Source organism: Rattus norvegicus, chromosome 5, assembly GCF_021556685.1.
Source record: "Rattus norvegicus strain SHRSP/BbbUtx chromosome 5, alternate assembly SHRSP_T2T, whole genome shotgun sequence".
Taxonomy (NCBI): domain Eukaryota; kingdom Metazoa; phylum Chordata; class Mammalia; order Rodentia; family Muridae; genus Rattus; species Rattus norvegicus.
Genome location: NC_141538.1, coordinates 126847144 through 126918081, shown reverse-complemented (window position 1 = coordinate 126918081; position 70938 = coordinate 126847144). Strand labels below are relative to the sequence as shown.

At 46.0% G+C, this 70938-nt stretch overlaps 2 long non-coding RNA genes across 2 annotated transcripts in view; both read left to right on the top strand.

Moving 5' to 3' along the window:
- Positions 1-19461: 19461 nt before the first annotated feature.
- LOC148005959 (uncharacterized) lies at positions 19462-24525 on the top strand. The gene is made up of 3 exons (XR_015621022.1): positions 19462-19525; positions 20108-20178; positions 22402-24525. It is a non-coding gene; the product is annotated as an uncharacterized LOC148005959 (long non-coding RNA).
- A 45803-nt stretch (positions 24526-70328) lies between these two features.
- LOC148005958 (uncharacterized) overlaps positions 70329-70938 on the top strand; it is a 25649-nt gene continuing 25039 nt past the window's right edge. Inside the window, exon 1 of the long non-coding RNA XR_015621021.1 lies at positions 70329-70565. This is a non-coding gene — a long non-coding RNA (uncharacterized LOC148005958). The remainder of the gene's footprint in view (positions 70566-70938) is intronic.

Sequence of the window (70938 nt, the reverse complement as noted above, 5' to 3'; positions counted from 1 at the left end):
CAAGATCACTTTAGAATCAATATAACCAGTGCTAGAAAAGTGGCTCAGTGGTTAAGAGTACTTACTGCTGCTGTGTCAGAGGACCCAAGTCCAGATCACAGTCCCTATATCAAACAGTTCACAAATGCCTCTAACTCTAGCTCTAAGGGATCTGATGTTCCTGTCTGGCTTCCATGGGTACCTGCAAATACATGTGAAAATACACAGATACACCTAAGTAAAATATAATGAAAGGACTATACCCTTACATCCTGAGCACCACTCCAGCCCCACCATCTGGAAACTGCTTGTCTTGAGCACCCTTGCCAGGTAGCCTCCATTCAGTACATAAGGACTATGTATTTTCTGGATATCCCTAGGTACCCATAACCACACCCTTCTTCTACTGACTACAAACCCTGTGTTTCTCAGGTAGCACCATCCTCACTCCCTGTCATAACTACACCCCTACTTTCTGAGGGTCACAAGTCGAGGAACCACTTATATACATCTGAGCCTTCCATAGACTTCTGAGGATCTGCAGGATGAACCTTCTAACCCTACAGAAAGTTTGCTTCTTTACTTATAAACTTCACCCAGTCCCAACTGAGCTGGAAATATTTCTTGTGTCCCATTTGCACATTCACACTGAGTGATTGCAAGACTGAACTCCTAGCCCCATTCATCAGGTCTATAACTGACAAATTGAGGTAACAGCAAATAGAGATCCAAATGCCTATTCAACAAAGGTTGGAGAATGATGTCAAATAAAAAAATTATAAATGTTTAAAGAGCTCAAAGGTAAAATAAATAGACACCAAAAAAAAAAAAAAAAGACTGGGGGGAAGTAGAATGAAATAAAGAAATAATTCAAAATATAAAAATAGAATTTAATAAAGAAATTGAAAACTTGAAAATTCCAGGAAGTCAAGTAAAAGGTTCCCTGGAAAGCCTCACTATTAGAATTGAACCAGTGGGAGAGAAATTGGATCATTCGCAAAGAAAAAAAAAGAAGGCTTAAATTCAGAACTAATGAATGGAACAAACACATATTCTGGGAGACCATAAAGATATACATATACATATGAATCATAAGTATAGAAGGAGAAGAAATTTAGGTAAAGGCACAGAAAATCATAGAAGAAAAATTCCTAAAGAGATACCCATCAAGACAGAGGCATATAGAACACCAAATAGACATGACCAGAAAAACAAAACAAAGCAAAACAAATAAACACCTCCCCCCCATCATATAAGAGTGAAAACAGTAAATGTGTAGAATAAAGAACATGTATAGAAAAATAGAGAAATACCAGGTCCCATATATAGGCAGGTCCATCAGAAAAGCGGCTGCTTTATTAATGGAGACAATGAAGCCACAAATGATTGGAACAATGTTCTACAAGTTATGATAGAACACAGATGCCAAAAGCAAACGGAACTATCAGTCATGATCAAAGAAGAAAGGAAAATTTTCCATGATAGAAACAGACTTATGGGATTTACTACCACTAAGCCAGCTCTAGAGAGAGCATCAAAAGGAATACTTAGACCTTAAGAGAAGGTCAATGTGCTGGTTAGTTTTATGTCAACTTGACACAAGCTAGAGTCATCTGAGAGAGGGCAACCTGAATTGAAGATGCCTATAGAGCATTTTTTTAACTAGTGATTTATGGGGGAGAGCCCATCAAGCCCATTGTGGATGATGCCATCCCTGGGCAGGTGATCTAGAGGTCTGTAAGAAAGAAGGCTGAGCAAGAACACGTCAGTCAGCTGCACCCTTTCATGGTCCCTGCTTCAGTTATTGCTGCCTGCTCTGCTTGAATTCCTGTCTTGACTGCTTTCGATGATGGACTACAATGTAAAAGTGTTCATAAAATAAAACCTTTTCTTTAAAGTTGCTTTTAGTCATGAATTTACCACAGGAATAAAAACCCTGAAAAAAGGTAAGCGTATTCTGAAAGGCACAAGGAAAAAATAAACAATTCCTAATGTGGAATAAAAAATGTCTACTAGATTACCAAAAGTAACAAAATGGCAGGAATTAATAGACATTATTTAATAATAGTTCTTAATAGTAATGGTCTCAACTCCCATTAAAGATACACAGAGATCAGATGATTGACCAACATAACGATGCCCTTGAAAGCCATGAAAAAATGAGAACAAAACATCCCAAAACAATAGTTAGGGAGGGATAATCAAATCAGGGCTGAAGTGACTGAAATAGAAATCAAAACCACAAGGAATTGATGAAATGAAAAGGTGTTTCTTTGAAATACCAACAAGATGGATAAACTAACCAAAAGGAGGAGAGAGAAGATTCAAATGAACAAAGTTAGAGAAGAAAAAAGAGACATCACAACAGACACTGAGGAAATCAGAGAATCCTAAGGACATGTTCAAAACCTATATTCTAGTAAACTTACAGATTTAAAAGAAACAGACAAATCTTTAGATCTATAGAAACTACCAAAGTTCAACCAAGATATAATAAATAATTTAAGCAGGTCCATAACATCCCAATTAAGAAGTATTAATTTAAAAATTTCCAATTCAATGAAAGCTCAGGGCCAGATGGATATAGTGTAAAATACTACCAGACTGTTAAAAAAGAATTAACACTAGTATTATTCCATAATAACTCAAATTATTTCATATTGCATATTGCATATTATTTCATATTGCAAATTTATTTTAGAAAGCCAGTATTGCCCTGATCCCCAAAAACAAATACTCCCCAAAAGAGAAAATGATTCAATTTCTCTGATGAATAGAGATGTAAAAACTCTCAATAAAACACCTACAAGTCAAGTCCAAGAACATATAAAAGAGATCTCTCAACATAATTACAGTGGATTCAAAGATGGTTTGATACACACGAGTCAATAAGTATAATGGGCCATATAAATGAACTCAAGAACAAAAAACAAACAAACAAACAAACCACATGATCATTTCTTAAGATGCAGAAAAAGCTTTTGACAAAATCTAGCATCCCTTCTTGATAAAAGTTCTGGAGAATCTAGCGATAAAGTAGAGATATCTCAACATAATAAAGGCAATGTACATCAAGCCAGAACCAACATCATGCTAATGGTCAAAACTGAGAGCATTTTAATAAAACCAGGAACAAGACAAGTGTGTTCAGTAAGTATTTGAAGTCTTAGCCAGGGCAATAAGACAAGCAAAGGTGAGAACAGAGACACAAAGAGAAAAGAAGCCAAAGTATCTTTATTTGCAGATGATATTGTTCTATACATAAAAGACCCTAAAGACTCCATCCAAATCTCCTATAGCTGATAAGCACACTCAGCAAAGTAGCAAAATATGAAATTAACACGTAAAAAATCTGTAGCTTTCTTATATACCCATAACAAATATACTGAAAAGGAAACCAGAGAAACCTATTCACAGTAGCCTCAAAATATAGCATTTTGGGATAAATTCAGCCAATGAAATGAAAGACTTATAGGCCTAAAACTTTAAGGCTGAAGAAAGAAATTGAAAAAGATACCAGTAGATGTCCCGTGCTCATGAATTGGTAATATTAATATTGTGCGAATGGTCATTGTACTAAAAGCAAACCACAGATTCGATTCAACTCCCATGAAAATCCCAATGTAGCTCTTCTCAGAAACTGAAAAATCAATCTAAACTTTCAAATGGAAACACAAATGATCCAGGACAACAATGTTTGCTGAAAGCATCTCCAGCACTGATTCACGTTATACTACGTAGAGCAAGAAAGAGGGTGACAGTACATTAAAGACAGACACTTTGATAAAGAGGATAGACTCGAGGACCCACAAAAAAGCACACAACTTCTAATGTGGCCTGATTCTTTGACAAAGAGGCCTGTCTTAGTTACTGTTCTATTGATGTGAAGAGACACCATGACTAAGGCAACTTAGAAAAGTATTTAAATGGAGATTTGCTTGCAGTTTTAGAGGGCTGGTCCATGATCATCATGGTGGAAAACATGGCAACAGGCAACAGGCAGCTACTGGGACAATAGCTGAGAGCTTACATTTTCTCTAAAAGATAGAGGTACAAAGAGAGCAACACTGGGCTTGGCTTGGGTTTTTGAAACCTTAAAGCCCACCCCCAGTGACACATCTCAGACAAGGCATACCTCCTAATCGTTCTATACAGTTCACCAACTGGGAACTAGATCTTCAAATACATGAGTCTATGGGGTTCATTCTCATTCAAACCACCATATTCCACTACTCAGTCCCCCATAGATCTGTAGCCATATCATAATGCAAATTGCATTCAGTCCAACTTCAAAAGTCCTTGCCGTCCTTCATGGTCTCAACATTGTTTAAACACCTAAAGTCTCTTCTGAAACTCAAGGCAATCTCTTAGTTGAAAACCCCTCTGAAAGCAAAACACAAACGACATACTTCCAACATACAATGACAAAGAATTTATATTACCATTCCACAAGGGAGGGAAACATAGTGAGGAAATACTGGGCCAAAGCAAGACTGAAACCAAGCAGGACAATCTCCAAGTTCTGGATCTCTTCCTCTGATATCAAAGACCTCTTCAGACCTCACATTACTTCCAGCTTAGTTGACTGCAAAACACTACTCTCTCTTGGGCTGGTTTCATATTCTGTCTGCAGCTCTTCTTGGTAGGTATCTCATAGTTTTAGTATCTCTAACATCTTGGAGATGAAATCAAGGCTTCACCCTCACAGCTTCATGCCATGGCCTTTTCAGACCTCCATACATGGACTCCCCTGTCACATGCCTGTTCTCAACTACTTTTCTTCACCATCGAGAAAGTTTTCAAAACCCCTTTACTTCTGTGTCCTTCTTGACAAATCCAGAACCACTTGGCTAGGAACTGTCATGTTCTGTCGCCTGCTGGGGCTGGAACCTGGCCCCCTCCTTGAATTAGATTTGCATTAGCTTTGACTTGTTGGTGGTTTCCTTTGTTGAATGACCTTTTATCCTTTTCAGGAAATGAAAGACGAGTTGGGTGGTGTCTTACCTTGAGAGCGCCACCTCTTTTACTCCATCCCCTAAGCCCTTGTTTACACTCCTTGTCTCTTTGAGTACAATACTTGGCTGCAATATTAAATGTCCTAGAGCTCCTTTTCTCATTACACTGTGTAGTTTGAATTACTCTTTGCCCTGCTTGCTCTTTTTCACTGTAGCTCTGCACAAGAGTAATCAAATAATAACCATGCAACAGAGTCAATACTAGGTTGTCTTGAAATCTCCTCTGCCAAGTACATTGTCCCAAATCTCTTCAATTTAACCTTTGGCTAAATTAATTAATTAATTAATTTTGGACAAGGGTCAAAGGCCACATTGTTTGCCAAAATATCACAATAATGGTCTATAATATTATTTCCCAACTAAGCTGGGGCTCACAGTTCACGTTGCTCTCAGCATGACTGTCTTCCAAGCCCATTAAGCTCATTAAGCTCTGCTTATAGCATTCAATGTACAACTGCTTTTCTAGTCAAAAGTACCAAAAAACCTTGTACATTCCTCCAAACAACAGCATGGACAGGCTTGTCACAGCAATACCCTAGCTCCTGGTACCAATTTCTGTCTTAGTTACTCTTACATTGCCATGAAGAGACACCATGACCAAGACAACTTATAAAGAAAAGCATTTAATTCAGGGCTTGCTTATGTTTTCAGAGGGCTCATTATCTTCATGGTGGGAAACTTGGCAGCAGGTGGGCAGACAGAAGTGGCTTGGAAGCAGTAGCTAGGAAAACAAAAAGAAGAAATGCAGATAGACAGAGGCAGAGAGAAAGCAATACAGGGTCTGGCATGGGCTTTTGAAGCTTCAATGCTTACTGTCAGGGACACACTTCCTTTAAAAAGGCCATACCTCCTAATCCTTCCTAACAGCCCTCCAACTGTGAACCAATTGTTCAAATATATAAACCTATTGGGGATGGGGGTGGAGGTGGAGGTGGGGAGGTGTGATTCCCATTTAAGCTGCTACAAGGTCAAAAGCACCCATTGGGGAAAATATTGTTAAGGGTCTGGGGTTGTTCAGAGATTCACCAGTCTAACCATGAATATATTTTAACAATAAAGAGGCTTTTATTCAGATACTGGTGCCGGATACTTAGGGTACTTGGTGCATCTGAGAGTGCTCTCAAAATACAACCCCAAATTACATTAGTCATGGGTTTATGAAGGCAAAGTTCACAAAGTTATGTACTTCCTGCCTTGAGGTCATCAGGCACCTGTCCCACTTATGTGCAGTCAAGCTTATAAGCAAGTTTGTTTACAGAAGTGAAAACACATGGTTTGTTATTGTACATGAACAAGATCAGGCAATTACAAGAACATCCCCAGCATTCCAGGAAGTTACCTGTCCTTGGGAAATCAGGACTTACAGGTTAGAGTCATTTTTGTTTTATAGTTCTTTAAAGCACAAGGATTTTAAGTGTTTTAAACCTAATGTTCACCATCACAAGACGGTGTCTTTAATAAATCATGCTGGCCAACGTGAACATCTACATACAGAATAATAAAACCACCTCCTTATCTCTGAGCCTGAGCAGAACCCAACTCCAGATAGACCAAGGGTCTCAGCATGAGACCCAATGTCACCGGTTTATTAGAGGATAAAGTAGAGAATACACTTCAACTTCTAGGTGCAGGAGAGGAATTTCTTAACAGGTCCCTGATAGAGTGGGGATTAAGACTAAGTACTGATAAACGGGACTTCATGAAATGAAAAAACGTCTGTACCATAAAGAACACTATCATTCCAATGAGGCAGCAACCTACAGAATTGGGGGAAAATCTTTTTTTTTTGGTTCTTTTTTTTTTTTGGAGCTGGGGACTGAACCCAGGGCCTTGCACTTCCTAGGCAAGTGCTCTACCACTGAGCTAAACCCCAACCCTGGGGAAAATCTTAAAATAGCTAAAGATTATTGTTTAGAGTATATATAGAGCTAAAAGTAACAGACATAATGAAGACAAACAACCCAATTGAAGATCAAGGCATGGATTTAAACAGAGCTATCAAAGAATAAAATACAAACGACTGAGAAACATTTTAAAAAAATTAAAAATTCTTAGCTCTCAGAGAAATGCAAATTAAAACGACTTTGAAATTTTATCTTAGCCCAGTCAGAATGCCTACGATCCAACAAAAACAAGCATTGATAAACTGTCACGTCATTTTCTGATTAGCTGTTCTAAGAACAGAACTTACGAGTGGCAGTCCAATAGCCTGTTGTTAATTACATCACAGGCCCCATGGGAGAGCTTACTACTAGTATCCCTCTAAAGCATTAAATCAACTTCTAATGGCTTATTTGGCTTTCAGTATATGGTTACTATTATAATGATAGATCAGTGCATCTTTTTCCCCATGTCTTCCTTCCAGTGCTCAGAGATCACTGTGGAAAGATTGTGAATGATTACAGCGGAACATTGTTTTCTGGATTCAACAGGGCAGCAGCTCACATCAGCTTACAGCAATAATGACAACATGCACGAGATCTCTGCAAACTCAATCCAGACCAAAATCCCAGCATAGAGGAGGAAGGTGATCATGAAACCTCACCCCTAGCTGAGGAGCTGTTAGTCAACGATGGTTGTTGCAAAAGGGAGAGTCAGTTTTCTTCAAGGACTTGGCTCCTGAGACGTTACTTATGACCAAGTATGTGATTACCTGCCCAGGTGTATACTGTTAACAGGAAGTGTACTCAGGGGGTTTAAAAATAATTTAAAGAGAACATGTGGAGTTAGAAGACAGCAATGGTGAGGGTGACTCAAGAGGAACTGGAAAGGATGGAATTGGGTGGACTTCGTCAAAATATGCTTGCATGAAATTCTCAAGCAAGGAAAGATAAAAATAAATAAGTTGCAAAAGAAAGAGAATACCATGAAACCATGTTACCCCTCTATTTAGGAGCCTTTGGTGGCTTCCTGCTTCCCTGGGAGTCAACGGAAAATCTTTTCCAAGGCCCAGAGGCCCCAAGTGCTCTGTCTTCCAATCCCTGACTTTCCCACCCCTTGCCATCTTGCTGGCTGCACGGCTCCTTCAGATGCCTGTGCTTTGTGTATTTCTGGCTCGGGATCTGTAATCTTAGTCCTTCTATGTGAAACCCTCTTTCCTCTGTTCACCAAATTAGCCCACGTTTGGATCTGAGCTAAACCTATGCATCTTCAAGGAGACGTTCTTGAATTCAGGCCAGATAAGACCCCTGGTGCTGGCATATTAATAGCAATTACTTTTTCCACCCTAATCTTCAGTTCTCAATTATTTGTGCAATTATTTGATTAATGCTTTTCTTCGACACTAATGCTTATGCTATCTGGGTTGATCTGTATTTCCCTAATTATAGGTGCCTTAGTTGGTGCTAGGTACACAGCAGGACTCCATAAATCCTCTTTTTTTCTTTCTTGGAAGGAAAGAAGGAAGAAGGGAACGAAAGAAGGAACGTTAGAGATGGTTTGCAAACTGGAGGGGCGAAGAGAAAGCTACTGAGGGCGAGTAGGCTTGCCTGAAGAGTGATCAGGAAGACGTGGTGAGCTCTGGGCATGCGGAAGTAGAGAACAGGAACACGTTGTTATGGGCAGAGTGCAGAGGCATGGTCTCTCCCTTGTAAGGCTGGGCCACACAGAGGTTAAATACACTGTCTTAGATACGGTTTTACTGCAGTCAACAGAAAGCATGACCAAGACAACCCTCATAAGGACAACATTAATTGGGGATGGCCTACAGGTTCAGAGGTTCAGTCCATTATCATCAAGATGGGAACATGGCAGCATCCAGGCAGGCATTGGGTAGGAGGAGCTGAGTTCTACATCTTCATCTGAAAGCTGCTAGCAGAATACTGGCTTCCAGGCAGCCAGGATGAGGGTCTTAAAGCCCACACCCACAGTGACACACCTACTCCAACAGGGCCACACCTTCTAATAGAGCCACTCCCTGGGCCGAGCATTTGCAAACCATCACACACAGAATGGAAACCAGGACCTATCTTCTAGGCCTAGTCTGCTTGCAGTTGGCCACAGTTCTTCCCTCTCACTTGTGGTTTCATCTGAAGAGCAACGATGATTGTTTAATTCTTTAAACCAAGCTTGAACCTACCTTTGTGTTTTATGATGTTTGTCCTAGCATTACTCGGGCATGGCAGGGCTACAGTAGTCCAGACTTTTAGTATAAACACAGATATTATCCCTGAGCAAATGAAGAAGACAAAATCAGCAGCTTGAAAGGATATTGACCAGCTCACTTGATTACTAAGAAGCCAGAAGAACCATCGTCAGAGAGAGGGAGATACAAGGAAGACTGTACAGGCAGACCAGAGCCAGACTCCAACAAGGTCACCATAGGTACTTAGCTGTTGCATGTGCAGCATCTCAACTTATTTGTGCCAAGAATAGGCATCAGGCACTTCTGTTGGAAACATTGTCCCCATTGCCCTCAGGGACGTGATGCTTTGGGTTTTGCTGCTACACTCAGAAAAAAATTCTTCACATGCTTGATCCCCTCACCCCCATCCCATCTCCTTTTTCTGGGTCACGAACTTCTTCATCTCAAAACCCGAGTAGATGCAAGTGGCTTCCAAAGCCGGGCCATACAGTCGAGTCCTGGCTGCCAGGGGACTAAGAAAACAGCTCTGGGATGGGGGGGGGGGGGGTGGTGAGACAGGCTGCGACACCACCCCCAGCTACCTTTCTACGGTGGAGAGTTTCCCAGAGTGGGGATCAGGGGGCAGCCACACGATACAGCCAATAAACATCACATGTCCAGTAGCAGGTCATCCTTAAGGTCCTCTGACAACCATCCGAGGCTCTACCATCTCAATGAGAAAGGTCACAGCTGCCACTCTACCCGCTTCCTAGTCATCTTAGCTGCCTGTAAAAGCTATGGCAGAGTGGCCTTGTCACAGAAAAGCATACGCTGCCCTCCTGGTTCTTACTTCTGGGTACCAGAGGGATGGGTTGTGGAAGCCCTTGTGCTCTATGTTTAGTGAGACACTGAAGCCACCTCGTTTTCTGACTTCCCAGCCCTAAAAATAGGGCATTATTGAAGAGTCCAAAAACCTGGGCAGTTTCCCCGGTGCTGCAAGCCTGAGCGTGGATTCACATGCTTAATTGGCAGATGCTGTATCTACTGGAGTTTCTATTTTTAAACTTGCTAAATGCCAATTCCCCCTCAAATGTCAATTCTCCGAGCATGTGGGTTTGTTTGTTTTCTTAGTAGAAATTACCGTGCAATGTAAAAGACACATTTATCATTAATGGCTCTTTTTGGATAGAAATAGCAATTAAAATATTTTTATTTTTACCCTTACCGTCTTCCTTTTATTTGTCAAAAAGCTGGGGGGAGAGGGGATGCATGAAAGGGGGTTTCTGAAAAAGGAATCCAGCTTGCAGGATCATGCAGTAATGTATGCACCTTCTTTACGGGCGGCTTCCATCATATCTGCTTCCTTTTTTGGCACTTGAAAGTAACCAAGATGCTCTGCAAAGCAAACTCTCTAAAATCATTCAGCGTGACAGAGCTGATTCCGGCTTAATTTGTTACTACTCCAAGGTAACTGGGAGGTGTGAACAGAAAGCAGTGTGACAGAAGCCCTACCTCCCCGCACCACACAGTAGACACATTTGCATCGAGTGCCGAGCTCCCAGAGTTCCCTTTGAGAGGCCTTGAAAGTGGGCTGCCCAGAGCAGTTTTGGAGTGGGCTTCCCAGCTGTGGATCTTGGATGCTGGAAACCACAGCAAGCCTCTGTAATTTGGGAGCCCGGGCATGCTTTAGTTTCCCCTTCGCCGCTATAGCAAAACTCCGACAAAGCAGTTCAAAGGAAAAAAAGGGTTTGCTCTAGTTCAGGTGTCAGGGCTATGACCTATCAGGGCAGGGAAGTAGAGGCAGCAGGAGCTGGCAGCAGCTGGCCACATTGCAGTGAGAGTTAAGAAGCGGAGAGCGTGCCCTGTGCCCTGCATGGTGGCCCACGCCTTTAGTCCCAGCACTCAGGAGGCGGAGGCATGTGGGCCTCTGAGTTCAGGGACAGCCTAGCCTACATAGTGAGGTCCAGGATAGCCTTTCTCCACTCTTAGAGTCAGAGATCCCAGCCTGAAAATGGTGACGCCCACAGTGGGAGGGTCTTTCTATCTCAAAAAAACAAAAACAAAAAAAAAAAAAAAAACAAAAAAAAACCCAAAAAACAAAAAATCAAGCTAGTGTTCGCTGCCCTGTGGTCAGAGCTCCCTCTGTTTTTTGGCACTAGCGGTAGGGAAGGCATGCAGACGTCCTGATAGAAACAATGTGAGCTTCAGAGTCAGGTCAGTTAAGATCCAGTCTTTCCCACTCTCCAGCTTGGCCGTGTTTCTCAGGGGCTCGGAGCATCAGATTTCTCCCAAGTGAAATGGAGGAGCTTACACATTCACTGCCGTGAATATTACAGGAATTAATGTGTGCAGTGTCCCGACACCTCATACAAATTCAGGAAATGTTGACACTCTGCTCTGCACGTCTCCACACGGGTGACGCTACTCTGCTCTTCTGCGTTCAAACACTCCTTGTCATTTTCATCTTTAGTTGTTTGAGGCAGGAGTTTTGTAAACGACCTAGGCTGTCCTTGAACTTGCCATTCTCATGTTCCAGCTTCCTGAACTGGGTTACAGACAGGTATGTGTTCCCCTTCTTCGTGTGCCTTTACTATTCTGTTCTTCCTGTCCTGTGAGCTTTTCCTATCCTGCTCTTCCTATTTAGTATCACTTCTCCCACCTTTGCATATTCAAATCCTACTACCCTATTAAGGTTCAGCTCAAACAAAAATGGTGTGTGAATGTCTGAAGCTAGCCTGGACTACATGGGACTGTGTCTGAAAGGAAAACTCAGAAAGGTTAAGCATTTTGCTCAAGGTTTCACATATCTCAGTTAGTGGTAGGTTGGGTTTTGGGCCTAGACTGCCAGTTGGCAGTGTCTGCACTTCACAACATCTAACTATGTTAGACTGTGTAACGGTGTCAGTGCATTCAAGTGCCACTGTATTAGGTGCTTTCCTATTACTGTGCTGAAACACCGCGACCAAAGGGTCTATTTGGGCTTACAGTTTCAGAGAGGTAGGAGACTATCTCCATCATGGAGGGGAGTCGTGGCAGCGGACACTGTACTCATTCATTCCAGTAATATTCAGCTCAAACATGGAGGCTGAAGCAGCAAGCTGAGAGCTCAGACCCTGAAGCATAAGCTCACAGCAGAGAGATCAAAATGGCAGTTAGGGAAGGCCTAAAGTTTCTCCAATTCCACCCCTTGGATATGCTTCCTCTAGCAAGGCTACACCCCCTAAGCTTCCCCCAAGAGCTTCACCAGCTGAGGCCCAAGTACTCAAACACATGACCATCCAAGCCCTCACATCCGCCTTCATCAGGAAGCGTTCTTAGAGACAGCCTCTTCTGAAGCTTCCTCCTGCAGTAGATGGGAACTGACCCAGAGATCCACAACTGGACCACGAGCAGAGAGAGAGAGACTTTGGAACTGAATGGGATGTCTCCACCAAACCTTTACCCTCAGGGCCCGGGAGCTCTGTGGAAAAGGAGGCAGAAAAATTGTAAGAGGCAGAGGAGATGGAGTATCTTCCAGACACCACAGGACCGATGCTCACATGAACTCACAGAGACCGTGACAGCATGCACAAGACCTGCACAGGTCAGAGCCCGAGGGGTTCTAGCACTGAGAGGGAAACCGGACAGGAGCCCCCAGCTCTAACCTACAAACTATCTCCAATCGTCAACAGCTTACAGATGAAATGCTTTCTCCAATGGGGTCTCATTGGCTAAACAAGCTACTCTTAAGGGCAGGGTCCATGTCCAGCAGTAGACGGCCAACACAAAATGAACTCAATGGGATTTTTGGAAATTGTTTTTGTTTCATAATGTGTTGTTTGGGCATTAAAAGAAAGCTTTTGCTTATACATATGGTTTTCAATTTTTGTCTTGTGTATGTGGTTCTTACAACGTTTTTCTGTTTCTTTTCTTTATTCACTGTGGATCCCTCTCACTGCCTGACTCCTGGTCATCTCCTCCCATGATCCTTCCCTCCACCTCCTCCCCTTCTTCTCTGAGCAGGGTTTCCCCACTCTGAAACATCATGTCTCTGTGGGGCTGGGTGCATCCTCTTCCACTGAGGCCAGGCAAGACAGCCTAGCTAGAACATACCTCAGGCTTTGCAATAGCCCCTGCCACAGTTGTTCAGAACCCACATGAAGACTAGGCTCACATCTGATACATATGTGTGTTGGGGAGGGGCTAGGTCCAGCCCTTGTATACTCTTTGGTTGGTGGTTCAGTCTCTGAGAGCACCAAAGGTCTAGGTTAGTTGACTCTGTTGGTCTTGTGGAGTTCCTATCTGCTTTGGGGGATGCAATCCTCCCCACTTCTTCCATAAGAGTACCCAACCTCTACCCACAGTTTCACTGTGGGCCTCTGTATCTGTCTGAGTCAGCTACTAGGTGGAACCTTTCAGAGGACAGCCATCTAGACTCCTGTTTGCAAGCATAACCGAGCATCATTAATGTCAGAATTGGTGCTAGCTCATGGGATGGGTCTCAGGCTGGGCCATTTATTGGCTCCCTCAGTTTCTGCTCCATCCCCAACCTCTGAATTTCTTGTAGACAGGATAAATTTGGGGTCCAAAGTTTTGTGAGTGGGTTGGTGTCCTATCGCTCCATTGGGGTTACTGCCTGACTACAAGAGGTGGCCTCTTCAGGTTCATATCCCCAATGCTATGAGTCATAGCTAAGGTCATCTCCATTTTTTCTTGGGTGCCTCCCTTGTCCCAAGTCTCTGTCACATTCTGGAGGTGCCCCTTAACTCCCTACCGCTGTCAGTAACAGATTTCCATTCATTCTCATGGTTATCTGGCCATCTCTCCTGTCCCTCTCCATACCTGATCCTGACCCCCCCAATACTCTCTCCATCCCCTCTCCTACCCTGTTCTCTCCCTTCATCTGCCACTTATGACTATTTTATTTCCCCTAAGTCAGAGTCAAGCATCTTCTCAATGAGTCTGTGGAGTGTAGCATGGGTATTCTGTATTTTATGACTAATATCCACTAATTGTTTGGGGGGATTGGAGTTGGATGAGGGAGAAGATTGGGAGGATCTGGGAGACAGATGAGGGAGGAGAAGCCATGATCAGAACATATTGCAAGAAATATATTCATCTTCAGTTGAAAAAAGAAGGAAGCTTCTTCTGCCTTTGAATTTCACATACACCATTTAGGAAGCTTGCCTGGTGACACATGTCTCTTTCCCCAGACACTCTATCCTTTGGTTTTATCTCTCTGCTAATCCCAGTAAGAATGATTATTTCCTTTTTTTCTCCCTTAAATTTGTTTTATTGGGGTTAGGGATTAGATATGAGTTGTGCTATACAGCTATATTTAGACCAAGTATTATACCCAACAATAAAAATAATTTTATCAGCACCAATCTCAATAGCAGTTACGAGTGCTTTTCCGTTAATGGTGCGCGCTAAGATTTCAGTTTGCAGATGTCTTCCTGATAGTGTCTTTCCCAGCAGTTCCCATGCCGGTTCATGTTTTTGTAGGTGGACATGAGTTCTTCCCAAGTTGTCTTCTGGCCTTTCTACTGTGAATATCTCTCCTCGCCTGCATAGCTGTGACCAGAGTTGCCACTTTGTAGACATTACTTTTCTCTTAATAGGGCAGACCTTGCCCACTGCTTTCCCTACACTCTGAAGATGTCTTAATTTTGGTAATATGGCTTAATAGCCAGTTTTATCTTTTGCACCTTCTTTTTTTTTTTTCTTTTTGAACTTGCAATAGTTTGCTTTCTGTCAATTTACCAACAGCGGTAGAGGGTTGGCTGTGACTTGATGATTAAGTATTGCCAGAACTTGGTCCCTGAACAGAGAAAGCAAGCATTTCCTGGGGCTGCTGTCCAAGCAGGTGAGGAGTACTTCTTTTGTGATAGTCATCTTGGTTACTTGGTATCATCGACTGTTGAAGATGTTTGGTGAATAAGTAGCTTTAAGGTGTGAATATGACTTTTCCTTTCCTCTGCAGAAAAGGTTCCATGTCTTTTTGAGTAAGAACTACAATCCTCAGCGCAGCTAGCAGACCCTCAGCCATGAGTCCTGTGACCTTCACGGGCTCACTGCTGCCGTGGTCTCAGGGTCTCTACAGTCAGGGCACCATCAGCTTCTGCCCACATTGTGGGATTTCTTGTTTGACTTCCCTCTCCCTGGAACTAACCTTAGCTTCTTCCAGGACTGTTTTGTTGACCAACCCCTGTTACCTCGCCTTCAGGTCCCATGACCCGCCTGAGAAGAGATGTGTTAAATTCGGGCCACACTCGCCCAGCCCTATAAGATGGAGAAACCTAAGGATAGCCTTGCTCTCTTGGTAGGAGAGCCAGGCCAATTGACCCTTGCGGCAACAGAGCTCTCTTGTCTAGTCCAGCTGGCCCTATTATAGGCGAGGCAAACTCTGGCTCCAGGCCAGAGATTGATCCTGGCAGGAACATTTTTTTGAAGGGACATGTACCCTTCATCTCCCCTTGGCTTGTGCATGCTGACTGCCAGCAGGCCTGGCTCAGAGCCACCTTGGCAAAGAGGAATTTGTATAGCCTGATTATTTTAATTTTAATGTCTTCCCAGTTTTCTAATTCCAAGGAGAAACAAACCCCAAATAGCTTTTATGACATGTTGGCTTAAGACGGGGGTGCTTGGGCAGGCAAGAGATCAAGGAAAGCACACACCCAACTCAGAAATGTTAGTTCTTCATCTAATAATGACATGTAAGCTTTATAGTAGCAGGTAACACTTATGAAACATTTACTAGATCCCAAGAACTGCACTAGGAATTTTTATGTATATAGTAACTCATTTATTTTTCTTAATTACCGCCTTATAGGTTAGGTCCTGTTATTAACCCCACTTTATAGATTAGAAAGTTAAAGCTGGGATTTTAAATAACTTGCCTTAGTTTAGTACGTAGTAGAGAGGCGCTCATAGCTGAAGGCAGGAGAGCCCTTCAGAGCTTATGCTTTAGAGATGAGAATATCCAGCTACATTATAGTTTTCCGTGCAGGAGCACAGCGAGGCTAGTTCACCAGGACAGCACATTCTAGATTGACCTATGCACACACAACCTGTAATACTTCCTGGGTGTTCACATTGTGGCTGACTGTTTTCTCATCTTTAAAGTGACAGTGACTCATCATTCAAATTATGAAGAGTAAATCAGAGGCACACTGAATCTTCTGGCCCTGCCTGCCATACAGGTGGTGGTTAATAATTGGCAACAGTGAATAAGGCACTGGTATAAAGAGACTGAAGTACTAGAGTTAGTTTCCCTTCCGATTCTTCTATTAGCTGATAACTCTACCATTAACATTTGCAGTAAGGTATTCTGTCTCTGGAAGACCTAATTAAAAAGGAGACACCATAGAGGGAAATCACTATGATCGTTATGCTATAATCAGTCTACATTATTATCGTAATTAATAACCAAGCTATGCATTGTGTAAAGCCTTCTGGAGAGAAAGATAGTCCCTTTTAAAACTGCCTTTAAATTGGAATACTACTAACAGCTACCTCTGTTTGATCTACTGTGGTTCAAGGTCTTTTATTTTGTTAATCATTATAGCCACCCCATGGGGGATGTTATTATTGCCTTTTGACTTCAGAGGCTTAAGAACAGATTAAGCTAGAGTCTAAACTCACCCAACTGTAAGTGGTGGAGACAGGATTTTGTGTGAAGGCCTACTACAGGATCCATGCTTGCTTCTGTTGCTGTGATAAAACACCAACCAAAAGAAGCTTGGGGAGGAAATGGCTTATTTCATTTCACAGCTTACAGTTCACTGTGAAGGGAAGCCAGGGCAGGAACTCAAGGCAGGAGCCTGGAGGCAGGAACTGAAGCAGAGACTGCATGGAGGAACACTGCTTACAGGCTTGTTTTCCAGGGTTCACTCAGCTATTTTAACCCAAGACACCTGCCCAGGGGCGGCATTGCCCATAGTGGCCTGAGCCCTCCTCCATCAATCATTAAAGAAGAAAATGCCCCACAGACATACCTACCATCTAATTTGAGGGTGGCATTTTCTGAATTGAGGTTCCTTCTTTCTAGATGACTCCAGCTTATGTCAAGTTGGCAGAAGACTGAACGATAAGGTTTTCCGTTCTTGGGCCTAGACAACTCACTTTGGTGAAAGCATTCTTGGTAGATAATGCAAAGCAAAAGAAGTTGTTTGGTAAAACAAAAGTCACAATAATAAGGATATTAGGTTCTCCGCCTAACTCTTTGATCCAAAGTTAGATAATCAAGAGGCAAGTCCCCACACAAACATAATATAGAGAGACACCAGCCACAGACAGAAGAATTAAGCAATGGAGAACACCCGAAATCATCTTTAGCTAAAGGAATAAAATTCAAGATAGCATCACAGAGTATGTGAACAGTTCTCAAAGTGAGGCAATGGCGAGAATAAGAAATGTGTTTATAGATGCTGCTCAGCTGGTAGTATACTTGTATGACACGCCCAAACCCCTTCGTTTGAGTCCTGGTAGCATATCACCTAGATGTAGTGGGGAATATCTGTGTACACGAGAGGTGGAGGTGGAGGTGGGGGCAGGGCAGAAGTGGAAGTGGGGGCAGAGGTAGAAGAAAGATCAGGAATTCAAGCCAGGCTGGGCTACAATTTTTTTTGTATATAAAAAAATAGAAATAAAAAACTAATTTATTTCTAGAGTTATGCAAATGATTAGTGTTTGGAATTTCTTGGATGCTATAATAGTGGACAGATTGGTGTAAATATTATATTCAATTATAAAAAGAAAAGAATATTAAATTAAGTTAAAAAGAGGAAAGATCTGTGTTTTGAACTGTCTAGGTTTAAGTAGTAAAGCTAGCTTCTACAAAACACGTAGACAGTAAAATTATTGCTTTCTAAGGAGGAATTTATCATAGTGTTTCCTTTCCTAGTCGAAAATTTCTGGTGTATACTGAGAAGAGGGAAGAGGGGGTCCACATCTTCACAATTTCTCATTGTATATCTTGACCACATATTCCATCATATTGGCAATAGTTAAGGATGCCAGACATTTGATTTGTGTCTCAGTATCATGACGGCTTTGGCTGTTTTTCTTGTCCCTGTGACTGAAAACAAGACAGAAAGAACTTAACGGGGAGGGGTCCCACTTTGGCTCCCAGCCAGAGGAACAGTCCATCACCGTGAGGAAGTCATAATGGGTAGAGTGGGGCAGTCCCTGAGAGAGGCAGTTTCCAGCACAGGCCCTCAGATGTCCTCAGCAGGGAGGCAGAGGGCTAGATCAGGACTTGAGTACAGCTGCAATCCTCAAAGGCTGGTTCCTAGGAGTCATAGCCTTTCAGAGTAGCACCACCAGCTGGGACCAAGTGTTCAAATACATGATCCTGTAGGAACTATGTCACACTCAAACCACAACTGTGACCTACTTCCTCTATAATGCCACTCTTTGGTCACTGTGTTCGTAAAGCAGATGAATAATTATGCCTCGTACCCAGGAAACATGTGGTAAGATTTCCATGGCATTAGCTGTTAATAAACTTTGCTGTCATGTGGATTAAGTCATTTGCTTTCTCATGCAAATAAGAAGTGCCCACTAATACATGTGTAAGATTTTGATTGCTAAAATGGATGAACTGCTAATAAAACTCATGTTTATTGTCTTAGTTACTTTTCTATTGCTATGAAGACACCACAGAAGAGAGAGTTTACTGGGTTTTACAGTTTCAGAGGATGAGTGTCCATCATGGTGGGAGCATGGAGTAGACATGCAGACACTGGGGCAGTATCTGAGAGCTCACATCCTATCTGAAAGTAGGAAGCAGGGAGAGTGAACAGCAAACAGCATTGGGTTTATGAAACCTCAAAGCTCTCCCCCAGTGACATACTTCCTTTAACAAAGGCCACACCTCCTAATCCTTCCTAAACAGTTCCACCAACTGGGGACTAAGCATTCAAATACAGGGGCCATCCTTATTCAAACCAGCACGTTGACAATAACATTTCTTCAGAACTGCAGGTGATAAGGAGGGTGGGGAGACGTATCAGGGATCCTTCTCTAAGGATAATCATGTAAGACAGATGAAGACAACGCACTTGTATCAGCAAAATTACAATAGCAGGCTCTACCCCAGGGTCTGTGATAGCCTCAGCCCTGGGCTGTTGGCCAGCATTATAGTACTAGTCATAAAATTCCCTCCTAATAGAGAAGGCTTCCAATCCAATCAGGAATTGATTATCTGTTAATAGTCATGCCGCTATTACACCAGTTGGCAGATAAAAGGTCAGTATTGTAGCATTCTTATGAAAGAAGAGAAAGGAAATTTCCAAGTCAGTTTGGAATTAAGTTCTCTATGTCCTGCAGTCGAAGGGTGGGGTGTCTCCAGCAACCGGAATCAATTAGCCCAAAATTCCATGGATGGGGGAGGTGATCTCCAAGCCCCACCCATTGCTGAGAGGCTACTGTCAGATGATGACTGCTGGGAGGAAGAATCACTCTTTTTTTGAGGGTGCGGCCGCTGGTAAGTTTCCCACTGAAGAGTAGATGGGCACACTTAAGCACAAGCTGGCTTTAGTGGCGGGGGGGGGGAGGAGGAGGGGGAGAGAGAGAGAGAGAGAGAGAGAGAGAGAGAGAGAGAGAGAGAGAGAGAGAGAATGAACATGGGAGGGAAATGTGTTAGGGAGGGTATCTGGGGAATGAAATTCTCAAGAATAAATAAAATAAAATACATAAAAACATTTTACATGCCATAGACAGACATTATAGGATTGGTCTTATTTAAGATGGAAGGATGGATTAAGGGGGCACATTTACAGAAATTAATGACTAATGGACATATGCAATCATGGGGGGCATCGAGAACTGGGGCAGGGGTCGGGGCAGGCAGTGGTGGCTCATGCTTTAATCCCAGCACTTGGGAGGTGGACACAGGGGCATCTTCAAGTTCTAGGCCAGCCTGGTCTACAGAGTGAATTCCAGGACAGCCAAGGTTACACAGGGAAACCCTGTCTCCAAAAAACCAAAACCAAACAACCAAACAAAAAAGAACCAGGGGGAACAAATAGTGTTATACAGACTGAGCATATTGTACTTACATTTCTAGGATCCTACACACACCACCACCATCGACAGCAGCTATTAAAGAAAAAGGTCTGGAATTTTAAAGAAAGAAAGGTGAGATGGGGTGTGTGTGGTGGGGGGTGTGGTCTGGAAGGAGAAATGAAAAGGGGAGATGGTGTAAGCCTATTATAATCTCAAAAAATATTAAAAGAACAGAGCTAGGTGGGAAACTTGTCCCAGTTTGCCTAGTTTGTCCTAGAATTTTACTGGTTGAAACTGGAGTCTGGTGTTCATCAAGCTGAAGTGCATAAGGGAGAGAAAAGGCTGTACCATGGGTAGCAAACATAGCTGGGTAAGAAGTTCTGCTGCTCCACAGCGAGGTGGTGGTGGGGCCACAGCTTGTAGCAACTTATTAACAACTTCTACTGATGCATGAGAGCAGTTTGAAGGTGAATACAGAGAGGATGATAGACATGCTTATTGGCCTGTCTTCATCCATGTCGTGTTCATGAATATGAACACCTGCTAAGTGCTACACCTGCTAAGTCCACACTTACTCTGTGGCAAATGAAAATTCAAATCCCACCCAAAGCACCACACTTGGTGAGTAGGGTAGGAAGTGGAGCTTAGTGATAACATGGCCTTATATAAAGTGTGTCTGAGACGCTTGAGGTCCTAACTTCTCTAAACTCAACCCCCACCTGAAATTCATCCTTCCATCCCACTCTTTCTAACAAGCCTGATCCTATAACATCTGTCTGTGGCATGTAGAAACATCTTTTACTGCATTTTGTTTTAATATATATGTTTTATTCTTGAATCAGGATTACACCCACGTGGTCAGAGGGGATCAAACCAGTGAGTGGATCATAAGCTGATGATCTCAGCCATCACTTGGCACAAATGGTCAATATTATGGAGCAGTCACTATGAGCTATGAGTGTTCTGTGTATGCTTAATATTTAATTATTTAAATATTTAATTTAAGTGTACCATGCGTGTCTGTGTGTGTGTATGTCTGTGTGTGTGTGTGCTGTGTGTGTATGTGTTTGCCGTGTGTCTGTGTGTATGCCTCTGTCTCTGTCTTTCTCTGTCTCTCTGTCTCTCTGTGTGTGTGTGTGTCTGCTGTGTGTCTGTGTGTTTCTATGTCTCTCTGTCTCTGTCTCTGTCTTTCTCTGTCTCTCTGTCTCTGTGTGTGTGTGTGTGTGTCTGCTGTGTGTCTGTGTGTTTCTATGTCTCTCTGTCTCTGTCTCTGTCTTTCTCTGTCTCTCTGTCTGTGTGTGTGTGTGTGTGTGTGTGTGTGTGTGTGTCACTGTGCAAATGTGGAGGTCAGAGGACAACTTGTAGGAATCAGTTCTCTCCTTGACCGTGTGCATCCTGGGGAAAACACTTTAGGGTGTCAGCTTGATGGCTGGCACCTTAATCCCCTGAGCCACCTCACTGGCCATGTCTGTTGATTGTCAGTGTCATTTGATCTCTAGAGCAAGCTGCAGAGATAAGGCTTGGTTCTTCTCTTTACGGTTGAGGAAGCAGGCTCAGAGATGATAAGGAACTGGTACAAAGTTGAAAGTTAAAAACAGTAGCCGGGTAGGGGATAGCAGCCAAGCATCAGGAACCGCGGAAGAGGAGGAGTCCTTCATCTATATCGGGAGTCCACAGTCAAAGGAGCTGATGTACCCCACATGTCTCTCCTCACCCAGAGAGAAAGGCTAGTTGTCTTCTTTCTCTGCCAAGTGCAGTATCTCTGATTGGGCCAGTCTTGCTCTTTTAGGACTGTGGCATCAAGACAAGGAATTGAGAACAGAGACAGAGGAGGTGGGGAGAGGGTGGAGAAGTGGGGAGGGTGAGATGGGGTAGTTCTGAGGATACTGGCACTGAGCAGCTGAACGTGGAAGTGAGAAAGGGGACATTTTTAAAGACATTTCTCAGACTGAGTGTGGAGGCTTGAGGGGCAGAGGCAGGAGGATTGTCTGGAGTTTTAAATTCAGCCTAGTTCACATAGATAATTTCAGACCAGCCAGAACTACAGTGTAAACCTTTGCTTCAAAATGACCCGTTTGTTTTAAATAAACAAAAGAAAACAAAAGCTCAAATAAAACTTTCTTATGGCATAAATACCCTCATAGCATTTGAAAATACCGATGGGGAGGGAGAGATGGCTCTGTGGATAATAGTGTGTACACTGCTTTTGTAATGGACCTGAATTTGGCTCTCTATACCCACTCTGGGAGGTTTACAATTCCTAGTAACTCCAGTTTCTGCTTGATGGGCTCAGTGCCGTGATAGCGACAGCATTTGTGGCGTCATCAGGGTGATGGTTATCATATGTCACCATAGCAGGATCGCGTGCTGAATGACGCAGAGGGAGCCTAGGGACTGCGAACAGAAAGCTTCACACTGCCTGGCAAGCTTTCCTGGAGGGATTGGCACCAGAACCAAATCATGAAGAAAAAAGTCAGGAGAATCCAATCCAGAAAGGAGAGACCTGGATAGGCAAAGATGTCAAGACAAGAAGGGCTGAAGAGATGGCTCAGTGGTTAAGAGCATTGGCTGCTTTTCCAGAGGCCCCAGGTTCCATTCCCAACACCCACGTGGTGGCTCACAACTGTTAACTTTAGCCCTGGGAGATCTGACGCCCTCTTCTGGCTTCTGAAGGCACTGCACACGCAATGGTGCACAGATACACACTAAGGCAATAAAAGTGAACGAAGTCTCAATCTTTTACAAAAGAGTCTAGTTGAGAACTGCAAGCAGGTCAACGTGACCAGAAGTGAAGTCTGAGGCTGTGACTGTAGCCGATGTCATGGACCACCATAGCCTCAGAAGAGTCTTGAAGCCAGAGCTAAACAAAGCAGATGTCTTTCAATAAATGATTAGTTATATTTATGTATTTTTGAGACAAGTTGACCTCAAATTCATTGGTAATTGAGAATAACCTCGAACTCTCAATCCCACTCCATTTCCCGAGTTCTGGGATTACACAGAGGCACAGCCACACCCGGTTCAGGCACGGGTCTTTGGAAACCTGTTCTGGAGGACAGTGTGGGGGGAGGGGAGTTAACCTGAGCTGTCGTCTGGGAAATTCTGCAAACGCACGAGTGCTCCCAAACTGGCTAGCCTGTTTGCTTGGGCCTTAACTCTGCACTCTCAAGCTTCAATTTCCGATCTCGAAAGAGGATTTCTTCTTGCAAGAGTCTGGGAGAGCAATTATTAAGTGGTTAATTCGAAGGAGATGCTTGGAAATGGCAGTTATTTCAACAGCTTGGGTAAGAGATGATGATGTCCCGAGTAAGAAAGCGGTGGCATGGGGGTGCAGGAGAGGGGTTTGGTTTCAGAGAAATTATTGGAGAGACTGTAGATGGCTCAGTGGAAGACAGGAAGACATGGGAGTTGGGGCAGGAAGAGCCCAAGAATACTGTACATCTTAGTTACAGTTCCTATTGCTGTAATGAACACGATGACCAAACGCAACTCAGGGAGCTGGAGAGATGGCTCAGTGGTTAAGAGGACTGTCAGCTCTTCCCTGAAGTCCTGAGTTCAATTCCCAGCAACCACATCATGGCTCATAACCATCTATAGTGAGATCTGGTGCCCTCTTCTGGTCTGCGGGCATATAGACAGATAGAATGCTGTACACATAATAAATAAATAAATCTTAAAAAAAAAAAAAAAGCAACCTAGGAAGAAAAGGTTTTTTTTTTTTTTTTTCATCTTACTTCTCTCAGGCCACACTCTGTCACTGAAGGAACTCAGGGTAGGAACTTGGAGGCAGGGATTAAAACAGTGGCCATGGCTGAGTGCTGTTTGCTCTTCAATGGCTTGCTCAGCCTCTTTTCTTATAGCACCCTGGACCACCTGCCGCAGGGGTGGTACCACTCACACAACCACTAATCAGGAAAAAGTACCATTACTCGTACTGGTGGGGCATTTTCCCCAGTTGAGGTTTCCTCTTCCTATATAGCTCTTCTTGTGTCACACTGACATAAAACAGGCCAGCACAGCTTGATTTTGATGATCCCCCCCCCCACCATGGCACATTGATGGAGTATTTTTCCCCACAAGGCACCCTGATAGAGTACTTGGGAAAGATAGATCTCCAGAGGAAAATGATATGATGTTTGTAGCTAGGAAGAAGAGGGGACTGGGAATAGATATGAGATGGGGGAAAAAGGGACAGGAGCCTCCAGGGTCACGTTCCTCCTCCCTGGCACCTCCCCTCAGCCAGTTCTCCATTAACTGACAAGGAACTGGATGACAAATTCTGTGATGAACTTGCTGAGTGTGATTTTCCACGTTGGCATGCAAATCAGACTGTTGAGTTCCCAACACAAACAGGAGAGAGACATAGGAATGGGAGCTGTCTGTTGACAGGAATGAGACGATATGGCCACAGAGACAGCTTCTAAGGAGAACGGTGGACAGAGGTTGACTGTACCTTGAAGAAATAAATGCCTACTAGGCAAAGAAGAAAGGGTACTTTTTTTTTGTGTTTGAGTCTGAGAAGTATGGCTTTGAAGAACAAGAGAGAGAAGCGAGTGTAAGTAGAACATCAAGTCGTGGAAGTCAGTTAGGATTACCACATCCCAGCTGCATGAAGCAGTCACAGGTTTTCGCTCTGAAAGTCCCTATCTTAGGAATGTTCTTCTTGGACAAAGTGGGGTGCTTGGTCATCTGGAGTCAGTGGTATTGGGAGAGCCACGTGCAGGCAGTAGGGAGGACCAATGGAGAATGAAGGAACACTGGTAGCTATGGCCAGAGCTATTCTGCTGTGTGGTAGAGGCTGAGGCTAGGCTGTGAGAGTTGAAGGCTAAGGGCCAGGGAGGAAGGAGGAAGCCACGGAGCATGCTAGCAACTTACTTAAGAGGGGTCGTTGGCAAGTCACAGAGTTCCTGGAGCATCAGCTGTTGGGAAATTCAAGGTTAGAGAGCACTTAGAATAGGAAGAACTTGAGCACATGTATAGGCATCCTGAAGATAGAGATGACCCAAAACAGCAAGGTTTAATGCTGGTGGGAAGAGGGGCCATGTTGCGGGGTCGGACCCCAACGAGAAGGAGCTAAAGAGGCAGCAAGTAGATGGAATGAGGAGAGACATGAGCCTGGGCACAGACGTCCCGCTGGATCGCAGCAGGAGAGAAAGCTCAGGCACATTTATGCTGCTGTCTTAGTTTCATTAGCGGGTCAGTGTGTGTCTTGGAGACAGGTGATGGGAGGCAGGGGATGCACCATGCCTGAGAGAAAACTGTCAGCCCCCATCATCCGAGGGAGAGCCCCACCTTGCCGTTTTCTCCAGCTGCTCTTGGGGAGCAAGGCACATAAGCAAAGATCGGCTGAGGCAGATAAGGCAGGAGAGCAGGACTGGTGAGGAGGCAGAGGGGAGTGTGTCTTAGGCAAACCAAGCCTAAGCTGAGTTACAAGGAAGGAGCAGAAAGGGGGTTGCTAAGTTAGAGGTAATGGGGAAAGAGGCAAAGAGTAGACAGGTATTTCCCCATGACAGACGGCCCAGGGGCAGGATGTCTGTGGCGCTTGGTCTTGAACAAGCCATTTACCGTTGGAGGTCTAGCTTCTTCCTCCAGTTCCAGTAAGATTACATAACTACTAAGGCACTCCGCATTTCCAGCGCTGTGTGATTACATAAACCAGTATGTCCCAGACTCTTGAGCCTCTGGGCAAAGCACTTTCTGTACGTTTCATACTGGGTGAGTTGTGAACCATTTTCTATTCTGAAGGAATGGACCCTGGGGAACAAGACATGAGCTTTCAGTTTAGCAAGGCCAGGTGCCAACTGGAGTTCCAACCACCGTCAACCCAAAACTGCCATTCTGATTACTTTGCCCAAGGGAGCTCAGTAAATATTAACCAACACTGGATGACCTTGGACAAGCTACTAAACCCGTTCACTAACTAGATTAACTCAACCACTGGAGAAGAGCATGCCTTGAGAGTTCTGGGAGGCCACGCATAGACAGCATAGACAGAATGGTGGTGGCGATAAAGGCACACACAGAAACGTTGATTCCTGGAAAGGCTATTCCCTCAGGTTGGGCTTCCCAGAAGCAGAGCTCAACAGGGGCTCTTGTTCTAAAGCTGTATTAGGGGAATGCTTTCAGAAGTCAGGGGAAGCTGGCTGAACAAAGCACCAGGAAGGGTGCAAGCAGGAATGCAAGCTCATCTGGAACCCTGATTCAGTCTGCCTCCATGGGGAGCTCTGGAGCACAAGTTGTATACAGAGTTAGTCTTCACCGAAGGAGAGATGTCAATCAACTATTGGGTGAAGTTGGAGGGAGGTAGTGGGAACTGTTCTTGTCTGGCTTGGGGTAATTTTGTACAGAAGAAAGCAAGCTTCATCAGCAAACCCTTAAAAACAATACATTCATTAGGAGTACGAGAAGAAGGGACACCCATAGGATCCACTATGGCACCTGTTGAATTCTGTCCTTCTAGCTGCTAGTGTTCTTTTAGGAGGATCTGCGAGCATAGGAAACAGGATCTACCTGTGATAAGTAGGTCACTAGGGCAGGGTTCTTGGGGGTGGATTTTGTCCCTGGCCCCTTCTTCCCCTCTGCTCTCTTTCCTGCGAGCCAGTATTTAGATTTCAATGAAGGCAGTTTCGATGAGGATTCCTTGGGCTCTCATCTTGTCCTTAGGAAGTTTGTGGTGAGCTCCATGTGAAAGTTTAGAACAACCCAAGGCTCCTCTGGCAAATGTTTAAAGTAGCTTTCTGTGCTGGGCACCCTTTGGTTTTGGGATAGCGGTAAACTGACTGGGATTGCTGAAGCAATCGACAGCGTCTATTTGATTGCACGTTGCTTCCCCAAACTGTGAACTGAGTGGCAGGCAGCAGAGGTCACATCTGTGTCTATTATTAAAATAACTGAACCAGGTGAGAGTGGATGAGGGGCCGGCTCGCAGCAGTGTCTTCCAGATGTGTACAGGAAGACAAGTCAGGGTCATGATGATGACCTGATTACTATTTGAGAGAATATCTGGGTTGTTCGTGGTCTTTGACTATTGCTAGAACGACGTGTGTGTGGTACAGTTTTAAAATAAACATATATTTTCATTTCTCTGTGATAAATGTCCCAGTATGCTATGGTTGGTTGGAAACTATATTTTATTTACCTACAACTTCTTTACTATGCTCTTTAGGTATTGATGTTTGAGTATATTTTCTAGTTTTTGATTTCAGAAAACTTCATTAGTTTTTTTTTTTTTTTTTCTGAATAGCTCTGGCTGTCCTGGAACTCACAATGTCCCTCAGGTTGGCCTTGAACTTATAGAGATCTGCCTGCTTCTGCCTCGTAAGTGCTGGTGTGTGCCGACAGTCCCAGTGTTTTCTTTTGTTTTTGATAGCGTGTAGTTTAATGTAGCCCACCTCACAGGTGCTCGCATTATATTACAGGTATGTGCCACCATGCCCAGCGCGCTGTGTCACTTTCTTCTCATGTGTGTCGCCTGAAGAGAAATCTGGTGTCATTCAGGTTGGTTTTCCTTTTTGAGAAAGTGTTTTTACTTTCTGTGGCTTCTAATATTTTGGTCTTAATTTCCAGAGGCTTGATGACAATGTATGTTCGTGTCAGTCATTTGTCCCTGTGATAAAATACTTGAGCAAATCGTCTTAGAAGAGGAAAGGTTTATTTGGGCTTACAGTTCCAGGGGCTCCAGTCCACCTTGGCTTGCTGTGCTGCTGTGCAGCCATAGTAAGTCGGCCTTCAATGGCAGAGGGAGGCTATGGTAGATCACAGTTGATTACCTCAAAGCATCAAGAAAGCCAAGGGCCCCAAGGACAAAAGAGGCTGTGCTAAGAAATACCCTTCACACACACATCCCAGATACCCACCTCCTTCACTGGTGGTCCTCAGTTTCTGTCCTGAAAGAGTCTTTTCAGTCATGGATCCGTCAGTGATTAAACCAGAAGTCATGGCCTCCTGACACTATCATTTCCCCAAACCTTCACCTCTGAAGATTTACACTGAAGATAAGGCCTTTACAGAAGTCTTGATGAGAAGTCCTGCGGACTCATTCTGTTCCGTGTTTGCTTAGCTTTTTAAAAACTCTTATAAACCCAGGAACATTGCCTTTTCTTCCATCATGAGAGAACACGGTGGGAAAGTATTGTGCTATGAACCTCAATAGAGAAGGATGGACCATGAGAAGAGGAGAAGGGTTTTTTCTGCCAGGAGGGGTGCCCTGTATGAGGCCTTTACCAGTAACCTCCCAGCAGAGAGAAGCAGGGTACCTAGTTACCACTGAGTGTGGTAGAGGTCTAGGCCTCCCACAGTTCCCACGGTTTCTGCTGATAACAATGTCAGGGATGCTTGCTGCCACCTAGCCAAGAGGAAACCAGCTCCCGATTGGCTTTCACTGATACCTTCCCACTAGAAGTCTAAGATGTCCCAATACAACCTGGTAAAGGTAGAATCCAGGCTCCCTCTTCTGTTATTTTGTAGTGCTTGGTTTTATTAGAATTATTTTGTTCAAACCTTTTCCGTTTTCCTTTGTGCTTACGTGTGTGCATGAACACACAAAGGCACACAGGAGCCAGAGGTTACTAAGTGTCTCCCTCGACTGTGCTCCACCTTGTCTTTTTGAGACAGGTTTTCTCAATGAAACCATTTCTGGCGTGCCATTTCTGGAGTCTGTCTGGCCATCAAGTCCCCGGGGATCTTTGTGTCACTTCCCAGTGCTTGGAATTACTGCGCCCGGCTTTTTCCATCAGGTGCAGGGGGCTCAGAACTCCATGCTTGTTCATCAAGCACCTCAACCTCCCCTCCCCCCAGCCATCTCTGCAGCTCAACAGTTTTCTGTCTTTCTAAACCACCTCATACTGGTCCTTTGGGTGAGGAGGCCAGGCTAACTGGAGCTTTTCTGACCTTTATCCTTCGATGTTTTCACACCAAAGCCTTCTTTAACATCAACTGTAGGCTACATGAAGGAAAAGGGGAAACCCAGGCACTCACCATGGTGTTTTCTAGAGGTGTTACAATCTTATAAAATGTCTGAAGCACAGGCCTGGAGGCAATCACATGCTAATTTAACTGAGGTAAGCTGTCGGAATGCTATGGAATCCTTGTGGGACCAGTTCCTCCTTTGGCCAACACCAAGGCCTCAGCCTCCTGCCATCTTGGGATTCCTCAGCAAATTTAATTCTTTGGGGTCAAATGTTTCAATAGCCTGATAGCAGAAAGAAGGAAGGAGCGCAATGTCCCTTTGAAGAATATATCCTTTCCTGTCAGAGTCATCATCCCACATGGGCCCCAGCTGGTCTGTCTTCTCTTCACCTTTCAGAGTCAACTTAAATTTACTTCATATTCAGCCCCTCCCCCATCTCAATCCACAGAGAGAAAGGGGAGTAGAGGGAGGGAGGGAGGGAGGGAGGGAGGGAGACAGAGAGAGAGAGAGAGAGAGAGAGAGAGAGAGAGAGAGAGAGAGAGAGAGAGAGAGAGAGATATTTTACTTTGATTTTTAGTTTTACTAGAAACCCTGCAGAAAAGCAAGGGAAAGGATGTCTACTCCACCCTCCCAGAAGGAGGTTATCATTTTCCCACATATTATTCATCTATTTTGTTTTTTCAAGACAGGGTTTCTCTGTGTAGTCTTGGCTGTCCTGGAACTCCCTCTATAGACCAGGCTGGCCTCTAACTCAGAGATCCACCTGCCTCTGCCTCCCAAGTGCTGGGATTAAGGACCCAAGCCACCACCTTTTGGTCATATTTTTAATTTTTAAGAAGTTTTTTTTTATTACAATTAGTTATTTGCAGTGTGTGTGTGTGTGTGTGTGTGTGTGTGTGTGTGTGTGTGTGTAGAAAAACTTAGTAGTTTGTCTTCCCTTCTTTCCCTCACATTGCTTAGAGGAAGTGGACTCTGGGAAAGCCAGCGCCTCCATTAAGTAACAAGAGATGAGAGGAAGATATTGGGAGGGAGAGAGGCAGAACACTAGAGTCCTTCCCACGCTGGCTCACATCTGGAGAGCTGTTGACTTCCTGGGTCTTCCTCGTGGAGTGTGGGGGAGGATGTTATTTTTCAAGTGGCGTGGGCCTCCGTTTCCGATTCTCACAGGCTATCTGAATGTCCGTTGCCTCAGGCAGAGAGAGCTGCCCAGATCTGACACTAACTCCTTGTGGAAGAGGCTGGCAGGCCCACCGGGCCAGCGGGGCAGCCTGCAGGGCAGCGATGCTGAATGAATTTAGCGCCTGTGAAGGAGGCTGGGTTGGCAGGCCCCAGGACAAACTCCCTCTTTGTTCTCGGTACAGCCCCTAGACAAACAGTGCCAGTTTTCTTCTGGGCCCTAGCCACACTCAGCTGTGAGGAGAGGAGCAAGAAGCTCTGTTGATTTCAGCCCTAGAAGAGATCCATTTATTTGTGTCTTGGAGACCCACTGGCTGCCTGCGGGATTCAGGGAGGAGGTCTTAAGCTTACACTTGCCAGTTACCAACTTCAAACACTTTTTACTGTAGCCTGTAGTGAGAGAAATGTTTTACACCTTGAACCAGTAATGCGCGCGCGCTTACACACACACACACACCCACACACACACACCCACACACACACACACACACACACACACACACACACAGACACACAGACACACACACACACACTTTTTTCACATGTTTAGAATATGAAATGGGTCCAGGGAGATGGCTCAGTGGGTAGAGTGCCTGCTGCATAAGCGTGAGGACTTAAATTCAGAACCCAAATCATCTAAAACTCGGGCATCAGCATTGTGAGGGCTGACACAGGAGGGGAGGGATGGGTGTTCTCTGGCCAGGCAGCCTATCTGAAAGGAGAGCTCCTGGTTCAGTGGGAGACCCTGTCTGAAAAAAAAAATAAGATGGGATGGAGACTCCAAGGCAACAGTCCAGACACAACGCGGGTGATGCATGTATGAACTCATGGAGGCTATGCCAGACCCACAAGACCTACACATATTAAAGCCGGACAAAATCCCAGCATATGGAAGAAGAAGTGGGCACAAAGTGGCACCCTGGCCAAGAAGCCACGGATTAACTGATGGGAGAAGACAGATCGGTTCTCTTTGGTGGAGTGACACTGGCTATATCAAGCACAGTTCAGGGCAAGCCCCACGCTCAGGAGTAGTTGGCCAACCCTAAACAAACTGTGTGGTTTTGTTTGTTTTATTTTGAGAGAGAACATGAAGGTAGGTGGGTAAGGGGGTGGCTATCTGTAATGAGTTGGAATACAGGAAAATATATTGTATGAAAACATTTTTTAATTAAAAAAATCTTGGATGGTGATAGAATATACTTGATGTTGAGCTCTCTGACTCCACATGCACATACTCACTCATATGCACACATACCTGCACACACTCACACACACCTGCACACACTCACACAATGCACACATAACTGCACACACTCACACACACCTGCACACACTCACACACACACTCACACACCTGCACACACACTCACACACATGCACACATAACTGCACACACTCACATACTTGCACACACTCACACACACCTGCACACACACACACGCACACATACCTGCACATACTCACACAGACTTGCACACACTCTCTCACACACACCTGCACATACTCACACACTTGCACATACTCACACACCTGCATACACACACCTGCACACACACATCTGCACACACACACATGCACACACATCTGCACACACACATGCACACACTCACACACACTCACCCACATGCACACACTCACCCACATGTACACACTCAACCAGGTACATACACACCTACACATAGACACCATGCACATACTTACCTTCAGGCACACACTCAAACACACACACACACACACACACACACACACACACACACACACACAGGAAACATCTTTGAAAAGGCAGATATTGCCAGGATTGGTGGCACACACCTTTAATCCCAGCACTTGAGAGGTAGAAGCAGGAAAATTGCTGTGAGTTCCAGGCTAGCCTGATCTACATAGAGAGTTCCAGGATAATTAAGGCTACATAGAGAGACCCTGTCTCAAAATAAAGATAAATAGTAAAAGAAATACATAAAAAGACATTGTATAGGAACATATTCTTCCCCTATACTTAAAATTATTCTAGTTTTTATGTAAAATTTATCAATCCTCTCATCACCTAATGAAAACTTTTCTCCCTGTCTAATTCTAAGAAAAGCTGTTCATTGCTCTGTTGAAACAAACTCGAGAAGTTAAAGCTCTGGAAATTACTCTCATTCTAATTGAAACTCTATTATGGTTTTCCTCCAAGTACAAATCAGCAAGAGGTCTACTTCTCATGCATAAACATGGTTATTTGCTTATCTGTAATTCTTTTGCAGTGATAGGCATCAAACCCAGGGTGTTGGGCATGCCAAGAAAGTGCTATATCACACTGAGCCATTTCCTAAACTGTAGACAGAGAGCTTAGGCTGTTCTTGAACCCATTATTCAGCAGAGGCCAGTCCTAAACTCACCATCTTTTGCCTTAGTCTTTCAAGTGTTGGGATTATATGCTGGTACCACTATACCTGGCTTCTACCCGTAGGTTTAAAAAACATTAAAGAATCATTTTCATTATTTTGTGTGTATGGGTGTTTTGTCTGCATGTCTGTGTCGTACGTGTAGAGTGTCCTTGAAGGCCAGGAGAGGGCATCAGACCCCTTGGAACGGGAGTTACAGATGGTTGTGAGCTGTCATTTGGGTGCTGGGAATTGAATCCAGGTCCTCTGAAGGAGCAACCAGTCTTCTTAACTGCTGAGCTATCTCTCCAGTCCAGTCTCATGGTTATTTAATGTAAAGTTTTTTATTTTTTAACATGTGTCTTGGTCAGTGTTCTATTGTCCATGACAAATCTTATAAAAGAAAGCATTGAATTAGGGCTGGCTTATAGTTTTAGGGTTAATTCATTATCATCATGGTGGGAGCATGGCAGAACACAGGCAGACATGGCGCTGGCGAAGTAGCTGAGAGCTCTACATTTGGATCTGCTGTCAGCAGAGAGAGAGAACCACTAGGTTTGGCCTGGGCTTTTGAAACCTCAAAGCTCACCTCCAGTGACATACTTCTTCCAAGGCCAAATCTCCTAATCTTTCTTAAGGAGTGCCACTCCCTGGTGACCAAGCATTTAAATATATGAGCCTCTGGGGGCCATTCTTATTCAAACCTCTCTAACGTTCAATAGTATCTGCATACAACAGCCTTGGTCCAACTTCTGTTAAGGACAAAGGTTTGACAGTTATTGTGTGAGGTGGATCCACTTTCTGTCCTTTGCCATCTTGCTCTGTGACTTAGGAAGGTGATCTGGGGATTTACTCCATAACTGCTTTCCCTTTGGCTTCCGGTGCTCAGAGAGCTGGGGAGAATGGGTTTTTGTATATCTTGAGGTCACAGTTCCTATTCTACAACCTCTTCTGGGGTTTGGCTGTATCTGAAGGTGTGATCCTGTGGCTTCTCTGCATCCTGACTGTTCTCTCTCTCTCTCTCTCTCTCTCTCTCTCTCATTTTATTTATTTATTTAGTTTTAGAGACAAGGTTTCTTTATGTAGCCCTGGCTGTCTTGGAACTCACTCTGTAGCCCAGGCTGGGTTCCTCCTGTCTGCCTCCTGCTTGCACTGGGGTTAAATACATGCAGGGTCACTCCTGGCTCTGACTGTACTTTTATAACTCATTTATAAACATTCCCTAAACTCAATTTGACTAGGATATCTGTTTGTCAGGTCTTGACTTTTATACTATTTCCCATGTGTCTTCTCACAATATTGTGTGTGTGTGTGTGTGTGTGTGTGTGTGTGTGTGTATTGCTTTTTACTCTGTTCAATGTCATGAGGCCTCTTACAGGATAGGAGATTCATATTTCTCTGTTTTGCATCCTGTGTGTTGACAGGTAGTGATGATAATGTAGAACTTAACCCTGAGGAGCTTGGAAAGCCACTGAGGTCTGAGCCCCAACTACGCAGCCTCACACTTTGGGTCTGGGTGGCCAGGAGTTTCCGAGGAAACCTGTGTTGGGGAAGGGGCATGCATAACTGACTCTGAATTACTCTGCAGTGTATCTAGGGAAGACTGGGTCACCTACAAACCTCCATGCAGCATCTGTAGCATGCATGCGTGTGTGTGTGTGTGTGTGTGTGTGTGTGTGTGTGTGTATGTGTGTGTATGTATGTATGTGTGTATGTGTGTGTGTATGTGTGTGTGTGTGTGTGTGTGTGTGTGTGTGTGTGTTTTCTTTCATTGTCTTGCCCAGGATCTCATAGTTTTCAGGGGTCTCTTAGTCTGATCCTAGAGGCTGAGGCATAGGCAAGAACATGGCTGTGGCTGCATGCACCACTGCCCTCTTGTGGGCATAGGCACAGCTGCGATAGTGGCCGATGGTCTTCCCTGTCATCAAATCCTAGGATCAAATGAGGTTTCAAAGAGTGACTTAGTCAAGCATAGCAAAGGCCATGTCTAGCCTCTCCCAGAAGACAGCCTTTCCCTTTCCCTAACAGCCCAGGGCAAAGGAAGATGTCCTATTTCTCAGTTTCAAGAGTTGGTTAATTGCTTTAGAATTAGCTCTCCACAGTGATGGGACCAGGAGGATTAATAGCCTTGCAGAATAACCCTAATTAAGAATCAGGCAGAGAATTTAATACCATCCCCCCAATACACACACACACACACACACACACACACACACACACACACACACACACACAGACAGATGAGCCCTGGGGAGACAGCACAGCTGAGTGGAAAGTTGAAGAACAGCAAGGACAGGGAGCCTAGGTTCCTGTGTCCCCTGTGACACTGAGACTGACCCCAAGACTCAGTCAGATGCCCCTTCCTGTGTCTCTTCTGAACTCCTTGGCCTTCTTTCCTGTGGCTTCAGTCTCTCCTTCTCCCATCTTCTGAGCCAGTTTCCCCCTGCTGGCCATTTCCCACCACACACATACTCCTTGCTTTTGTTCAGTAATTAAAACAAACAAACAAACAAACAGACAAACAAACAAACAAACTTGTTTAAGCCCTAACCTCCAATAGCAGCAATGGTAGAACCTGCTCTCTGATTCCATCAGTTTATGTGTAGTGTGCTGTAATGATCTTCACACTTATTGTCATATTACTATTATTATTAGTAGCAGAAAAGGGAGTGCTTTCATTCATTCCTTTTGATGGGAAGATACAAGAAAGAATGATGAATGTGTTCCTAAAATTAGAGAGTTTTAGTCACTTAAATTTCCATGAAATAATTTTTGTGCCATGTTTAGATAACCGTTTACAGTGATTGTTGGTTACCCATAATCCCTTTTGGTATAAAGCATAATAAATGTTGGGTGTTTTTTTCCTGAAGGTGTTTCAGAGTTTCTCAATTTTCGCATGTGATGTGAACTTGTAGACTTAGTACTCTTTTTGCCCCCTTCCTGTTCCTTGGCAGTGGCAGGTGCTGTTGCCTAGGCTAAGTAGTAGTGTTTGCCAGTTCCACGTCTGGTTGGTAATTGTACCTGTGCCAGTAACACACTACAGACAGGGGAGTGTACACGATGCTTCGTAGAGCAGGAGCACCTGGTGGCTTTCCTGGCTCCCTGTAGGAATGGCTTATTGCAAGAATGACTTATGAGCATGAAACTCAGACAGAGAAGGTGTGTAGGCCGCCTGCGTAAGTTCACCAGTGAATGGTAGCCAGACGACCTTTGTCTTAGTATGGAGGCCCGTAAATGGACAGGTCATTTTGCAGATGATGTGACTGAGGAGTGCTCGGAAATGGGATCTGGTCCCCGAAGTTATACACTTAAACAGCAGTTTCACCGCCCAAACTTATTGGCATCAGATCTGAGTCTGAATTCTTTCTCATTCTTGCCCTAATGTTAGTTTCTCATTGGGCAAGATAGAAAAATTCCTTAAGCCTCAGTCTCCTCATCTGAGCAGTGGGGTTTAAAATCCTTGCCTTGTACAATATGGGGGCTGTCTGAGACAAGCTCTCCAAGCTACAGCCTGAAGGATGTCAGAGCTCCATAAATGATCCCTGAGTATGGTTTATTACAATGTCAGTCTGGTTATCTGACCCTCAGAGGAATTCAAGGGCAGTAGGTGACAAGAAGGAGTACGAGAACATCCAGGAACCCTGGCCAGAGAAGACCACAGCACAACTAACTATACCAATAACCAAGCAAGCTTGCGATTGCTTAAGAGCCTCATGCAAAGTGCACCTGACCCCAGCTCTGCAGTGGCTCAGCCAGTATGGATCTCCCTGCCTCAGTGTTTTTAAATGGAAGATGGTAAAGGGAGTTTGCATGACCCCGTGTTCCCATCTTTATTAATGGAAGATAGTGAGGAGAATTCAGAAGGTTTGTCCCAATCTGGTGCTAGAAAGCAGTGACAGGGGAGTGGCAGCACGTGTCCATTTTCCCATCTCTATCTCCAGTCAGCTCTGAGCTCTTTCTGCAGTCATAATTGTCATTGTCAGGGTTCTCCGGAGGAACGGAAGAAATGGGGTGAAAAATGAGAATTTATGAAGTCAGTTTTAAAATAGTAGCACCAGCAGACTCATGCTATAGAACTGAAAACCTGGTAATTACTCAATCTGTAAGGCTGGTGCCTCAGCACTTGGAGTAGTAGCCCCACAGCGGCTGCTCAGTCTATAAGGCTGGGTGCCTCAGCGGTCTCTAATCTGATGCTGGAAGCACAAAAGTTTTCTGAAGAACTGCTGGTCCCTAGTCTATGGTGAGAGCTTGGAAACACGGGTTTCCAAAACCCGTGCAAAAGAATCAGCAGCAACAACAGGGCAAATCCACTCAGTGAAGAAGGGGAGACCAAGGAGCAAAAGGTGCTCGGCCTTCTGCCACGCCCCTTTACCCAGGGTGCTCCGGGAAGATGCACACGCTGGAGCGGGTTTCCCCATCAATCAAGGCAATCTGGATAACTTTTCAGGCAAGGCTTCCTACTCAGGTGATTCTAATGTGTGGCGAGGCGACATTAAAACCTACCATAAAAAAATTTCGAACTACATACCCTATTGAGGGCTTAACATGGATTGTACATTAATTCTCTTAACCTGGGAACTTTTGGTCACCTGTGTTCTACTGATGAGAAACTTGGTACAGAGGAGGCGAGTTATGTGCCTGGCAGCACACAGCTGTTAGTTGGGGCTAGTCTTTTTTCTAGCGTTTATAGCCTAGTCTAGATAACTTCTGAGCAGAGCTTGCCCTACCATAGGCATTTGTAAATCCTCAGGGCCCAAAGGGACTTCTGACCATATCTGCTGTGCCGTTGAACTCAGTGGTTCTAGTTTAGCATAGACTCACTTGGGAAGTTTGAAAATGCTGCTCTTTCCTGGTGTCAGCCTCAGAGCCTATGCTGGTTCTGCCTGCAGGCAAGACTCAGACCCAGGACAGGCAGGGTTCTATGTCCTTCGTTCTTCCCCCAGCTGCAGCCCTTATGCCTCATTCTGCTACGGGACACCAGGGGGTGCTGTTGGCTAGACTAAGAAGTAGCCTAGGTTTGGTGGTTTTGTTTTCAAAGTTTTCATGTAAGTTTCTTCCCAAGAACCCAGAACTCAGTGGAGGGCTGTGGAGAGGGACAGTGACCTGAGGTGTAAGCCTGCCTTCCCTGGACTTCCCTGGATCCTTTTTTTTTTTCTTTTTTGCGTGTTAATCAATGCCGTTGAAGCAAGAAGGCCCAATCTTTGGAGAGTTTGAACTCCCTCCTTCTCTTTTTTGTGTGCGCGCATGTGTGTGTGTGTGTGTGTGTGTGTGTGTGTGTGTGTGTGTGTGTGTGTGTGTGTGCGCGCGCGCGCGCGCGCGTGCACTTCTGCACACCTGTGGAGGCTAGAGGAACACATTGGGTGTCCGACCTTATGTTTTCTTTACTGGGTTCTGATAAGGCTGCTCACCCTATGTGGAGCTAGGCTGGCAGCCATGAACCCCAGAGAGCTTCTAGTCTCCACCCCACATAGTACTTGGGTTCTAGGTACATTTTTTTTAAACATGGATGTTGAGGATTTGAACTCAAGCCCTGATGCTCATGCCCAACAAGTGCCCTTACTCAGTGAGTCATCTTCCCAGCCCCTTCACTTTCTTTCTAATCATCTTTTATCAACATTTTGTCCTTGTTCTAGAAGAAGGCGTTCAAAAGCAGCCATAAAAGGCAAGATGTGCTAGGTAGAATAATGGGTCCCCAGGGTCCCCTCTCTAGTACTTGGAATGTGAAAATATGGGACCTTAAATTGCACAAGGGACGCTGTAGGCATGATTAAGGAGCTGGGAGATTCCAACAGAGATGTAAGCAACCACACGGGTCTTTACCAGCTGGGTGAGGGAGATAGGTTAAGTGAAGAAATGGGAGCATGGAGGCAGGAGGCAAAAGGCAGAGTCCCAGTGGCATGTGAAGATCTGGTACTCTTGGCTTGCAAGATAAAGACAACAATGGAAAGAAGAACACGGCTTTGGAAGGAGGGAAACTGATTTCCTCCAAGCATTTTCAGAGAGGCTAATGCCTTGAGTCAGCCCAGGGAAGTTAATTTGGACTTAGGGCCTCTTGAGTAGTGAGATTATATTATGCATTTATAATTTTAGGTGTTTTACCACTGAATTTATGGCGATTTGCCCTAGCAGCCATGGGCAACTGACACATGAGGAGAATCTGAAACTGCGTCTGCCTATGGTAGCCATTACTGCTAGTCTACTTTAAGGCCATCCCTAATGTCTCCTTTGTTTTTTCCTCAAGTGTCTTCATTGCTGAGGGTGATGATTTGAATATGTTTGGCCTGAGGAGTAGCACTATTAGGAGGAGTGGCCTTGTTGGAGTAGGTATGTTACTGTGGGCGTGGGCTTTAAGACCCTCATCCTGGGTGCTTGGAAGCCAGTCTTCTCCTAGCTGCCTTCAGAGGAAGAGGTGGAACTCTCAGCTTCTCCAGCCCCATGTCTGCCTGGATGCTGCCATGCTCCCGCCTTGATGATAAGGGACTGAGCCTCTGAACCTGTAAGCCAGCCCCAATTAAATGCTGTCCTTTATAAAAGTTGCCTTGGTCATGGTGTCTCATCACAGCAGTAAAACCCTAAGACACCAAGTTACTTTTGCACACTGGGATGACCCAAGGAGTCCTAAGGAAAATCAGTGGGAAAAAGATTCTCCCTATTTGGTAAAAGAAGAAAAACACTCTCTCTACCTCGATTCTCCTCCCTGACAGTTCCCCTCAAAATTACTCTAGACCTGCTCTTGGAAAAGGTGATGTCTAGAGGCACAGCTGGTTGTGGGACTATGAATTCAGGCATCATACTTTCAACTCTCCTTATGACTTGAAAGCTCTCGTAGGTCAACCCAGTATGGATCTTAATGTCTCACTTCACCTTCTAAAACATGTTCCTAGTTACACAGTTTCCTCCACCGAACCACATTAAAACAACAAATATTTACTAAATGCCCCAGGGTCCAGGCTGAGCATGAAGACAGGAATTAAGCAACCCTGCCCTGGAGGCTTCATGGTCTGTGTTAATTGGATCTTCATGGGTTTTAAGTGCCAGAAACCCATTTTTGCAGTGACACTCTAGGAATTGAGACAGGAAACAAATTTAAGGTACGGAGCATGGTTCTTACTAAATGCTATTCCATTGCAATCATCAGGGGACACACGAATGTAAGGATTGCACATGGTTCTCATCTTCTCAAAGAACCTGAAACTAACAAGACCACAATGACTACGTTCTGCTTATACATGAGCAAGAAGAGTCTCAGATTAGGAACTATCTTCTTAGTGGCACCAACAATCCTTGGCAGGGTGGTGAGGGGGCCTTGGGAAGGTTTCCCATATTGTCTGTGGCTCCCGCCCCCTCTTTACTGGGACACAGATCATGGAACAACAAAAAAAGATCCCTTGGAGATCATCTAACTCAGAATCAGACTTCAGCTTCGCTTAATCGAAGTCCTGTGTAGCTGTGGTGTGCCTTTATCCTGAAACGGTATTCTGACTTATCGGCGTGTCTGCAAGGCTTCTTGATGGTATCTTTCTTCAGCAATATGTGTGGCATGCTCTTGCTATAGACTTCATCTTGGCATTCTCTCACGTAGCCAATAAGGAAACTGAATTCCTTCGTGTAGAACTAACTGAAGGCCACACATTGAACCAGATACATTAAATGCGATAGTGTTTTTTCTTATTTGCAGACTAGCTCCCAAAGTCAAAGGTTATGCTAGATATTTTAGCCCCAATTTCTTTTAAGTTTTTACATTAATTAGCTAATTTATTAGCTTCTCTCTCTCTCTCTCTCTCTCTCTCTCTCTCTCCCTCTCTCTCTCTCTCTTTCTCTCTCTCTCCGTGTGTGTGTGTGTGTGTGTGTGTGTGTGTGTGTGTGTGTGTATGTGTCTACCCACATGCTGTGGCACACAAATAAAGGTCAAAGGACCCTTATGGGAATTAGTTCTCTCCTTCCACATGTGGATCCTGGGGATGGAACTCAAGCTGTCAGACCTGTCAACAAGTGCCCTTACCTCCTGGGCCATCTTCCCAGCTTCCCTTTCTTACCTTGTAGGCTTTTTATTGCTGAAATGGAATCCTAGAAGCAATCTAGAACATTAAAGGCTAGACTTTCTAGGCTCAGCTAGCTGTTTGTGATTACAGATGAATCCCCATCCTAAACCACTTCCCCTAGCTCAACAAAACAGAATGGGTATGAATGGCCTTCACTGAAAGTTGTCAAAGGAATGACAGTCAGCAGTGAAAATGGGGAAAGCAGGCTGACAGAAGATGCCCAGAGACCAAGGCATGCTTGTGGAGGATGCCTGAGACTTGAGAAGGCTGTTTGCAATGGTAAATGGGTGTCTCAGTGCATGGTTCTAAGGGAAGAAGAATGGCCAGACTTGGATTTTTTTTTTAAGAAATAAAACAAAGGAAGGAGGTATTTTAGCAACCAGGCTGCAGAACAGAGCTCTTTCGTGTATGTGATCTGGCATCAGGAAGAGTCCCATTCCTTCTAAGCACTTGGCTGGCCCTTTGTGAATGTGGTTGGGCTGCCCTCAGGTTCCTAAGCAGTGAGCTGAGTGGAACATTGGGTGCTTTGGATTTGTTGGGAATGCAGTGACTCAGGCTGACACAAGGACATACAAGTGCTTTGTAAATTATAGAGCACCTTGCAAACGAGGAGTAGGAGAGTTGAATTCGGCTTGTCTGCACAATGACATGGATTTACATGAATTATTTTGCACTCCAGAATGAGCCTGGTGTGTGCACGGTGTGTGCCGTGGATAAGGGGTCCATGGCGAATCTGCCGCTCAGTAACACAACTCAGGGATCACTGGAAAAACACACTGAATTTTCCAACGGAAGTATCACAGACCAGGGCTGTAGAAGCAGAGCAAAAGAGAAAGGGATTTTTATGGCTTAGGAAAAACATCACCCTAAAGCCAAACAGTTTTGGTTTTTTATCCCCCGCACCACACCACCCCGCATTAAGAATCTACAAATCCTTTTCCAGATATCAACTAGATGATGCTCCAGAAGCAGAAGGGGTTGTTTCTTCCTCTTCTGAAAGAGAAGAAACAAGGTCCAGGGAGGCTAAGGGTTGGTGGGTAGCCAGGTGATGAACAACTATAGTAACTTGGACTTGATCCCAGCAGGACTTTATCCATGTGGCCGCTAACCTTTGATGAACATGGTTTCCTGGACTGAGATGGGGAGGAATGAAGGTCAGGACGGAGGGAGAGATGGGAGGAGCTGGAGTAGTTAGAGTTGTGAATCTTTGGGTGGGTTTGCATTGGTAGGGGCTGGGAATGCATGACTCTCAGGCAGGAGACAGCATGGACGGGCAACTGGCTTGGTTGTGGCTACTCATGGTATCCAGAGTTTTACCCCATGTCAGGCAAGGTGCTGCTGGCTTTATATGTAAAATTTCATTTGATTAATAAGTGCTTTTTTTTTTTTTTAGGATGTGGACTCCAAGTCAGGTCAGGAAAGTTATATATGTAACTTTCCCAGAGTCACATATTTAAGAGGTGAAACCCGGATTAGAAGCCTGGTGGTCAGAGATCTGTATGTATGACCACTGTGTTACCTGAGAGTTGTGGGTTCATTCATGTGTGGAGAAAGGTTGATTCATGTGTGGATAAATGAAGTTATGAAGGTTGATTGGTACCACTCAGGGGAGCTCTCAAATGGCAGATGGAGGAGGTCTGGGCATGGTGCTGCGGGCCATGGGAGGACTCCCTCCTCTCTCAGAGTAAGTCACCTTCAGTGGATGACTGCGTGGCCATTGCCGTGTGGCTGGCACAGCTCTTCCACTGCCTCACCCTCTTTGGAGGGTGTGTGTCACAGCCCCCACTCCCGCCCTTCCATTTTCTTTTGAAAATAAATTAAAAGTTACTTAAGAGCCTCTTTTTGGCCCTGTAAATTCCAGAATCACTCTTGCCTGGAGCTTGTCGAGGGGCCTCTGAAGATGCCAAGGGGCAGGCTTTGGCTCAGTTGATTGGCCCCCAGCGCCTGCCAGGCTTTCCCTGGGGAACGTTCTCCTTGGCACTCCCGCCTGACTGCACAGGTCCACGAATAGACCATGTGGTTGTAGACACTCCCGTGGGGCCTTTCTGGAGAAAAGCACATTGCTGAACGAAAATCTCAAGCCCCTTAGTCAGGCTGACGTGGGAATGGCTTCTCCACGCTGGGGCACGCCACCGGGTCTGCGTGGACTCCTTTCTGGCTTCACACATCACTGCAAAGGCGGTGTTGGGATCTGGATGCTTTCCTGGCCTTCCACTAAGCAGTGGGTATGCTGTGATGAATCCGGGGTGGCCAGGTTATCCCTCAGTGTGGCAGCCCCTCATACCCCATCAGATGCAATGGCACATGTCTATGAGCTGCTGTTCTGTTCTCTAAAGGATTGTTCATATCTGTGAGCTCACTGAATTATCACACAAAAATATGTTCTGAATTGAGCAGTGAGCCTCAGAGGACATCTCTTAAGGTTTTGGGTCAAATCTCACTGTATTAAACCCGTTTCTTCCCCTGAAAATGAGTATCTGGGTGAACCTGGACTTTAAAGACTACCTGGTTGACCCTAGAACAATGCTCTTGGGTTCCTTTGTCTCTGGTTCTCCAAGGCAGCAACAGAAGCACATGTTAGGGAGAGACATGGAATGGGAAGCATTCTTTCAGTCCAGAGAACAGGGCTGGTTAGGGCTGGTCTGGTCTGGTCAGTGACGGTCAGTGGTGGCCAATGGTGGTTAAGTTCTAGGCAGTGCCTCAGTTGCTGCTGCTATTGCTCCATCCCTTGGTGGCTTCCTGATTCTTCGCTCCATCTTTAAGAATAGGCCCCATGTCGCAGACTCAGGCACACCATATGCTCCCTGATGTGAGTCAGGCAGGGGCTGAGCTGACTAGAAGAGGTTGCCTGTCTGGCTCTGTAGAGATTTAATTGGGCCTGTGAAGCTACGTGAAAGAGATGGTGTTCGCAAACCATGCTGTGACACGTAAGCAACAATGATCACTACAATTCCTGGCCAAAGCAGGAAAAGGGGGCTGCTCATGTTCGTGACAGCTTTGCTCTGGTTTCCATGTTAGAACCGCGTCAGTCACTGTGTCTTCAAAGGAGTGGACAGTTACCCTATAGACCTATGCTCTGATCAGATGTCATTTGTTTGATGCATGTGTTTATATATTGTTAAAACAGACTCTAGTTTGCCAGTAGTGTCCATATACACCACACACACACACACGTACACACGTGCACGCACACACGCACACACACAAAGTGCACACGTGCACACACACACACACACACACACACACACACACACACACTATGGTTCAAACAATCCACAAAATATATGTCTTGAAAGTTTAATTATAGGGCAACATAGGTGAGAGGTGGGAACTTTGAGGGTCAATTGAGGTCTAGGGCTGTACCCTCATGGGTGGATTAATGCTGATTACAAAAGAGCTTTACTTATACAAATTCTCTCCTTGATGTTCTGCCTTCTGCCATGGGATGACCCAGCAAGTAATGCCCTCATTAAATTCTACCCTGCGACCTTGCGCTTCCTAGCCTCCAGAATTGTTAGCAGTGGGTCTCTGTTTCTTATCAATTACCCAGTATCAGGTATTATTACTGAAGCACAAAATGGACTGAGTTGGGGGTGTGTATAGCAAGAAGAATGGTGCAGGGAGGGGAGGGAGGAAAGAAGGAAGGAAGGAAGAAGAGAGAGGAGAGAGAAGAGAGAAAAGAGGAGAGAGGGAGAGGGGGAGGGAGAGGGAGAGAGAGAGAGAGAGGGAGAGATCTTTTCAAAAAACAACGAAATCAGTAAGTGTTGATGTGGCAGATTTGAGCCCAAAATATGTATATCCCACCAGTAGTGAACTCAGGCAGAACTCAGTAGTGCATGTGCTGTCTAAGGCAGAACTGTTTCTTTAGGAACCTGAATCTTTGCTTCTCAGGCCTTCAGTAGATTGCATGGGATCTACCTACCTCATAAAGGTCAATTTCCTTTCATTAAAGCCTATTGCTTGAAAATGTTACAATGCCTTCACAAACACTTCGCTGCAATTTCCAGATTAGTATTTGACTGAAGAACTGGGGACTATGGCTTAGCCAACTGCCACATAGGTTGATCAACATGATGCCCTTTGGCTGTTCCTGTCTGCCTCTTTCAGCGAGTGGCTAGACTTTATTTGTGCACCCTCTTGAGTCTAGCTGCATCTTGCTTTGGCCCCTGGAGTATGCAGCAGGGCTGTGTTCTGAGCCTTAGGAAGCCTTTAAGGAATCTTTGCTTTCATTTCTAGAAAACAGATGTACCACGGAAAGAAGCCAGGAGGCCCTGTGCATGGAGGGAGTGTTCCTCACGGAGCCCTGCTGCATCCTCGGACCTCAGAATTGGGTACAAGGAGACTGGTGGTATTTAAATTACTAAGATTTATGGTGGTTTAATATGCACAAAACTGGTAAAGTCTCATAAGAAGATTGGTACCCATGAATTTACAAATACCGAGAAAATAGTTTTAAGGCCAATACTCAGGGCATTTTTCTGAGTTAGAAATAGCATTTGGGATCCAGGCTTGGATCTGGTCTTTGAGCTTTCTGGACATTTGTCTCCTAAAGCTGTAGAAACAAGTGTGCAATATCACGAGTGTTAAAGGAGACATGAAGGCCAAGCACGAGTGCCGTGGGTGGGGGTATTCAATACATGGTGGCTGCCTCTTCACTTTTGCTGGTACAAAGATACTCACAATGTGATCACAGCTTAGCAAGGGAGCGTAAGCAACCACACTGCAGACTACAGGTGAGGGAGAGAAAGTTCCTTACAGGAAGTGAAGTTTGGACTAGGAACAGGAAAAAAAGAGAAAGACATTCACTTGGCAACATTCAAGATAACAGGAAGTCTCCCTAGTGGAGCTTGTTGCCACAAGATTTTGTGCAATATTAACTTCTTTTGACTTTTTGTTTTGTCAGCCCATTTCTCTCAGTCCTTAGCCCAGGCTAGCCTGACTCTCACAATGTAGCTCAGGTTGATTTTGAACTCTTTATTCTCCTTCCTCAGCTTCCTGAGTGCTGGGATTATAGACAATGCAGCTGACATTCCTGGCTGTATTGCTTGGCTTGGTAATCTTTTCTTTTTAAAGAAACAAACACATTAGGTAAATCAGAGCTGGGTCGTCAACTGGGAGACTCTTAAGAGGAAGTCTTCCATATGGCCTTACTAGAGGTTGGACCCAGGGTGAGGAGAGGAATCAGGATCTGCCATCATCCATTTCCCCCTTAGACTCAGACTCGGAAGAAAACCAGTCCTCCACTCAACCCTGGGGCAATGTCAGCATTCATGGGAATGACCAAGAGCTCATGGAAATCTTACTTCAAAGAACAACCCTTCTTTCTGGCATATGATGTAGCATGTAAGGCCTGGGTTGCTACTTCGCTTTAGCTTTGTTTCCATAGGGCTGGCTGGTGACCAGGGTGCACCTAAGCTAGGACACCCCAACAAGACAAGTCCTTTCGGCTACCAGGACCTCCTTTCTAAAGGTTTAATATTCAATCCCTGGGTTCTTGACTTTCACACTTCAGTCTCTCAATCTTATACTTGGAGATGTGGCGAGGGCATGGGTGCAGAGTTCATTAGGGCCTTGCCATCCTCCGCAGACTGCCTGTTGACAGCCTTTCTTGCATGTGAGCTCACACTTGGGGAATGTTAATAAATGTCCAGCATCCCGGCCGGCTCCAAATTCTCTAGTTCTGTGCCAATGGCCTCTCAAGGTGATCCATTTCCCATTTGTCATTCCCTGCGATGGACTTCTCTCGCCTTTTAATTAAAGTCTCCCCTGAGAAGTATTTGGAAGACTCAGTGAATGCTCCCTTCAGCTAACTGTCCAGTATGTCTGAACATTCATGTGGTTTTGTTTATAGAGTCTGCCCTGGGTCAGAAATGTCTTCTTTAATGGGGATCATTGAAAAAAAAATGTGTTTATTTCAGCAGGGCACTGTGACTGTGTGTGGTTGGGCAATGGCAAGAGAGTGGAGAGATCAGAGGACACTTGTGGGGGTTGGTTCTCTCCTTGCACCATGTGGTCCTGGGGATTGAATTCAGGTCAATAGTCTTGCCAGTAAGTGCCCTCACCTGCTGAGCCGTCTCACCAATCTGGGCTCATTTTTTTTTCCTTCTTAAAACTTCTGTGGACTTTCCCTCCCTTATTGACCTAAGCCTGCTTTCTCCTATCTTGCTTAAGTTGTTTCCAATGATTTTTTCAGGGAAAATATATAAATAAAACTGGAGAACATCTAGTTTGGTTTTACAGTTGCACAATAATCAGACTTAGTAAAAGCTACAGGAAGGACCTTTTCAAACTTGAACAAAAACATTACATGGTCAGGGAGAAGCAGTCCCTACACTTGCAGAAATACCAGGCCACAAAGGGCCAATGAAATAAACTTTGGAGAGAGGAGAGAGTTTCAGTTAAGTCCCTATGGGATCCCATTAGCATCGGGTCAAATGAAGCAATGAAGAGAAGCTGGTCTGAAATTGCAGTGGACTAACACAAATACTCTCAACTTGTTCTTAGAGTCTTGTCTCCAAGGACCTGAAACTGAAAGAGAGAAAAGGGCAAAATCTGGAGGTTGACAAGAGGCAGGGAGAAGACAGGACAGGAGAGCCACCATCACACTGAAGATTGTTCATTTCCACCAGGCGCTGTGGCACAGGACTGTAGTCTCAGTACTTGAGAGGTTGAGTCAGGTGGCTTACAAGTTTGGGGCTAGTCTGAACTCACCACAGAAGATCGATTCTTAAGAAAAAGTTTAGCAAACAGTTTGCTTTCTCCGTTTCTTTGAATTTGCTGGGCTCTGTTGTGCAAGGGAATTTCTGGGTCAAAGGAGGCCAACTAGACCCCTTACTCCTATTTACAGAGAGACCAGTTGCTCTCTCTGCCTCAGACCAGTTTCTCTGGGATTCCACAATGAAGGGAGCTGTGGTCCAGAGGATGGGGGAGTGGGGTCATTCTGAGGCATGAAATGAGAGGGAGACAGATCTGAACTGAGACACTGTCCCCAGGACTCCTGAATCCAGGGTCTTTTCTCACAGTGCACATTTTCCCTTTTCTTGGTCAGGAGCACTCTTTCAAATGGTTTTCTCCTGTTTTAATTTTATATGAAGGGTGGCCTATATATGTGTGCATGCCTCGTGTGCATACAGTGTCTGTAGAGGCCTAAAGAGTGTACTGGGTCTCCTAGAACTGGAATTACAGACAGTTGTTAGCTGCTGGGTGGGTTCTGGGAATTGACTTGAACACAGATCCTCTGGAAGAGCAACCAGTGCTCCTAAGTCCTGAGCCATCTCTCTAGACCCTGGTCAGGAACATTTTTAATTCAATAAGAACAAGATGCAGTTTTCTTTCTAACCAAAGGCCCCATCGGCACAAATACAAAGTGGCTGGTGTTGGTCTACCTGTGTCCTGTCTGAAGCAGGAGTATAGTCTGCCGGTGGTTTTAAAAGTCACACACTGGGGGACAGTCCTGCTGGGGGAAGGCTCTGTAACAGCAGCCTGCATAGTTCAGGACTCCCAGAAGTTCCACTGTCCTAACTCTAGGAGTGTTGGCCATGTCTGAGGTTTCCTCTGTCTGGAGCCCAGAGCTAGGCTGTCTCATCCTAGTGGGCTTGGAGTCTACCTCCATGAAACAAGCCTTAGGTCACCTTTCCCCTAAGACCTCAACGTTTATTCAGAGTTTATTATCTGTAGTTACATGGCAGCCTCTTTAATTTCTCTAGTAGACCCAGAAGGAAGACAAATAAGGGGACACAGAGGACATTTGCAACAAGCAGGTGGCTAAGACAGGATCTGAAGCCTAGGCAAGTGATTTTAGAGGTATGTGAACTTAGTGTTTGGTTGTGATTAGAGTTTTGGTTCCTTTCAACCAGGGCTTGGGCTTTTGCCTGAGATCTGTACCTGAATTCTTTGAGGGAGCTCAAGACCTTCTACCTTAGTCAGGCAGGACTCACAATCCATCAGAAACTGGACTTAAGTTGATTTAAGCAGAAAAGGAACTGAAGAGGTGTAGCAGGTGCTGGGTGTGAACATTTCTGAGATCACAGCACAGCACACACCTGGGAAGCGTTTGCCACTGAGCCCTATGCCTGGCTGGATTCTCCATTTTTCCTCTCACTTCCACCCTGCTGATTCTTTGTTGCCTTCTCAAGCAGGCATTTTCCAGGTGAGGGGAAGATGGCCCAGTGGGTGCTGGGAATTAAATCCAGGTCCTCTGTCACAGTGAATGTGTGAAAGGTCAGAAGACAGCTTGAGGGAATCAGTTTTTTCCCTCCCCATGTGGATCCTGGGGATCAAACTCAAGTGGTTGGGCTTCATGAAAAGTTCCTTTACTCTCTGTGACATTTTTTCTAGCAGCTAGTACTCTAAAACACCGAGCCTTCAGCTTTGTTAGCTTTTCAGGGCACAATACAATGGGATTCATTATGACATTTTCATATATGTATACTGTGTACTCTACTCGTACTCACCTCTACCGTACCCCTTTTAGCCTTCCCTCCTCCTGCTTGTTCCCTACCCCAAGCAGCAAACAGTTTCTTTCCAGATGTTCAGTCTTGTTGTGCTGTCTCATCCCTCTGGGTAGTGACACACCCAACTGAGGTGTTTGAGGAGAAAGCATTTCCACTGGCCAGAACTCTGGTGTCCATCTCTTTGAACCTCAGTTTCCTATCTGTAAAATGGGGATAATGCCCAAATCTTACCGGTATCTGTCAGGAGTACACTATGTAGCTGTGTTCAAGAGATCCCTTAGGCTGTTTTTGTGGAAACCATAGGTGAGTAAGACTAGGGCCTCTGGAGGTGTGGTCTGAAACTTAGAATCTTCTGAATGACACTCAGCCAGTGATGCTGATCCCCATTAGCCTTCTAAGAGGGTCACCTTCAGCAAGCCACTGTTTTCTTTCTCTGTGGCAGTCCTAGCCCCTCTTAGATGAGAGACACAACAGAGGCCATGATGTAGAAGCCAAGGAATAGCCTATTGGGAAGTCAGCAGCACAGCCCAAGCATCTATGCAGACAATAAGGAAGGAACTGCTTCTTGGGATGCTCTGAACTCTGTAACAGACAACAGAAAAGTTTGTTTTCTATTCGTGGCCCCAGAGAGTTGAGGGCAGGGAATGGTAATGAACCAGACAGAGGACTGTGAGAGATCTGCAAGTGAGGGGGTCAGCCTCCCATGGAACATGGAAAGAGAAGGCACTGGGGTCTAAACACACCTTTTCTTTCTTTTCCTGATCATATTTCCATGGGCTAGAGGGCAGGGAGATCTGCTGATGTGTTCTACATAAGTTACATACAAGAACTAGACAGCTAAGTTTGCGAAGGTGGTGAGTAGGTGGAGGGTTAGGGGTCTTCTGACATATTACCAGATGAGCCTCTTCTGACTCTAAGCTACTAGAGGTGAGAACATGTATTTATCAACGGAGGGAAAAAACCCACTAACCTGCTTTGCTGGTATTGTCAGTGCAGAGGTGTGGTGTAGCTTCACCACAGTGATAAAGGGTCATGGGTGGGAGAAGAGATGAACCCATTCAATTTCAAAGCAAAGTAAATGTTAGAAAGTAGACTCCCCTTGAAGACTCTATCGGGGGATGAGGGGTCATAGCTGAGGGGTTAGGTGGTTATGGCTGCTGTTCTGAGTCGTCTTTAGAAGTGAAGATTACTAGAGTTCAAGTTCTAGCTGTTTGTCAGTTGGGCAACCTTGGGAGAAGTACTCAGACTCTGCATACTTTACTATGAACGGTCTGCTGGGGTAGTTAGTGGTGCAAGTTAAATGAATGAGAACAACCAAACCCACCTAGAACAGCATCTAGTTTTTAGGGAGTGCTTAGGGCATATTAGATGATGTTATTATTGTGATCAGAATGTAGGAACTTGTAACTTACGTGCTGTACTGACTGCCAGGGCTTGCTCCATGCCCCTTGGCAAGTCACCCTCTCTCTTTGGCTCTAGTTTTCTGTTCTCAGGTTAAGGAGAGGGATCCAAGGCTTTATTTTGTTTTAAGAATTCTGGTTTATACAAGCCCCAAGTCCGTCCCTCGTTCCACATGAGTCTCCAAAGGGGATCTGTGCTTCCAGGGTCTTTCCGATTCCTTCCAAAGAGACTTTGGGTTTTTACTCTTTGTATCAGCTGGAGCAGTTCCCAGCAAAGGGACCTGGAAGGCCCTTCCCTGCAGATGCTCCTGTCCTGCGTTAATCTCTTTTTGATGGCCTTTATCTGCAGGTGGACTCCCTGATGTACTCACTTCCAGGGGGAGGAGCTAATCCTTTGCAGCAGGACCTTGGGGACCAATCACTCATCTCTAGGAGTCTCTCCTTTGGGAAGCCTAACAGTGAGGGAGAAAGGCCTGAGCTAAGCGGGGGAGGTAAGGATGTCAAGGATGTCTCTGGCTGGGTAGGATGGTTGAAGCCATTTAATATTCTGAAATCCCATTCTACCAGTATGATGTCACATGGCTGGCACACAGGAAATCTACCTGGCTGGTTCTCTCTTCCATCATTTTCTCACTTCATTACAAGGTAAATCAGGGTCCCACTAGGGGTCCTTAGTCTCATTAATAAAGGCATTTAAGAGTAGGTTTAGAAGAAAGTTCAAGGACAGTTACTTTAGAGTTTAAAAGAAAACCCCAAAGCAGACAGGCTGTAAATCTCAGCAGCTCCCTAGAGGAGGGAGATAGAGTAAAGAAAGAGAGAATGCCATGCCATTTGAGTTAGAAACATAGGTCAGCCAAGTGGCAGACATAGTCACAGAGTGGAGAAGAGGGCTTTAAAGAAAGAATGAAAAAGCCAAAAGGACCAGATAAAAGGACCAGATGCTCTAGCCAGGATCTGAAAGAAAGATAGAAGAGAGAAAAAGAAGAGGCTATGCTTTTCAGAGTTGGAACTCACTGAGGTCAAAAACTGTCACAGCCTTAGAGCATCCCTGTAGATATTGTGCCCATGACAGGAATTCTGGGAAGTACATTATTTCATTGAGGGGATAATTATTCCTCCCCCCTTTTTAGTATGGCTTAAGGTGAATCCAATTCCTGAGGGGTGGTCCTGCCTTCCCAAAAGGATGGTCCTTTAGCTGGTCGATATCTGCCCAACTGGACTGTTAGGTCTTCACCCAGGCCAGAGATTCCATTATTTTGACTGGGAGGTAATAGCACAGCATTGTACTTCAGCAGGCCGTTGTGGGTCTGCTCAAACAAGAGCATGCACAGCTACCCACAGTCCTTTGCTTCTTTGAAATGGCCCCTCTACATCCTTGGCCTCACACAATTGCCTGTTTCTCTCCTTCATCTGATGCCAGACATCTGATAAGCTAATGCAAGCTCAAAAGAAGGGGACAGATCCCACTTGAGAAAGTCCCAATGTATCCCTGGAACATCTCATCTCTTTATTGACCAATCTTTCTCTCCATGGAAGCTGAACCATACAATGAACTACCGAAGTCCTGGGGACGTGGCTGAGAAGTCCCTCCCCTTCTCTTACCTTTTACCTCTCTGATAGTGACAAGGACACAGACACACTAAGGGGAGATCTCTATCAGGTCGCTTTATCTCTGAGACCTCTCCGGTTTTCACCACTGGCACACGAACTGCAGTGAATTCTGTGCCCACGCTAGGGCCTGAGCTCGCTCAGCACGGCCGCTTGCCTAGTTCCACTTTTGTGCCTGCAAACACTTCACGCTTTATCTGTGCTCCAGCCGGTGGATTGTCAACCTCACCCACTCCATCGTCAAAGGACAAAGTTACAGTCTTACATGGCTTTATTTTCAAATCTACACAGCAGAGTAAGTGTTCTAATGGGGCATGTGGAAGAGTTTGGTTTCACAGAGAGGATGCTGAAGACCGATGAGTGATAGAAAGCCAGGACGGTCACTTGAGAGTCACTTGCTTTTCGAGGCAGTGTGGAGAAGACAAACAATAGGGGGACAACCGGTGGGTCCACATCCAGGTTATTGGTAAAATTCTTCCTCTGAAGGAGATGTCAACAGTGCTTACCTCCCTGTCTACGGTCCCAGTGACAAAGCAAGGTATGATCCCACCAGAGCTCACCCTGGGGAACCAGGGACTTTATTAGGCTTCCTTAGAGACCTGCATTAGGAAGTCTTCACCCAGCGTGGACAATGGGTTCTGCACAAGTAGAGTTTTCTTTCCCTAGAGTTGGTGCCCCTCCCCCCAGCATTAGTACACTCTAGCCACTCCCCCGGGGCCACATATAAAAAGGGCAGAAAGGCAAACAGCTAGCTGTGAAGTGTGGCTGGTACTCATGTGAGGGGCTCAGGTCCTCCCTGATTCCTCTGTACTGATTTTTTCTTTTTTGGTCTTCTTGACACAAACCGAGTCATCTGAAAGATGACTTGACTTAAGAGGGAATCTTAACTGAGAAAATGCCTCCATTAGATTGGCCTGTAGGCAAGTTTGTCTTGACTAATGACTGATTTGGAAGGGTCTAGGCCACGGTGGATGCTGTCAGCCTTAGGTAGGTGGTCCTGGGATGTATAAAAAAAAGCCAACTGAGCAAATTAGAAGGAGTAAGGCAGTAAACAGCGATCCTCAGGGCTTGCTTGCTTCAGTTCCTGCCTTCAGGTCCCAGCCCTAACTTCCCTTCATGGAGGACTACAACTATAAACTGAAATGAACTCTTTCCTTCCCAAGTTGCTTTCGGTCGTGGTATTTTATCACGGCAACACAAACCCTAAGGCACCCTCCATCTCTTTGGGAATATCAAGTGTCATCGAGCCGATCTCTGATGGACGTCTGCAAGCAGCTTCGGCTGCTCCGATGAGGATAGTGGCTGGCAGCCTGGTTCAGAGCAACATGCTTTCCAGCGGACCTGTTTCAGCTCCCTTCTTTTGTGCAGGATTAAAGCAGCGGGAACCTCACCACCATGCCCACCTTTCGATCTTTGTCTGCTGTGTCTTTAATCCTGATCTCCCAGGAAGGAAGAGGAAAACATTGCTTTGACTTGGTGCTGCAGTCCTTTAGTGATGCCATTTGACTTTCGGCCTGGTCTGTCAGCTTAGTCCAAACAATGATGTAATTCTTATTTCATAACATCTCAGGTTAGGGAGTTTGGCCTTGTCTAGGACCTAAACGGACAGAATCAACTTAGCAGGAGAAGGACATACAGGCCTCATTAAGTTTGAATGTGTATTAGAAGCCTCACAAAAGACTGCAGTTCTAAATGAATAGCTGAAGAAGAACGTCTTTTAGACAAATAAAATAAGTAAACAGAATAAAGTAAATCTGAGGAAAATGGTAAGTGGGAGGACTCTGGGCTGGGGCAGCTCATTCTAGGAACCAGTAGTAGATTTGTGGGCGGGGTGTAAACTTGAGTGAAGGAAAGAATGGCCTCAGTAGTGTGTGTCTGTGCAGACACACAGAGCAAGAATTCCTAGTCTCTGTCAAGTAGGGGTTGTTTCTCACCCTTGTATGGGGAAAAGGCCTCCTCCTCCAAGGAATTTTATGGTTTGCTCTGTGTAGAAACAAGCAGGTCAGAGATCCCTTTCTGCAAGCACGGTTTATCCACAGGCATCATCTTGAAATAACCATTATACCATCAGGTGTGTTTGGCGGTGGACGGCTCTTCTTCACTACCCACACGGGTGCCACAGTCTGTCTCTTATCTCCAGACATGGAAAATAATCGCATTCCCTTCGAGAGCAGTAATTGCTCTTAGCCAAAGAACTGTCTCTCTAGTCTCCCCCACCCCATTTAAAAAGTAAGAAGATCCAGGGGAACAGGGAAGTTGCTGTGAGATCGTGTCTCCCAGGAATGTCAGAAGCTACACCCACAGTCTCAGCGACAGGACTGCCTGACATGAGCTGAGGCAGGACAACAGCAACAGACATGTTAAGTGGACAGTGGAAGACGTGAGGCTTCAGCCCTACACAAAGGACCTCAGACAACTAAGGAACAAAGAGAGTGAGAGAACTAGGGTTCCCCAGGGAAGAACACACCAACTGGTTATCCAATACAAAGTGGTCAGTCCAGAAGACATACCCAGGAGTAACATATGGGGACTTACATGGCAGGTGGTACTGTTTTATGTGTACATGCACAAAACAATGATTAATAAGAAAAGAGGCCATGAACTTGAGGGAAAAAAAAGACAATGGGGGATGGGCACATGGGAGGGTCAAAAAGGAGGAAAGGAAAGGTGGAATGGTGTAATTATAATCTCAAAAAATAAATAATTAAACATTTAATTTATGCTTATGCACAGGTGTCTCTGTATATACACATGCCCATGTGGGTGTTTACAGAGGCCAGAAGAGGGCATTGAATCCGTTGGTGCTGGATGGAGTTATGGGTGAGCCTCCTGCTGCAGTTGCTGGGAACTGTGCACAGGTCCTGGCAAGAGCAGACACTCTCTCAACCCCTGAGCCATCTCTCCGGCTCCTCTCTACCCCCTGCACAGCTCTGCACGGCCTTGCTTAGGTCTCCTGACCTTTCCTTAGAAACCTCTTTTTTATTTACTTTCTCCCCTGCTACGGGGTCTCCTTTGTTCTCTGATCACACTCAGCAGCTTCTGTGTCCTTGTGGTCAATGCCTTCTGTAGATCTCTTTCTTCTGTGGGACAATGTAAAACAACAATTTCAAGGATAACAATAACAAACACTTTCAGAGTGTGTCAGCATTCCAGGCAGGTAAAGCATTTCATGTGTTAACTCTAAGGTTGGTGAGGTTTGTTTTAAAAAAATATATATTGGGCTAGAGAGATGGCTTAGCTGTTAAAGGCTAGACTCACAACCAAAAAAACCATTTATTTGAATTGTTTTTTATTTATGTGTGTGCATCTCTGTGTGTGTTTGCGTGTGTGCCTCTTTCTGTATGTGTGTCTGTGTGAGTGAATGCCATGTGTGTGAATGTGACCACAGAAGCCAGAAGAGGGCATCTGATCCTGTGGAGGTGGAGTTTCTTTTTTTTCTTTTTTTTTTTTTTTTGGTTCTTTTTTTTTTTTCCGGAGCTGGGGACCGAACCCAGGGCCTTGCGCTTCCTAGGTAAGCGCTCTACCACTGAGCTAAATCCCCAGCCCGGAGGTGGAGTTTCTAATGGTGATTTTGTGAGCTGCCCAATGTGGCTTCTGGGAACCGAATCCAGAAGCCAATGCTCTTAACTGCTGAGCCATCTGTCCAGCCCCCATGTGAGTGGGGCTCTGACAGCCATGTTCTAAAGGGGAGGCCAGGACATTGACTCCAAGGTGCAGATGGGTCTACAGGCTACTGAGGTGTGAATGCCAGGACTGGCATCTGGGGACAGAGCAGTGGATAGGAGGGGGCCAGGGAGGTGCTGGGTTGTGATGTGGTCTCAGCCAAGATCAGAGTTAATCCTACGGTGTGCTCTGGAGTCTGGCCGGGATGCAGAGTTAGATTTCACGTTGAGCAGACTTCAGACGTAAGCATGAATTGGGGGAGCTGTGTGTGACTGTCTAGCAGTAACACCTCTAGCCACTGGTGGGCAATAAGATCTTCCTTTCTGAAGGAGAGCTGGAGGGTACGTCATAGCAACCAATAGAGGGACCCAGGCATAGGGAGGAGAAAGGGGAAGAGGAAGGGAGGGAGAAGGAGATGCAGAAAGAGAGAAAATGGGTGACTGGAGGCATGGGATACAAGAAAACTCATGTTACATATTTTTATAGGGAATCCTCTTATGCTGATTTCTCTTTTCGACTTGCATTTAATTAATTAATTAATTAATTAATTAATTTATTGTGTGTATTTGTGTATGGGTGTACAGGGTCATGTGTATACATAGAGGTCTGAGGACAGCTTACAGGACTCAGTTCTCTCCTACCACTGTGTGGGTCCCGGGCATTAAAATTGGGCCATTAGGCTAACGTTAAGCACTCCTGTATGAGAATTTCTAAAATATTATTTTAAATCTTATTTTTGTGACGCTATACAGAGCCCTAGGCTTTGTGCATGACTTACCACTGAGCTAAATCCCCAGCCTCCTTCTATGCAGTTAGAAAAAATGGCTGCCCTTAACAAATGCTCAGTAAATGTTAGCTTCTCTTGCTGTTATTTTCTAGTTGAGGGAAAGTAAATTGGGCCAGCCAAGCCAAGCCAAAAACAAAAAACAAAAAACAAAAAACAAAACAAAACAAACAAACAAAAAACTGCTGGTAAGCAGAGGTGCAACGATACCTCTTTTCACTAGCTAGAGAATTCATCAACCCTTTTTGAAGATGGAAACATCCGGGCTCACAGTGGCCAGGCGGAGTTAGAAGAGTACCCATGTCTGCTAGTAGAGACTGCATCAGCTATCACTTCATCATCCACAGTGGGAAAGAGGGCTGTGGCCAAGCAAGGTTTACAGTACGTTTTGCTTTTCTTTTATATACATTTGTTGCTTGGTTTGGTCTGTGCTGGACTCCTGGCTGTCAGTGGATCAATTCCTTCCCCGCCTCCCCTGGCCTCCAGCTCCACATTCTAAAGCCACTAGCGTCACAGGCTGTAGGGAGGGACACACTTGCCAGTACAGGATTCTCCTAGTGATGCAGGTTCATTTTAAATGCCTCTGAGAAGTTACAGATGACAAACCTTTCACCATAGAGCACTGCTGAACCCCTCGAGATCTTTCTCCCATATGCCTCTCATGTCCATTGCTGCTGGCCCGAGCCACTGGCATCTCTTGGATTTCTTCATAAACTTCAGCTATGTAGGTTAGCCTGGAGCTCAGTGCTTCAGCTTCCTGAGTGCTGGGATTACAGGCTTTGACTACCATACTTAGATCACTATACCAGGGCTCAGGTTGGCATCTTCACCTCTCTAATCTCTGTTCCATATGGTAACAGATCGATTTTCTAAATGAACACTAGATTGCTATTCCTGTATGCCAAACCCTGCCAAGACTTTCCTTATCTTTCCCAGGCCTGCCCTGGGACCACAAAGGTCTTTGTGATCTGCATCTCCCTGCCCGGCGTCCTCTGCCTCCCTTAGCCTTTTCACATGATTTCTTCTGTGCCATCAGCCACATGGGATATTCTTTGGGCTTTCTTCAAGGTCTCTGTCTGGAAGATTGTTCATTTTGCAATCTGAGGAGGTTGTCTGTGACCCCACAGGGTTAGACTTTTATCCTTCGCAGATTCTGCCCTGGACTGCCTGCTTCTCTCATTATAAGGGGCCCATGCTGTTATAATTGGATCATTGACTTGGTTGGTCTTGGTGAGATATAAACATGAAACCATTTTCTTTTCTCTTTAATCATTAGCTTTACATGTGTGGGATGGAGTATTCTTTTATGGCAGATCGGAACTTTTTTTTTTTTTCTGGCCAGTTAGTCTTTCAAAAACCTGAATCTTGCTTCTAATTTGAAATGTGTTTTACTTTCCAGTCTGGGCGAGGCTTTGGGAATGTGGAGAAATGTCTGTCCCGTCTCTCTCCTGTGCTCTTCAGTTTCCTGCACCTGCACCTTTGATATTTCTGGAAGCCCTAATGTAGGAAGAGGAATGAGCATATACTCTGTGCTGGGTATGTACTTTAAATGAATGAATGAAGGACGGAGGCTTAGGAATGAATTCCAGTTTTAGGATCAGGATTCGTTACATCTCAGGACGTCAGGCAAGCCCCTTCCTCCTTCCTTCCTTCCTTCCTTCCTTCCTTCCTTCCTTCCTTCCTTCCTTCTTTTCTTCTTTCTTTCTTTCTTTCTTTCTTTCTTTCTTTCTTTTCTTCTTCTTCTTCTTCTTCTTCTTCTTCTTCTTCTTCTTCTTCTTCTTCTTCTTCTTCTTCTTCTTCTTCTTCTTCTCCTTCTCCTTCTCCTTCTCCTTCTCCTCCTCCTCCTCCTCCTCCTCCTCCTCCTCCTCCTCCTCCTCCTCCTCCTTCTTCTTCTTCTTCTTCTTCTTCTTCTTCTACTACTACTACTACTACTACTACTACTACTACTACTACTACTACCACCTGGCACTTTGTAATAAAGAGTCGATAGAAAATGAACGGACATGTTAGGCTCAGACATCAGCACATCATTGAGTCTATGATGGCCGCACCTTCAAGATCAGTTCTTGCTCCTAATACGGAGGAGGCGACCCATGCCCTCTAGAGCTGAGTTCCCATATATGCTGATCACAGCCTAATAATTTTCTCTCATTAACAGCAGTCAGTGCTCTTAACTGCTGAGCCATCTCTCCAGCCCCCACATTTTTTAATTTTTTAAAATAAAATTTAAACCTAGTATTGATTCTTTGTGAGTTTCGCATCATGCGCCCCAGTCCCACGCACTCTCCATCCCTTTGCATCTGCCCTCTGCCCTTGCAACCTCTTATTAAAAGAAAGAAAAAAATAAACAAAATTCAAACAAAACAAACAACCAACACCAATACATCTTGTCGTGGAAACTGTAGGGTGTCATACAGTAAGTATACCCTTTGTCCATGCTTCTTCACTTGCCAATGTTCATTGCAATGAGTCATTGGTCTGGTTAGAGGCCTCTAGCTTCTGGTACGCTATTTATACTGGATCCTCACCAAGACTCCGCTCAGGTACCCTGTTAGTGCCCTGTGCCATGGAGATCCTAAAGCTTCGGATCTGCAGAACTGGCCTTTCCTGAACTCCAGCAGTTCACAGATGGGGTGGGCCAATTCAAAGCCCTGGATCTGGGCCTGGGTTGGTCAGCCTGTCAGCTCTTTGGAACCTTCACCACCAGGGAGAACTCTCCAGCACTGGCCTGGTTAGTTCAACCAATGCATAGCCGGCAAGGGGTAGGGCCAGCTTTCCTGATGTCATGCCCTCAGGCTGGCTAACCCATGTCTTTGCCACCATGGCAAGCTCTACTGTGTTGTTCAGATGACATAGAGGGCTTGTTGTACCTTGAACGCTACAGCTGTTGAGGGGCAGAGCCAGCTAGCTCTCTTGCTTCATGACCCCAAATCCACCTCTTTGGCCTGCTGCAGGTGGCAAGGGGCAAGATGTATCTCTCCCAAGCCTATGCCACCTTATCACAGATAGGGGTCAGGGCCAGATCTCACACTGTCAGGGCCAGGTCTCTTGTGCTACCCAGGGGAGGGGTGGGGCCGACGCTCAGAAGTGCTGTAGCCAGTGAGGCACAAGGCCAGCTCTGCACTGCCATTGGCTGTGAACGTAGTGCCAGGCAGCAGCCCAGACCAGGGATGACCTCATGGATCTTGGTGGTAATATGAGCCACAGACATTAGCACAGACCCCTGCTGCTGCATGGCCACAGATCCAGACATGGCTCGCCACACAGGCTGGGACTTGGCCATGGCCTCAGAGGGCAGTGCAGGCACATCAGACTGTTCCTCACCACCTTCGTGTCTCAGATTCTGCCTCTCTTCACAGTTCTCAAACTGGTCCACTTTTTCTCCCTCCCATCCCTCCACCACATACTCGCACTTTGTAGTGGCTCCCCCTGGGGGCGGGTCATGTGGCGGTAGGCGGGACTATCGAAGTTTGTATAAACAGAGCCGGCGGTTAAGGTATTTTACTGAGCGAAGAGTCACTTCTACTCTTGGTAAACAAGATGATGATATTTGTGGTGTTGGACTGGAGCTAACGGTACACATTTGTCCTTTGTTGGAGAGGTAGTCATGACACTGATGGTAGATTCATCCTTGTCAGGGTCTTCAGGAAGGCACAGGGTGGCCACGGAGTTGATATAAATTAGAAGATATAATTGATGGCTTTTATTTGAAAGGAGCATGAACATATTATGGGGTAAATACATCATTGGTGGTTAAGGGAGTGATCTCAGGAGCTTAAGATCTCTCTCTAACACTTGTGCTGTGCCACTTTAGATAAGCACTAAGTATCTTTGGTCCTCTATTTTCTCACCAGCAAATTGGAGAGATATAGAAATAGCACCAGTTTCACAGGAAACGACTAAAGAAATAATAAATTATATATTATATATGTATCCCAAGATGGCCTCTGCTTTAAGTATTCAACAAATACTAGCTAGTAGTATGATGTGAAACAGAACACAGAAGGCATATTAATTTAAAAGACCAAGTGTTATACACTTGCTGAAGTGAGTGTTAGTCTGTAATTTTACAACCAACTGGGTCTGCCTGTTCATTCTCTGTAGAAAGGGGCGGGTCTCTGAAAAAAAAAAAGGTGGTACACAGATAGTCCAAAGTACATTGTCCCTGTCATCATCAACATTGTTAACATCAGCCTAAGGCGTGTGGTACACGCGAGAAGCTGCTCACTTGTTCTAATGAGCTGTTCCTGACAGCAGGGCACACTTGAATCTTCCTGACAAGCTAGGCTTTTGAAGTTGTTCTTAAGGGGCAGGAGAAAATCCGACATGGCCTTTTTTAATACTTGAAAGTTAGAAATGGGCTATGAATGAATGGTTTGCGGTGGTTTCTAAAATGTCCCATCTGCTCTGAAAAAGAAAGCTTCTGGGAATTTGCTGAGTGTTTGTGTGTGAAAACGATGCCACCGATCCTCCTACCAAACAGACAGAATGTGTTTTCTTTCTTCTGTGGGAGGTGGCTGTTGAGACAGGGATTCTCTGTGTAACCCTGACTGTCCTGGACTGGCCTTGAACTCACAGAGATCTGCCTGCCTCTGTCTCCCGAATGCTGGAAATAAAGGCTTGCACCACCACCACCTGAAATAAATAAATAAATAAATAAATAAATAAATAAATAAATATTATATGTGTGTGATTTATTTTTATTTCATATGCATTGGTGTTTCTGCTTGCATGTATATTTTTGTGATGGTATCAGAAGGTCTGGACCTGGAGTTACATATGCGTATGATCTGCCATGTGGGTGCTGGAAATTGAACCTGGGTTCTCTGGAAGAACAGCCAGTGAGTGCTCTCAACCGCTGAGCTATCTCTCAGTCTCCATATCATATTTCTTGTTTGTAAGTTTGTCAGTGGTAGGGAACGGTAGTGCTCTGTATTGGCAAGGGAGTAGTGAGATGGGTGTTGGCTCAGTGCTGAGCTATGTCTGATCTCAGAGAGTGGAAAGCGCATGTGATTTCACTCAGTACAGAACATGTGCACACCCTTCAATCCCAGCACTTAGGAAGCAGGCAGGTGGATCTTTGTGAGTTCAAGGCCAGCCTGGTCTACATAGTGAGTAGGACAGCCAGGGCTCTGTAGAAAGACCCTGTCTCAAAAACAAAACAAAAAAAAAACCAAACAAACAAAAAAAACAAACAAAAACAAAAACAAAAACCAAAAAACAAAACAAAACAAAAGCAAATATTAAAATAAAAAAAGTACAGAACATGTGATTTTTGTGGTTTCTAATTCTTCATGCTGGTTTTTACTTTTTATTTTTCTAAACTTTCTATTGATTCTTTGTGAGTCTCATGTCATACACACCAGTCTCACTCACCTCCCCATCCCCTCATATCTACCCTTTTGTGTGTGTTCACACACACACACGCACACGCACACATGCACACACACACACGCACACACACACGTACACGCACACACACACGCACACACACACATGCACACACACACGCACACACACACGCACACACACATGCACACATACACACACGCACACACACATGTATACACACACACGCACACACACACACACACACACACACACACACACACACACCATAGAAAACCATCTTATTGTGGAAGCTGTATGTCACAGCATGTCCCACAGTGTATCCCTCTGTCCACACATCTTCACTTGAGAATGTTCACTGCAGTAAGTCACTGGTCTGGTTTGAGGTCTTGGCTTCCATGACACCATCAACACTGGCTCCTCACTGGGACTCCCTCCTGGTTATCCTGTTGTTGTGCTGTGTCATGGAGGTCCTGCAGCTTTGAATCTGCAGGACCAGACCCTTCACATGTCCCAGCAGTTCACAGATGGTGTAGATGTTGAGGTTGGCCAGCTCAAAGCCCTGGGTCTGGGCCTGGTTCTGGGCCTGGTAGGTAGCTGAGCTGGTTAACCCCACCGGCTCTCCCTACCAGGGTGAGTTTTCCAGCACTGCTCCAGTTAGCCACCCAAAGCTGACATCAGCAGGAGGCAGGGCCAGCTCTCCTGCTCTTGTGCCCTCTGGACGGCTCACCTGCACTCACACCTCCAGAGCCAGGTCCACTGTGCTGTGCTGTCAAGGTGCAGGCCCCATCCTCCCAGGTGCTGCAGTCTGTGAGGGGCTTGGCCAGCTCTCCCACTCTCAGACCCTCAGGGTTAGCTCACCATGTCCTTGCCATCAAAACTCAGATCTCCTACTGCAGGTGGTGAGGAGGGGGAGGAGAGGGCATCACCCCTGTATCCACTCTACCTCACACCAGACGAGTGGTGGGTGGGGCCAGCTCTATTATGCTCTTGCCTTTCGGACTGGCTCATAAGCTCCCCCTCAACCCAGGCCAGTACTACTGTGTTGTTCAGATGAAGTGCAGGGCCTGAATGCTGCAGCTGGTGAAAGGCAGGGCTAGCCCGCCTGAGCTCCTGGCTTCATGGGCGGCATTTCTGACTGCAGGAGGTAGAGAAGTGTGGGGATAGGGGTGGGGCATCACCTCTACACCCTATAGCAGACGGGTAGGTTCATGAGTACGGGGTTCAACGCTCCCATACTTGCCCTCAGGGTCTGCTCACCCACATCCCTGCCACCAGGATCAGTCCCACTGCTTCCTGAGCAATGCAGCTCTACTGAATGCTGCCACCTGGTGAGAGATGAGGCAGGCTCTCCAAACACCTCATCCAATGAGAGGTGGGGCCAGTTATGCACAGCACAGGACATCCAAGTTGTCTGTGGCTGTTGTCCTGACCATGGACATCCCTGTGTCCTCTAGTGGTAATGCCAGCCATAGACATCAACACTGAGTTCTGCCAGTGCATAGACAAAGACTCAGACATGGCCCTCAGTGTCTGCTTAGGCTGGGACTTCACCATAGCTCTAGGTGGCCGCACTGGCTACTCACAACAGGTTGTTCCTTTCTACCCTCAAGTCTCTAGTTCCACGTCTCTTCACAATGCTTAAGCTGCTCCAGTTCTCTCTCTCTCTCCCATCTGACCACCACATATTCGCACATTGTGTTGACTCCCACTGCAGGCTGGCCATGGTGCTGGGGGGTCTTTGGGTGACATCCTCCATCTGTGCTGTGTGGTATGGCAGCAAGCAGGTGTCTACGTGTGTGTGTGTGTGTGTGTGTGTGTGTGTGTGTGTGTGCTGGAGGGCAAGTCTGTGGATGGCAAGGTAGGTCTGTGTCTGTCTTCCTCCTCCCACACTGCACTGCCTAGATTTGATTTGACTTGATTTTTATGAATCCTAGGCTGGCATCAGGCTAGGATGAACAAAGGACTCCATCTGTTCTGTCCCTGACTGATATAAGAACACCAACACCAACAAGGTGTCTCTTTGTCCACTGCCTGGGGGACCTCACACCAGTTTTTAAAAAAATATTTTTTGAAAAATTCTCTTATAGAGACAAATAAATTATGTGTGGAAAAATCTCTCTGAGGCTGTCGAACAGCTCTTGCCTCTGTCAACATTTGCCTCGTTTGGTCCAGGTTTGGTACAGGTTTTAGTCCCTGTAATTCTTTAGATAAACACAAATTTTCTGTAAATTAAGCCTCCCAGCCATGCACATGCTTTGTTAGTCTGTGCACAGGGATAGACTATGGGTTGAGTGTGTGTGACATTTATACATTCTGAGGCTGACTCGAGGTCACAAGATGTTTTGGGTTTTATAAATTGGTGCATGCCTGTATCCTGGCATTTGGAATGATGCAGCAAGGGATTCCCCCGTGTGTCTGAGGCCAGCCTGAGCTAAACGGCAAGACCCTATCCCCAAAAGACATGGGAGCTAGCTGTAGCAAGGTAAGATCAGTGATGATGTTCCCACTTGAAAGGATTAAAAGAGAGAAATAAAGACACAAAGCCTAGATGATGTAAACCACGCCCATCACATACCCTTCCTACCCCATCACCCAATTCCAACTTCCCCAAAATAGCCTTTTGTGTACCTGAGCTCCCAAGATGCAATTTTCTCAGGACCCTCTCTCTCTCTCTCTCTCTCTCTCTCTCTCTCTCTGTCTCACACACACACACACACACACACACACACACACACACACACACCCCTTCTCAAGGTGCTAGACCTTGAATAAACTTTATTTTCTTCCCGCTCTTTCTCAGCTCCCAAGTATCAAGCACACAGAAGAGTTGGACTTGGGTTTGGTAACAGGGAAGATGGCCAATGGATGGACCAAACGAGGCAAATGTTGACAGAGGCTGTTGACATGTCTGTCCTTCTTTGTTGGAGTGGTAGTCATGACACTGATTGCAGATTTGTCCTTCTCAGGGCCTTCAGGAAGGCACAGGGTGGTGGCGTCTTAAATTGTGGATGCACAGTAAATGGGAAGGTAAGATCGATGGATTTTATTGGACGGGAGTGTTAGGGAGGAGATACATGGACCAATCACAGTTCTGGTCCTCATGCTTAGTTAGGGACCCACTGAAAGCAAATAGCTTTCTTTGCCAGGACTAGACATGCAAAGAAAGAACAGGCTTCTCCCTCCACATGATGTCCCCATAGTCCCTCATCCATCTTTCTCATTGTACTTTTAGACCCCTAGTTGGGGGTTGGGGAGCACTTAACTTGTAACAGCCAATCCGAGTGACCAAATATACGTGGGCCCTTCATTTTGCCTATAACCTTTTTCCTACTAACTTGTGCATTTTTCTCTCCTTGATGTTTTTAAGTGTCAGAGAAGACGCTATGGGATAATGACTCTTCTTTGTGTTTGGGAGGATAATTAATGAGCTTGGGGTTTTCTTGTTCTCAATTTCCCAGTGTGTTTGTAGAGGCAATGGCTTGTCTTTGTTGTCTGAGAAAGCGTGGTGGCTAGGGTGGCTCAATATTTGTAGTAAGAGCGTAAGGTGGAGTTCTTCACCTGTTGCTAGATTTGGAAGTAGAGAGATCAAACCAGAACCAGAAACATTTATCACCTTGAAGGCCCAGACCCAGAAGTCTATGCCAGCTAGGCTACAGTCCCAGAGGGCCTACCAAGTCTGATACTCCAGGACCCACATATTAGGAGAGAACTGACCCTCAGACCGTCCTCTCAGGAATTTGGCACACCCTCTTTTAGTCTCATTGATAAAAGAATTTAAAAAGAAAAGACTTGGAAGGAAGCTTGAGAGCAATGATATTAGAGTTTGAGGGGGGGGGGGAAACATCAGGGCAAATAAGCTGTAAAATCTCAGCAGCTGCCAGAAAAGAGAGGAGAGGAGAAAGAGAAAGCCATGCATTTGAGGTAGGCATGGTGTTCAGCTATGGGGATCAGCAAGTAGCCACAGGCAGACAAGCACTTACTTAGTTGAAGCTTTAGGGGATGAGTGAGAAAACCCAGGGTGCTCAGGAAAGCATGTCTGGAACAGGGTGGGGGTGGGAGAGAGAGAGAGAGAGAGAGAGAGAGAGAGAGAGAGAGAGAGAGAGAGAGAGAGAGAATGAGGTGAAAAGTTACAGTTGTAGGCAGGATCTGCAGTGCTATAGAATAGAAAATCTAGGAGTGGCTGCACCGTGGGAGGGGCTTTTGTGAAGGGTAAGTACAAGGCACAAGGCACATTAAGGGGATAAGTATTCCTCCCACATTCTTGGTGTGTTCTTTTGTTGCTCCACTTTCCTGTGGGGTAGACTCCACAGTTGATTGACAGGCCCAGCTGGGTTAACTCTTAAGGGAGGAAATAATAGTTGAAGTGTTCTAATCTTTGGAGCAGATCCGAATGCCATGTTTTCACTCAAGGCCATTCTTTTGACCACGAGGAAATAACTTTGCTTTAATGGGCCTCAACCAAACCTTAACATCTCTACAGTTTTACCTGGTATTTCAAAGCCCAAGGTGTGGGGAAACTGATTTTACCTTTTCAGTGCTGACAGGGAAATGTTAAGTGGGTCCCAAGTATAGTCTCAATTAGGGGTCCATCTTTAAGACCTTCAAGACAGCTATAACATTCCCTTCCTCAAGAGTTGAGACGCCAAAATCCTATGGGAGTCTGCCTGGAATTGGGAAATAGATATAATTCATTTCCACCATGAAAACCCAGAGGTCCAACTCCAAAGCTGCTCAGAAAGAGGAATGAGTGCCTGGACTGGACTGACAGTTACACCTTGTGCACAGCAGCTTCTAGGCAGGCGCTCACTGAGGACCAGAGATGGTGAGAAACTAAGAGCTCTCTTCTGACATGCAGAGCCTGGCTAGGACCAGAGACAGTTCCTACTTCTGAACAAGGGCAAGAGTTAGACCTGCTCACTGTCAGGGTCCCTGCCCCAAGCCCACACCTGCTCACTGTCAGGGTCCCTGCCCCAAGCCCACACCTGCTCACTGTCAGGGTCCCTGCCCCAAGCCCACACCTGCCCACTGTCAGGGTCCCTGCCCCAAGCCCACATCTGCCCACTGTCAGGGTCCCTGCCCCAGACCCACACCTGCTCACTGTCAGGGTCCCTGCCCCAAGCCCACACCTGCCCACTGTCAGGGTCCCTGCCCCAGACCCACACCTGCCCACTGTCAGGGTCCCTGTCCCAAGCCCACACCTGCCCACTGTCAGGGTCCCTGCCCCAAGCCCACCTGCCCACTGTCAGGGTCCCTGCTCCAGACCCACACCTGCCCACTGTCAGGGTCCCTGCCCCAGACCCACACCTGCTCACTGTCAGGGTCCCTGCCCCAAGCCCACACCTGCCCACTGTCAGGGTCCCTGCCCCAAGCCCACACCTGCTCACTGTCAGGGTTCCTGCCCCAAGCCCACACCTGCTCACTGTCAGGGTCCCTGCCCCAAGCCCACACCTGCTCACTGTCAGGGTCCCTGCCCCAAGCCCACATCTGCCCACTGTCAGGGTCCCTGCCCCAGACCCACACCTGCTCACTGTCAGGGTCCCTGCCCCAAGCCCACACCTGCTCACTGTCAGGGTCCCTGCCCCAAGCCCACATCTGCCCACTGTCAGGGTCCCTGCCCCAGACCCACACCTGCTCACTGTCAGGGTCCCTGCCCCAAGCCCACACCTGCCCACTGTCAGGGTCCCTGCTCCAGACCCACACCTGCTCACTGTCAGGGTCCCTGCCCCAAGCCCACACCTGCTCACTGTCAGGGTCCGTGCCCCAAGCCCACACCTGCCCACTGTCAGGGTCCCTGCCCCAAGCCCACCTGCCCACTGTCAGGGTCCCTGCTCCAGACCCACACCTGCTCACTGTCAGGGTCCCTGCCCCAGACCCACACCTGCTCACTGTCAGGGTCCCTGCCCCAAGCCCACATCTGCCCACTGTCAGGGTCCCTGCCCCAGACCCACACCTGCTCACTGTCAGGGTCCCTGCCCCAAGCCCACACCTGCCCACTGTCAGGGTCCCTGCTCCAGACCCACACCTGCTCACTGTCAGGGTCCCTGCCCCAAGCCCACACCTGCTCACTGTCAGGGTCCGTGCCCCAAGCCCACACCTGCCCACTGTCAGGGTCCCTGCCCCAAGCCCACCTGCCCACTGTCAGGGTCCCTGCTCCAGACCCACACCTGCTCACTGTCAGGGTCCCTGCCCCAGACCCACACCTGCTCACTGTCAGGGTCCCTGCCCCAAGCCCACACCTGCCCACTGTCAGGGTCCCTGCTCCAGACCCACACCTGCTCACTGTCAGGGTCCCTGCCCCAGACCCACACCTGCCCACTGTCAGGGTCCCTGCTCCAGACCCACACCTGCCCACTGTCAGGGTCCCTGCCCCAGACCCACACCTGCCCACTGTCAGGGTCCCTGCCCCAAGCCCACACCTGCTCACTGTCAGGGTCCCTACCCCAGACCCACACCTGCCCACTGTCAGGGTCCCTACCCCAGACCCACACCTGCCCACTGTCAGGGTCCCTGCCCCAGACCCATACCTGCTCACTGTCAGGGTCCCTGCCCCAGACCCACACCTGCCCACTGTCAGGGTCCCTGCTCCAGACCCACACCTGCTCACTGTCAGGGTCCCTGCCCCAAGCCCACACCTGCCCACTGTCAGGGTCCCTGCCCCAAGCCCACACCTGCCCACTGTCAGGGTCCCTGCCCCAGACCCACACCTGCCCACTGTCAGGGTCCCTGCTCCAGACCCACACCTGCCCACTATCAGGGTCCCTGCCCCAGACCCATACCTGCTCACTGTCAGGGTCCCTGCCCCAGACCCATACCTGCCCACTGTCAGGGTCCCTGCCCCAGACCACACCTGCTCACTGTCAGGGTCCCTGCCCCAGACCCACACCTGCCCACTGTCAGGGTCCCTGCCCCAGACCCACACCTGCTCACTGTCAGGGTCCCTGCTCCAAATGTACCTGTTAATTCTATCTCCTGTTCTCATCATTCTGCCCTCCATATGTATGTTGCAGTGTGTACCCCAGGCAGTAAAATGTAATAAGAATGTTTAAAATGCATAAAGACCCAGATCCTGTGAGGGCTGTTCACCATGCCTGTCACACATAGGACAATTCTTATGTAATAGTATTAGCTTCAAAGCAGTGCAGGGATTTATATGATAATAACACCCAGCTATGTAAAACATAAACATGACACACATAATACACACCACACATGCATAATATACACATATACCACAGACACAACACACACACACACACACACACACACCACCACCACCACCACCACCATACCATACATAGACATACCACAAACACTTGTATCACCATACCACACTCATAACACCACCACATATACCACTCATAGCCATAAATACATACATGTAACACACACACACCACACCACACACACATACCACCACACACACATACCACCACACACACATGTACACCATATACCATACACATCCACTACCATACCACGCACATATACCACACATACCACACACCACACAGACACACACACACAGACACTCACCACACACACACCACCACACCACTCATAGACATGACATACATACACATATCACATACACACACACACACAAACACTACGTACCACACATACACCCACACCACACACCACATACCACACACACACCCACACCACACACACACACACCACACACTCTCACCACACACACACATAGACACCACACACACCCCACCACACACACTACTCATAGACATACATACACATATCACACACACACACACACCACATACCACACACACACACACCATACACCACACCCCCCCACACACCATAACACACACACACACACACACACACACACACAGACACCACACACACCCCACCATACACACTACTCATAGACATACATACACATATCACACACACACACACACCACATACCACACACACACACACCATACACCACACCCCCCCACACCATAACACACACACACACACACACCACATACCACACACACACACACCATACACCACACCCCCCCACACCATAACACACACACACACACACACACACCACATACCACACACACACACCATACACCACACCCCCCACACCATAACACACACACACACACACACACACACACACACACACACACACACACAAAACAAGGTGGGGGTGCTTGTGGAGTAGGAAGACAGGAAGCAGGAGTCTGTTTGGAGTGTTATCTTTTCTGCAGAAGGGAAGGTCTGCAGGCCGCCTCATCTTCTGACCCCTAGCTCTATTTGCTAACATCTTTCCTCACTCTGGTGGCTTCATCGCAGCACCAAGGCAGTTTAGGGAGAGCATTGGCACACGTCTTAGAGTAGGGACTGAGGGGATAATGGCTTTATTTAGTTTTCTTTCCCCAGGGCCCAGAGCAGAACAGAGACTGGGGTGTAGTGCAGTGTAGGGTTGAAAGCCTGTGTGCAAGAAGGGGTGGAAGTGTGCTTTAAGAGCTAACAAAGGAGACTGGGGCCAAATCCCTGCCCAAGCGTCCCCGCCTCTGACTGCTCTCCACCGAATCCCTGTGTTTGGTTGTTCACCTTCCTGAGATGCCCCCAGCACTCCATTAGTTGACGGTTATTTCCATATGATGTGAGGGTTCTTCTGGATAATGGGATAACAGCTAATAAACTGCTGTTCATCGGACACTTCCCACAGGCCGGGCAGGTGCCAGAGCAGGTTGTGCTCCCTTTCTCGAACTCTCTGGTCTCCTTACCAAGCAGATTTCGGGTAGGCCTGGCTGTGTGTGTGTGTGTTGGGGGGGAGAGTCTGGTGTTGCTGCAATTTTCAGAGGTAGTACCTAGGCTGCTGGTCCCAGGGTAGTCTTGGAACAGCAAAGTGCAAAGGATTGCAGCTGTTTACTCTGGACTTGTGCCAGGCAAGCAGGCCGCATCTGTGATAAGAAAACAGGCTCTCGGCAGGTGGGTGGGACTCACATCTAATGGCTTTGTATTTGGACTTGATGTGCCTAATTTCAAAGTGCAGGGCTTTCTCAAAGTGCCACAACTTGCCAGCGGGGCTCTTTGCGGTGGGGGTTGGGGTGGGGTGGTGCTTCTTCACCTCTGGACCCTGGAAAGCAAAGGAAGAGAAAACGATCTCTGTT